General features: G+C 33.1%; 4 protein-coding genes, 1 long non-coding RNA gene and 1 pseudogene across 7 annotated transcripts; 2 read left to right on the plus strand and 4 right to left on the minus strand.

Annotated features, from left to right (window-relative positions):
- Positions 1–13,335: 13,335 nt before the first annotated feature.
- Positions 13,336–16,241, minus strand: LOC106398298 (annotated as a pseudogene).
- Positions 16,242–20,181: 3,940 nt separating this feature from the next.
- LOC125580242 lies at positions 20,182–22,088 on the minus strand. The gene is made up of 3 exons (XR_007318005.1): positions 20,950–22,088; positions 20,695–20,803; positions 20,182–20,569 (listed from the first exon to the last, which is right to left on the minus strand). It is a non-coding gene; the product is annotated as an uncharacterized LOC125580242 (long non-coding RNA).
- A 13,218-nt stretch (positions 22,089–35,306) lies between these two features.
- LOC111202653 (reactive Intermediate Deaminase A, chloroplastic-like) lies at positions 35,307–37,371 on the plus strand. The gene is made up of 3 exons (XM_048744488.1): positions 35,307–36,269; positions 36,509–36,624; positions 36,731–37,371. The coding sequence occupies exons 1-3, from the start codon at positions 36,065–36,067 to the stop codon at positions 36,782–36,784; spliced, it is 375 nt and encodes a 124-aa protein (XP_048600445.1). The 5' UTR covers positions 35,307–36,064; the 3' UTR covers positions 36,785–37,371.
- A 10,100-nt stretch (positions 37,372–47,471) lies between these two features.
- On the plus strand, positions 47,472–49,197 carry LOC111203206 (reactive Intermediate Deaminase A, chloroplastic-like). Of its 3 annotated transcripts, none has more exons than XM_048744487.1 (7): positions 47,472–47,607; positions 47,743–47,927; positions 48,065–48,180; positions 48,264–48,308; positions 48,568–48,641; positions 48,742–48,791; positions 48,880–49,197. In XM_048744487.1, the coding sequence occupies exons 2-7, from the start codon at positions 47,849–47,851 to the stop codon at positions 48,972–48,974; spliced, it is 459 nt and encodes a 152-aa protein (XP_048600444.1). In that variant the 5' UTR covers positions 47,472–47,607; positions 47,743–47,848; the 3' UTR covers positions 48,975–49,197. The 3 variants fall into 3 exon arrangements, with proteins under 3 accessions (XP_048600444.1, XP_048600443.1, XP_022552447.2); XM_048744486.1 differs by having other exon boundaries at positions 47,491–47,607; positions 47,713–47,927; XM_022696726.2 differs by having other exon boundaries at positions 47,519–47,927.
- Positions 49,198–49,714: 517 nt separating this feature from the next.
- On the minus strand, positions 49,715–51,815 carry LOC111203205 (probable inactive serine/threonine-protein kinase fnkC). The gene is made up of 6 exons (XM_022696725.2): positions 51,530–51,815; positions 51,178–51,409; positions 50,778–50,947; positions 50,360–50,642; positions 50,099–50,265; positions 49,715–50,014 (listed from the first exon to the last, which is right to left on the minus strand). Exons 1-6 carry the CDS (start codon positions 51,651–51,653, stop codon positions 49,845–49,847), a joined length of 1,146 nt encoding a protein of 381 aa, XP_022552446.1. The 5' UTR covers positions 51,654–51,815; the 3' UTR covers positions 49,715–49,844.
- A 407-nt stretch (positions 51,816–52,222) lies between these two features.
- LOC111203207 (probable inactive serine/threonine-protein kinase fnkC) lies at positions 52,223–54,258 on the minus strand. Its single transcript, XM_022696727.2, has 6 exons — positions 54,085–54,258; positions 53,703–53,937; positions 53,450–53,616; positions 52,945–53,227; positions 52,694–52,860; positions 52,223–52,586 (listed from the first exon to the last, which is right to left on the minus strand). Exons 1-6 carry the CDS (start codon positions 54,206–54,208, stop codon positions 52,414–52,416), a joined length of 1,149 nt encoding a protein of 382 aa, XP_022552448.1. The 5' UTR covers positions 54,209–54,258; the 3' UTR covers positions 52,223–52,413.
- Positions 54,259–72,089: the final 17,831 nt, after the last annotated feature.

Below are 72,089 nucleotides of genomic sequence, written 5' to 3' on the forward strand. Positions count from 1 at the left end.
TCAGCAAAAAATGTTTTTGCTCTTGTAAGGAGAGCGTTCATGTTCTTACTGCGAAGTGATTTCTCATTACCTTCAGGGCAAACATACGAGAAAAAAATATATTTAAATTTAGCAAAATAAACTCTAAATGTATGGGTTGGATGCAAAATAATAAACCATTTTGCCTTAACACGTACCAGCTGTGAATCTATTAAATGGATAATCATTTTTAGATGTGTGACGTCTTAACTGGTAGAGACGATGAGTATCGCTTTGCTTCAAAATTTCAAATTCTGAAATAAACATTACATGAATAAAGTTAGTGGAGATGGATCTCTCTCTCTCTCTCTCTCTCTCTCTCTCTCTGTCTTCCATAAAAACCAATGTGAAGTGAGCAAACCTGAATCAATGGATTTGATCTCTCGGTTCATAGAGTCAGGTTTCATGAGAGGTGCAATAATAAGCCGAGCGAACCTAACAAAGGAAAGGCAAAAAATATAGAACTCAGAATCAGAATATAAAGAACACTTTTCTTTATTGCTTTAGAAAAATAACTCAAAAACTAAAGCTTTCAATCACACACAATTCGTAGCATATGTCATACTCGACATTGTTTTATATAGAGACATTATATTTTCCTATTCCTAATTGTAACACAAACAATATATTATGATCATTATCTCTAAGATCATAAACTAACTAGGAATAGGTTGCTTGACTCTCAAGCTATCGTCAAGCTTATCTCAACATTCTCCTCCTTAAGCTTGAACTCACTTTCACACACTTCAAGTACTCCAATTAGCCGCCTCATCTCTTTAAACTTCAAACGGCCAAGTGACTTTGTAAGTATGTCGGCTCGTTGTTCATTTCCCGGTACATGCTCAACTTCAACTTGTTCATTCTCCACACACTCACGTATGAAGTGAAATCTTCTATGAATGTGTTTACTACGCCCATGAAACACAGGATTCTTTGTGAGTGCTATTGCAGATTTGTTATCAACTCTTATGATGACTTTCTTAGTTGTTTCTCCGACAACTTCACTCAAAAGTTCCTGAAGCCAAATCGCCTGTTTTGCAGCCTCCGTTGCTGCCATAAACTCAGCTTCACAAGAGGATAGTGCGACTATCTCTTGTTTTTGAGAACACCAAGTCACAGGGCTATTGCCGAGATAGAAAACGTGACCGGTTGTTGATTTAGCATCATCAACGTCCACACTGTGTGAACTATCACTAAAACCAGTCAAGACCAATCTTGTTGCTCGAGTGAAACGTAGACCGAGGGTGGTTGTTCCGCGTAGATACCTCAGAATCTGTTTCAAGGCTGCGCCGTGAGACTCCTTGGGATCTTGCATAAACCTACTAAGCACTCCAACAGGAAAGGACAGATCAGGTCTTGTATGCAACAAATAGCGCAAACATCCAATGTTGCGTCGATATTCCCTTTCATCAATGCTTCTTTCAAGTGGAGACTTCGACAGTCTTACGTTTACTTCCATGGGAATATGAGTAAGGTTGCACGCTTTCATACCTGTTTCCTCAAGAATCTTTCTTGCATATCTATCCTGAGATAGAACGATGCCTCCATCATACTGTCGTACCTCGATGCCTAGGTAATAGGTTAGTTTACCTAAGTCACTCATATCAAACTTGTTTCCCATCTCTTTTTTGAAGTCGATTGTAAGTTGTAGAGAGGAGCTTGTTACAAGTAGATCGTCGACATAAACACACACAATGAGAAGATCTTTCTTCTCCTCCTTTCTGTAAAGCGAAGGTTCTTTAGAGCACCGTGTAAAGCCAAGCTCTTGTAGAATCCGATTAAGTTTAATATTCCAAGCTCTAGGAGCTTGTTTTAAACCATAAAGAGCTTTCCTCAATCTGTAGACTTTGTTTTTCTTTCCCTTTTACCTCAAAACCCTCAGGTTGGGAAACATATACCTCCTCCTTGAGATCACCGTGTAAGAACGTTGTTTTAACATCGAGATGATGTATCTCCCAACCATATGATGCTGCAATTCCGATGATTAATCTGACTGTCTCGATCCTAGCTACTGGTGCAAAGACCTCGTCATAATCAATGCCATGTTGCTGAACATATCCTTTCGCCACTAACCGAGCTTTGTACTTACTGATACTCCCGTCTGCGTTTCTTTTAACCTTAAAAACCCACTTCAGTCCAATAGGTTTGAACCCTCTTGGTAGCTCAACAAGAGTCCAAGTATTATTCTTCTCTATGGACGCAATCTCGTCTAAGCAGGCATCAACCCATACCTTTAACTCCTTAGCTTCGTTGTAGTCGTATGGTTCATTGTTAATTACCATCAGCAACCTTTCACACTCTGCTTCTGCCACTAAGACGTAATCGTCTAGATAGGATGGTTTGGTACTTATCCTCGACGATCGTCTTGGTTCTGACTGAAGCTGTTCTTCTTCTTCTTCGTGCTCTTCTTTATCACTTTCTTCTTTGCTATGTGTGTTCTCGTCCATCGTCGTATCATCAGGAAGATTGTGATCATCCTTTAATGGCCACAGCTCTACTTCAAAACTCTCAGCTCCCTTAGACTCAGACACTTCCCAGTTCCACCTACGTTCTTCATCAAAGTGGACGTCCCGGCTTACTACGATCCTTTTGCTTGTAGGATCCAGTAAGCGATATGCTTTTGTGCCCGGTTCGGTTCCTAAGTGCACCAAGACTCTTGATCGGTCGTCGAGTTTCTTCCTACCTGCCTCCTCTGTTCTTGCAAAGCAGACACACCCAAAGACCTTGAGATGCTCAAGATTTGGCTTCTTACTTCGTAATGCTTCATAAGGCGTTCTTCCGATCAAGGATCTTGTTGCGATTCGATTAATTAGGTAAGTAGCATGACGAACAGCTTCACCCCACAGGATGTTTGGTACGCCCATGTGCTTCAAGAGACTTCGTGTCATCTCCAATAACGTACGGTTTCGTCGTTTGACGACTCCATTCTGTTGGGGAGAATAGGGAGCAGTTAGATGTCGATTAATACCGTTCTTGTCACAATAGGATATAAACTCTTGTGACATGAACTCTCCTCCTCTGTCACTTCGGAATGTTTTTACTTCTGCTCTTGTTTCTTGTTCCGCAAGTCTCTTGAATGTTTTGAATTTATCAAATGCCTCACTTTTCCTTTCAAGCAACACTGTCCACATGTATCGACTGCAATCATCTATTAGCACAAATACGTAGCGCTTGTGCCCTGGTGTAGACAGGGTAATGGGTCCACATAAATCTCCATGGACAAGCTCTAGAAGATGCTTTGCTCTGTATCCGGTTGACTGTGGGAATGGCTGCCTCGTTTGTTTTCCAAGATAACATGATACACACGTCTCCTTCTCGATGCTCAGCTGAGGTATGCCAACGACAAGTTCCTTCTTTATCATCAACTTCATTGTCTCTAGGTTAACATGCCCAAGGCGTGCATGCCACCTTGATGAGTTACTAGGAACTGTTGTTAACATACACTGAAAGGTGTCTGCTTGCAATATTACTTTATACAAGCGGTTCCTTGATCTCGTTGTATTAACGATCAGATGTCCCGCACGATCGAGAAGCATTAGCAGGTCGTCTTTCATTCTCACTTCGCACCCTGCCTCTGTGGCCTGACCCAAACTCACAATGTTGCTCTTCAGACCGGGTATGTAATAGACATTATTTAGTATCTTCTTCTCACCTCCCTTTAGGATAAACCGAATCGAGCCTTTCCCCTTAATATCAATCCTAGAATCATCCTCAATTCGCACTTTTCCAGTGATTTCTTCATCCAGGGAGAGGAAGAAAGAACGGTTACCACTCATATGGTTGCTTGCTCCGTTGTCGAGATACCACAAGTTCTCTACGCCTTGCTCAGCTTCAAACACGCTTGGTTTTACCTTCCTTTCGTTTAAGTAAACTACCTCGTGCATCATCAACTCATCAGCCTCTTGAGTGTTATCTTCTTTCTTCTCTACCGTTTCTTGCAACTTAAGCAACCTATCCGGACAATCTGCTGCATAATGACCGAGTTTGTCACATCGAAAGCATGTTATATGAGATGTATCTCGGTCTTGAGTCTGTTTATATGTCTCTCTCTGTGCGTAGAAGCCTCCATTACGGCCTCGTCCTCTTCCTCTCCAGTTTGCTCTTCCGCCTCTGCCACGTCCTCTGTTTCCTCCATAGCTATCACGCTGAGATTCCATGTTTGTATACATGAGTTTCTCTTGATCATCATGGTTCTCTTCTTCTTCTTCGCATATCCGTTCTTCGTATGCCTTTAACCTACCCACAATATCTTCAAAGCTCGTCATATTTAGGTCCAAGACCTGTTCAAGAGACGCGACCATATGAATATACTTCTTTCTCGGTAAGCTTTTCAAGAACTTCTTCACCAACTTCGGTTCTTCGATAATCTCCCCGAGAGAGGCAGATTTAGATGAGATTTCGGCAAGCTTCCCTACAAAGTCATCTATAGTATCTGCTTCCTTCATCTTAAGTCGATCAAAGTCTGCCATTAAAGTTTGTAAACGTGCCTCTCGTACTCTCTCTGCCCCAACGTGCCTTGCTTTGATTGCGTCCCACACTGCCTTGGCTGTATCAAGGTCGCCTACTTGCAAGGTTAGAGCCTCAGGTATAGATTGGAATATCAAAGCAATAGCCATGTTATTTTTTTCTTCATGTTTGTTGCCGGGGTCGATAGCTTCCCAGACCTTGTTGACCTTCAACGCAATCTTCATCTTCATGGCCCAAACAGTGTAATTTGAGGTGGTTAGCATCGGAAATTTTATCGAAGAGGGTCCTGTCCCCTTGGTGGTCGTATCTGGATCGTCTTTGATGTCAGCCATCGTTTCAGTCGTTGGTTTTTGTGATACCAGTTGTTCACGATTCGTGTTTCCAGGTATCGAACGCTCTGCTACCAAATATAGAACTCGGAATCATAATATAAAGAACGCTTTTCTTTATTGCTTTAGAAAAATAACTCAAAAACTAAAGCTTTCAATCACACACAATTCGTAGCATATGTCATACTCGACATTGCTTTATATAGAGACATTATATTTTCCTATTCCTAATTGTAACACAAACAATATATTATGATCCTTATCTCTAAGATCATAAACTAACTAGGAATAGGTTGCTTGACTCTCAAGCTATCGTCAAGCTTATCTCAACAAAAAAGGTCAAAGCAATTTGGAATACAAAAATCAAAAGAATTGATTAAAATTTGCAGACACTCGCATGTTCAAGTAGTTTTGACTCAGCAAAGAGGAAGAATATAGTATGATCATCATCTGTGGCTGCAGCTGAGTCGCCTCCATGCATATTTAAGTAGTTATCAAGCTATAAGCAACAAAAAAATCATTGTCTGTTAGCTATCTGACACATCAAATCATGTTAGCTAATAAGGTGAATCTTACAGCATTTTCCATGGGAAATTTATCAGAGCCTAGGAACAGTATATGTTCTGCATTAACAGTTAAGAAAAGTATGGATGAGTAACAACTAATCATGGTCAATAATAAGTAGACAGCGCAAATAGTTCAGCTTACCAAGAAAATGGGCTAGCCCCTGTGCTTCCGGAGGATCAAGGAAGTTGCCAGCCCTTACGGCCATAGATACAGCTGCTGGCGAACCATTCCATTCTAAGTCTGGATCTGAGACGAGCAGAGCACAAAGTCCGTTCTTCAATTCTATCGATCTGAACAGTTTTTTACTGTTGGGAAGAGGAATTACGTCCTGAACATCCACGTTTGGGTTATGTCTCCTAACAGGGAGAAGAAAATAGAGGTAACAAAAACAAATCAGAAATAATAAAAATAATTAATTATTTTCCTTATTAAAAAAAAAAAAAAGATGATAGGGAACAGAGAAGACAGGTGGAGCAAATGTCGCAATTTTGTTTGTTCGTTACTTTGATGGTCCACAGAGTTAAAAGTAGACGAATAGAATATACTAAATGTGATATTTCTTCGTCAATAGCTTCAACATCTTTGATAATTATCGAAACCCCCAAAACCCTAGTCAATCTATCGAACAAAGGAAATCAAAATCCATCACGCAAATGCTAGAAACCAAATACTTAATTACAGCTCTCTCTATATAACAAACGTTAGGTTAGGATATAGAAATAGAACCTCAAAAATCGTAAGAGATAGTCCGATCGTAGTCGTCACTTCTCGACAGAGACGCCCTGAAGAGAAGAAACCCCTTACCCTCAATTCTTTTTTTGGTCCGACGCGTTTCCTTTTTATGAGATCAGCTTGTTTCTAATTTAATTTAGTTTTAGAATATTTTTTATATAATTAGAAATATCTACAATCTTGCATTTTTCCTTTTTAGTTATAAAATGGAAACTTAATACTAGGGATGGTCATAAATATTTGCTACACGCTACATACCTACTACTTACAATTATTTGGTTTGATCAAATCAAATATAAAATATTATTTTTAAATTACTATAACGCTACTAATGGAATGGCTTCCACCTTCTTTGGGTCGGTAGTAGTGGTGGGACGGATCGGATATCGGGGGTATTTTAGGATATCCGGATCTGGATCCGGATTCGGACTTTTCGGATATTCGGGGTTCGGATATCCGGACAAAAACACGAATATCCGCGGATATCTGGATCCGTTTAAAAAAAATTAAAAATAATAAATTAAATCAAAAATTAACAAAATTAAGCATTTATTTATCTAATAAAAATTATTTTTCGTAAAAAAAAGTTAAAAGTTTAACAAAAACTATTTTTAGTTATTTTTAATAGAAAATATATATAATATACCTATATAAATATAATTATATTTTAAATATTTTTAAAATATTTTTAAAATATTAGTGGGCCCGGATCCGGATCCGGATATCCGGACTAAAAATTTCACTATCCGGATCCGTAAAATCACTATCCAGATCCGTCCCCCCCCCCGGATATCCGTTTTTTCGGAGCAGATCTCGGATCGGATAACGGATAGTGGATATTAAGTATCAGCCCTAGTTGGTACTAACGCCTCAGCTGATATTAAGTGTACAAGATACTCCTTGCGTTATTTTAAATGATAAATGAGTTACAAAACAACTTTTAAATTATATAATAATTTTATGTTTTATTTTTAAAATTTGGAATTTATATGGAAATTAAATTAAACTGAACCTATATAATAGAGATGATGTCGGGTTTTATTCTTTCTATACTAAAATATTCTATAACAATACTATTTTACATATTTTTTTTGTATTTTGCAAAAAAAAAAATGTTTTGTAAACATTATTATGTAACAATACTATTTTACATAATTTAATGTCTCATTTTTAAAATTTGAAATTTATATGGAAATTAAATTAAACTGAACCTATATAATAGAGATGAATTTTTTTTTGGGATACTATTAAAAAGAACAAAACTTATTAAAAAACTATAATATTTTGTACTTGCAAAGTAATTTTGTAATAAAGATCCCATTTGAAAAAAAAAACTCAATTAAAGATATTCTAACATTTGAGTTTAGGGTTTAACAATTATTGTTTACGATTTATTATTTAGGTGGTGAAGTTGAGTTTATAAACTTCTGTAACTAATTCTTATATATCTATAAATGTTTTGAGAGGGTTAATTTTGTCTTTCAATAATAAATTTAAGATATTTATGAAAAATGATAATAGTTTAAAGGTAAATTTGAAAAATAGTATCAAATACGAAGTAAAATTAAAATTTGTTGGAATTATGTTATATACACATTAAACCAATTTGATAAATATGTATTCTCTTCATATAGAATAGTGTTGCAATATTAATCTTTTTTATATATATAAGTCATTCATTCTATGATATTAGTATGCATATAGATGATAAAAGTGTGTTCATGTTTAATGTATTCGTCCATGTATATATTCATTTTGTATGTATATTGACTGAAGAATGCAAACCCATTAGGACCAAGTAGTATATTAGGTGAAGTGGTTGTCCTTGCTCGGGTTCGAATCCCTATCATAACAGTTTAGAGATTTTTTTTTCCAAACACAAAACGACGTCGTTCTTATCTATTCTAACGGTCAACTAACAATTTTTTAGTCAAGGTAGTATTTTGAGTTATTAAAGGAAGTTCGGGAGGAAAAATTAAATTTAAATTAAGTTCAGGTCGTATTTTGCACTTTGTAATTGTTAGGGTTGTATTTGGCACGATCAAAATTGTTCGGGTTGAAATATGCACTTTTCCCGAAGGGTGAGAGTGAGTGAACTCGTAAGTCGTGTGACCCAAAGTGGACTTGGGTTTGATTTATCATGTGAATCTTTCTGCGACAGTAATGTGGGGTTTCTCTACTTGACAGATAATGAATGGAGAATGAGCAAGGTCATAAATTTTAAGTTTCATTGTTTAGATATGACAGAACAAGACTTTGGTCTCCTTCTCCTCATGTTTGGCGGGCTGCAGTTCATTGGTGGCTAACAAAGAGTATGTCCAAATTCATTACCCTCCATGATGTGTTTATTCATGTGATTATTGTTTCAGTTGAATTCTGAAAGCTTCGTTTCTTGTCTTTACTTAAACCAGATGATTAGACTTATCACTTATACGAGTGGTGGCCGTGCTTTCCCCAACTTTATGGGAAATGAATTTGGACATCTCTCCCATGTTCTCAATGTTCTAAAAACATCATCTTCATGTTTCTGAGGTTTCATCTTTGTGCCAGCGGATTGATTTTCCTAATCAGAGCAATAAAAGTACTGCTTTCATACCCATCAATTTGTTAGCCTAGCTCCCTTAAAAAAAACTTCTTTCAGTTTGTTAGCTTTCTGAAAAACTGCTTCTGTATGTAAACTGTCATAGCTGTTCAATATTGTGCTGGTGTATAAAGGAGGCGAATGAATGGTATCAAGAATGCTCAAAAACTTGATCTTATCAAACCAATTTTTAGTCCCATTCCTCTTTGATCGAAGAATGTAAACCCATTAGGACCAAGTAATCTGAGTATATATATAAGAGTAACAAACTAGAGCTCTTACTCCCAACCTGAAACTGAATGATTTTCTCTAATCTGCACAATTTTCTTAACCTACAATGCACTGAGAAGAGAAGTCAACCGGAGTTTAACCTAAGCTCTCTTTTTAGCTTCAAGAATGACAAAACGATATACATTTTTAGGAACCTTGGACCTGGGGCTTTTTGGGAACTTTTTGTGTTAGCCTAAGCCAGCAACCACGATTAAAATGATGAGCTTGATTAACTAACTCTTTGCCGTCTCCGTTCCTTTGTCATTAACTCGACAAGAAACAGTTGAATTCTAGGATTATTACAGTTTGAAATGCCTAAATGTTGTTTGCAGAAGGAATAAACTGTGAAAGAAGAAATTTGACTGCTCGAGTTAATGAATTTATCAGCGAAAAGAAGAAATTTGACTGCTCGAGTAATCGAGTTAATGAATTTCCAGCTTTCAGATAGTCCATTATTCAGCTTAAGATCACCTTCACATAACTTAAGTCCAGACGAGAACATTTCGGACAACTAACACAAGACCCTGAGAATCCAACTCGTACATTTATTTGTGGTTATAAGTAGCGATGTTAATATGGGCTCAACCCCTCTGGGGTTAGCCGTGAAACCATTTGTAGCCCTAATCCTTATTTATGTAACAGGGTTTAAAAAAGGCTGGTCTTAATAGGTCTAGAGTTTAAATCTTAACCCTTTAATTTTTATTCACAAAATTATTATACAATATTTAAATATATACTGAAATTTTAAATTTGTTAGATAATGCAAAATATATTTTTTCCGTCAAAATTTCAAAAAAAAAAATCAAATTTTTCTACCAAAACAGAAAATCAAGTTTTAGCTAAAACAGAAAATCGAGTTTTCCCGCCAAAAACTAGAAATCGAGTTTTTTGCCCATAACTAAGAATCAAGTTTTCCTGCCAAAAACTAAAATTGAGTTACGAAAACTGAGTTTTTCCCGCCAAAAACTAAAAATCGAGTATTCCAGCCAAAACCACAAAATCAAGTTTTTCTGCCAACACATGAAAATTGAGTTTTGAAGCCAAAACCACAAAACCAAGTTTTTCCGTCAAAAAGTGAAAAATGAATTTTTCCGCCAAAACCACAAAATCAAATTTCCCGCCAAAACCGAAAAAACTCAATTTTAAGTTATGGCGGGAAAATCGATCTTTCGTTTTTGGCAGGAAAAACTAGGTATACGATTTTGGTGGGAAAACATGGGTTTGTGGTTTTGACGAAAAAACTCATTTTCCGGTTTTGGCGAGAAAAAATCAATTTTTCGGTTTGACGGAAAAACTCGGGTTTGTAATTTTGGCGGAAAAACTTGTTTTTTGGTTTTGGCAAGAAAACTTGATTTTGTGATTTTGGCGAAAAACTCGATTTGCAGTTTTGACGAAACTTGATTTTTCGGTTTTGACGAGAAAACTCGATTTTGTGGTTTTGGTGAAAAAAACTCAAATTAGATTTTGACGAAAAAAACACAATTTTTGTGGTTTTGGGACAAAAACTGGATTTTGCAATTTTGACAAAAAAATCTTGAAGCTCAACAAATTGAAGAAAAAAATTATATCATATGTTAATTTTTCTAATTTTATCTTTAAAATTTAAAAACAAAAATAAATGAAATAATTTTTTTCAAATGGGCTGGGTTAAAATAAGGTTGGGGTTATAATAAACAAAAAGGATCGTGCTCTAACGCTGCAGATAACATCCCTACAAAAGCACTAGGAAATTAGAAAGCGACTGTAGTTCTGGTGATTATAGGATAAACGGAAGCCTTAGGTGCTGGATTTGCTCTCGAATGCCTTAAGCGTTGGTGTCTTCTTCGTGTTAATGTGATTCTTCTTTTCCAAAGCCAAATCAGCCATGCGGATGGATTGGTCGTGCACGCTGAGTCATATAAGACACAAAATATGAAAGATGTACAACAATTAACAACATCAATCCCAATAATCATCACCATACCTTGACCTTGACAGAGGTGGAGGCAGTAGCATCAGAGATCTTCTCATCCTGTTATATAGAGAGATTAGTGAATAAACCAGAATTGACTGAAGAAATTACAAGAATTACAAACCCGAGTTTCAGATTCAGATTCAGGTAAGTTGCTTAGCTCATCAGAAGCCTGACCACCCTCTTCCGTTGCGCAATAGGAGATTCACAGATGTCGTATGGACGACGTGGGAGACTACGGCCATGACCAAAATAAGGATTGATGAAAGAGGTAGGTTTAATTCTCATTATTGCTTGCCAAAAAAAAATATCAAAGCCAATTCTGGGACGATGATGGATGGAAGCCCTAGCAATATCAAATATGTATATATATATATAGCCTGATGGGCTTTTCACCTCTTCAGGCGGCCCATACTCTTTGTTATAAACTCGGATATAACTCAATAAACCGGCGTTGAAAATTGAAACCTTTCTTTTCTACTCCATGTAGTTTAAAATTAAACCGGTTTTTACTTTCCCTCAGTTTGGTACATTTTTGAATTATGAAAAGAAAAGAAAAACTCTGAATGGAGCATGCGCAAGGTCATAGATTTTAAGCTTTACTAAATTAAGAACCGCGCCTAGCGCGAAATAAACATTATATATATAAATTTTTTTATGTATTATATGTTCTTATATATTATGAAATAATAAATATATATTGAATAATTAAAATTCAGTAACTATTACATATATAATTAAATTGGTGCAAACGTATAAATCAATTTTATTAATCCAAACATTTTTTTTAAAAAATTTGATAGGATATGTAATTAAATTTAAATGATATTAACATACATAGTATATTTTTAATATTAATGTCTATTTTTTTTTTAAATGATACTTTCTACTCATATATTTTTTTATCATGTGTATTTTTAATAGCAAAAACTTTAAATTACTGATAATAAAATTTTTATTGTGGGATTAATAATTTTAGTAATTAATAATTTAAAAAAATTTATCAATGTTAGTTCAAAATTTTTATCAAAAAAAATAGTCAAAGTAAATTTTGAAACTAAAATATTTATTTATTCAATATGGTTTATAGTTTAATTTAGAATGATATATATACATATATATTTTAAATCTTAATGATTAATTAAATTAGACTTTTATTTATATGATTTTGTAATCATTTGTATTTTGTCATAACAAAAATTTTAAACCATGGATCGCAAAATTTGAATGTGAGACTTTTAACAGTTTTAGTAATTTATAGTCATTTTTTAAAATTCAAAATATAAAATATACAGAAAAATCTAAATTTTTATAATATGGTTATTGTGTTTTAAAAAAAAATTATTTTAATAGTTTTAAATTAAACAAATTTGATAGAAGATACATTTTTTTTATCAGATCTTTATTATTCAAAATCATTAATTGTCATATATACTTTATCCACATTAGACAATTCCGTAATCTTTATTTAAAGAAATAATAAATGACATTAATAATGAATTTATGGTTAGTTTAATAAAAAGCTTATTATATAATTAGATGGACCAACCTATGGACCAACCTATTTCTCTAATAATTCTAAGAATCATCATAATGATGACATGTGGCTACAAAAAAAAAAAAGTTCTAATGTTTCACAAATAATATATAGGGATTTGTTTAGATATGACAGAACGAAGACTTTAAGCCCTGTTCGTTTCAAGAACACAGCGGCAGGGAGGAGCGACCAAAATTTAAAGAAAACCAAAAGGAATTAATAGGAAAGAGAAAGCAAAAGTGAAGGAAAATTATGTGTTTTCAGTCGCTAGAAAAAGAGAAAGAAGATGAACATTGACGCTGCTTTTTTTAGCGGCTGCGACACCACCGAATTCGTTTGATTATTTAATCGCAGCGTCTTCTGTTTCTCAGCCCACCGACGAGTAAAGAAGGAAATCATTAACAGTGCTTTAGTCTCGTTCTCCTCATGTTTGGCGGACTGCAGTACAATTGATAGCTAACAAAGAGTATGTCCAAATTCATTACCCTCCATGATGATTAGACTTATCACTCTCAACTTCATGGAAAATGAATTTGGACATCCTGAGATAACTCTCTCATGTGATTTTCTCACTGTTCTAAAGACATGACATCTTCATGTTTCTGACGTTTCATCTTTGTGTCAGCGGGTTGATTTTCCTACTCAGAGCAACAATTTCTCATTTTCACTAGCTAACCACTGCTGGAAAACGGAATTCATCATCAGTTGTTTTCCTTTGACAAGATACTATTATAAAAGTACTGCTTTCATATTCATTAATTTGTTAGCCTAGCTCCCTTTTCTTCAATTTGTTAGCCTTCTGAAAAACTGCTTCTGTATGTAAACTGTCATAGCTGTTCAATATTGTGCTGGTGTATGAAGGAGGCGAATGAATGTTATCAAGAATGCTCAAAAACTTGACCTTAAAAGGATTTACTGCCGATGATGCTCACTGGCAACTATATATATATATATCTTGATTCCTGATAAATGTAATCATAATTGTTATCTTTACATATAAAGAGTAGAAGAACCATATTTCCTCTTGGGTCAGAAGAAATGTTTCTGATCTCATTCTGTGTGACGTTTAACTTACGTTATCAGTGTCAACATCTGAGAGAACCTCTTTGATTGTTGCATCATCTCCCATTCGATATTCCTTCAATGCGACTTCCAGCTCATCTATTGTAATGTATCTGTATTGATTGCAAAAGAGGCCTCTCGCCATCTTTTTCCTATAAATTACATTAACAAAAAATAACCGAGAAGAAAGGTGTTTACTTACCCGCTGCCATCTTTGTCAAAATGCTGGAAAGCTTTGTAAAGATTCTCATCACTTTCAAGCCTGTGTCTATGCATAGTTGCAGTTATAAACTCAATGTCGTCAATTGACCCGTTCCCGTCAACATCAGCCTGGTTTATCCATGGAAAATATGAGTTGTTAGTTTTTTTATTTACTTTCTAAAAAAGTGGATGCAAAGGACCAAAACTTACAGCATCCATGAGCTGCTTTACTTCTACTTCTGTGAGCTTAGATCCCAATTTGGCTAAACCTTCTTTCAGTTTTTCATATGTGATTGTGCCACTGTTGTCTGTGTCTATGTTAGCAAACATTGCCTTCATAGTCTTATCGTTACCACAACGAGAAGGACAAGCAAACTAGAGTCTTGGAAGGTACCTTTAAGGCAAGTTTCTTTAGCTTATTCATTGCTCTGAACTGTTTCATCCTTGAGAGAACAACACTGTCAATAGGCTTCTCTGATGCTTCTCCACCTTCTCTAAGCCATGGATGCTCTGCACAAAACAATCAAACCAAGTCTCAGGATCAACAAGAAACAGATAATGTAAACAACTTCAAGATTCCATCCTTGACAGGGTCACTACTTACGAAGAACATCAGCAGCAGAAATGCGCCTTTTCGGATCAACAGCCAACATTCTACGCACCAAATCTTTGGCACTGTTGCAGATTGACGGCCATGGTTGGCTTTCAAAGTCGATATGGCCTTCCAATATAGCATCAATTATCCCTTTCTCGGTTTCTACATATCCATGATAGACAAATGAAAAAAGCAACAACCATTGTTTAAACTATAAGCTCCTCTATGCAACATATGAATCATAAAAAAAAAAAGAGTGCACAGAGAGAGAAAGAATATAGCGTTACCAGCCCAAAACGGGGGTACACCACTGAGTAGAATGTACAATATGATTCCAGCACTCCATATATCAACTTCTTTCATGTATCTTTGACGTAAGACTTCAGGAGCTACATAGTATGCACTCCCAACTATATCTTTATACACTTTTCCTGTAGACAAGAAGTAGAAACAACACAAATGATGAGCAGTTAGAAACATCAAACACACAAGACACAATCAATATAACCAGAACTATGTTCCATGAAAGAAGAAACAAATGTGTTTAATTTTACCCTCTTCAATGAAGACAGACAAGCCAAAGTCAGTAGCCTTGATCAAAGCCTTGTCATCTTTGCTAGAAAGCAAAATATTCTCAGGCTTCAGGTCTCTATGCAACATACCCATGAAATGACAAATCTTGACAACATTCACAATCTGTCTACACACAGAAGCAGCTGCTCTCTCACTGTAATTCCCCTTGGCAATGATCCTATCAAATAACTCACCACCAGCGCAAAGCTCCATCACCAGATTCACAGCCTTCTTATCCTCATAAGCTCCTTTAAACTCCACGATGTTAGGCTGCCCGCTCAGATGCTGCATTATCTGAATCTCTCTCCTCATATCGTCCTTATCAGCTTTCGTCACCAGCTTCTTCTTAGAGATGGACTTCTTCCCCGTGGAGTTCTCCGTGCAGAGATACGTTACCCCGAACTGCCCTCGGCCTAGCTCTTTCCCCAGTGTGTAGAACAGCTTCACGTCTTCGTAGGCGTTCTCTAGAATCGAGTTTCTCTTTGCTGCTTTGGGGCTTGGTTGCTGCAGCCGCCGACGGCGGTTGGTTGGTCCCGGAGGATGGTTTCTCCGGCGTCTGGCTTCTCGTTTGTGGAGAATACAATGGTGGATCTTGGTGGGTCCCTCCTTCGACTGATCTGGTCTGCCCGTTTTGCTGAGGCTTCACCAATCCATGGTTCTTGGCAAAACAGTTGCCCGTGATCTCCGACGACCCAGAGAAGAAAGATCGCAGCTTTGGCTAAGTTAGCTCAAATTGTAAGCGTTAGCTAAGTTAGCTCAAATTCTAATGATGAAGAAGAAACAAAGAGAGAATTTTTTTAAAAGACAGATTCTTTATGAAGACGTGGAAGCATCACCTCAGCAACGCTTTTAGATAATATTACGTTAATTTATCAAGCAAAATAATGTTCGCCAGATGGATTTGATGATTATTTTAAAAATCAGAGAGATGAATATATTGCAGAATAAATGATGAGGAGCATGAATATATTGAAGAGCAAGTGGTCGTTGGTTTATAACTTTTTATGTTGTTGTAAGAGAAGAGTTGAAAAGTAAAAGAGTCTATTATCGACACCGAGTCAAACTCTTTCTTCGTAGACTTTTTTTTTTAATTTGTTTTGTTTCGTTTTTTCCACGTGGTATTAGTTTGAATTGTTCCTCTACTGGTTAGGTCAAGACAAATGCTATAAATGTTTTTTTCTTCTTAGATATTGTGTCTGATAGGTATATGTTACATGTTCAGCTTTGGGTGGATGACAAAGAAACAGAATTGATGTTTTGGATTTGTCAGTTTTGCTTCCAGTTGGAACATTTGTAAGACGTTTTGAAGCTCTTGTTGTTGTTATTTTGCTTTTGTATTGTAGTGCAGTGTGTAACATCTTTGACTTGGTGTATATAAGTTTTTCTTTTTGCTGGTTTTATCTAATTTGACTGGTTCAAATACCTACAATTCTATAAAAAGAGATTACTGTTAAAAAATTATGGAGATATTTTTCCTTTTAATTACAATATGTTGTTAAATATTACATCTGAAGAACGTATTGTATAATTGCTTAAACCGATTAGTTGTCTGGTTTATTAATTGAAAAATGGATATGTGATTACCAATTCTACTTGGTTATATACTTTTAGGATATACTATGGATTATGCTATATGACTTAGATTTATAAAACATAAAATCAAATCATTCATTGGTTTCAAAATAAGAAATTGCCAGTTTAGCAAAATACGGATATAGTTTTAGTGGATGGACACTGTTGATAAATTATCTATACTATTAAATCAGAATCTCTATTAAGATTATTCCCTTAGTTTATATAAATATTTACAATGTCATGCTATTCTCATTTTTGGAATATTTTAAATTATTTTCGCCAACTATATATTCACCTAATCATAAATAAGACTTTTTAGACTAATCACATTGCATCAATTCTTTAATTTGAGCTTACCGAAATTAATTAAACATTTGGTACAACTTATTTCTTTATCCACGACTATTATTTACTCTTTCTATTTTTATTAAATAATGCGAAAAAAGTAGAAGGAAAAAGTAGAAGGCAGCGATGAAGTTGAAGTTCTTAAAACAACATATCATCAGAAACTAGAAACTGCAATACTCTATAGATGATGATATCATATTAGGTAATTGGATTAGAGGATCATGAAAAATATTTTGAACATCATACTCTTATATTTTTTAATAAATATTCACATCATATTTTAACAACTTTACACCACAAAAACGTTGAACGTCCCCATGATTAAGCAATGGATTTACAAATTTGAACTATGTAGTGCATTTAACATAATTGGTTTGAGTTATTAATCAAAAAAATCTACTTCAAAATTTTGGAGAGTTTATTCAAGTTACTATTTTGTTATGTCATATATCATCTAAATAGAAGATATGCTGTGTTTTTCAGGTATATATCCTCACATATATAATTTAAAAATATATGTTCCATTTTTTTCATTTCTTTGATTAAAATATATTCTTAAAAATATAAGACATGGTTGAACGATGGATTGCCACATTTCAGTTTTAAATTATTTAATATGCAACGGGTTAACTAAACGGATTACAAAAAATTTTGATTTCGATATAATATTATATATAAACATACTATATCTATGAAATATTATATCAAAATATATGATATCTATAAAATATTATAAATTAACATAATATATATTAAACGTACAAGTAATTTATGTTAGAACATAAAATATAAAACTAAAATATTAAAATTTATGGTAAAAATATTTAATATATGTGAGAACATAACATATATAACTGTAAGAATATTTTTCGAATTCTTTTTTTAAAATTACTCTTCACAAACCTAAACAATGAACCGCATTACAAAGTTTACCTTATTTACAAATTTAAGATTAAAAACTCAATTTTTAACGTAGTAATAAAACATATCTCTCATATTTCAAAAATAATTTCCTATCTAAATTTTAAATATTTTCTTCAAAACTCAACATCTTAGATTCTATAGGAATTATAATTAAAATAAATCATTTTCACAACTTTATATGAAAATCAGTTACAAAATTGTTTTAAAATTAAGTACATAAAATATAGTTTTCTTTAAATAATTTTTTCGTCAACGATAAACTTATCTCGCGTTTTTAAAGCGTGGGTCAAAATCTAGTTAGTCTTAACCTTAAATCATCAATGTTATATACATCAGAACCTCTATAAATTAATATTATTAGAACTTTGAAATTTTATTAATTTATAGAGATATTAATTTACAAAAGTTTCCTTATTTAGATTTTTTATATTAAGAAATATTTATTCTAAGTTAAGAAAAATATTTGATTTAAGTTCTAGGCATTAATTGTAATTTTTGAAATTTGACATTTATATTAATTTATTATATTATTTGGTGTATATAATATGTATTTCATAGAAATTAAATGTGGTTTTAGATATAATATTACTTACATAACATATTTATATATAAATTATTAATTTATAATTTTAATGGGACTATATATTTACATAGAATTTTCTAAAAAAATATTATCTTATTATTTTATCGATTTGTGTCAAATTTTGAACCGGCCCAAGTTGAGACCGGTGAAATTTGTTAATTTATAGAGATTATTAATTTATCGAGTATTAGTTTATAGATGTTGTACTGTATATGGATTCACATTAACTGTCCGCTACTAAGTTTTCCACTACCTTGTCATATAAAAAATGTCTATATCAAATTATATATCGTACTAGGGAAAGTCCGCGCTTCGCGCGGGATTTTGTTTCATTATTTTTTCTTTGAATATTTGTTTTTAGCTTGAATGATTTTTTATTTTATTTATGCATGGAACATTATTTTGTAATTTTATCATCCTTATATGTTAATCTCGTTTGTTGTAAAGACTCAACATTCGTTTTTCGGAGTTAACTAATTTTCAGTATGATTACTACGATTATTAATGAAATTCAATTTATTTTTGTTATGTTGGTATATATTTTTTATCTCTTTGTTTTAGTATAAGTTATCTAATTTCATTCCATTATTTGTTGGACTATGCCAGTATATATTTTTATTTTCATATCAATATTAAAATTATGGTTGAGCTTTTAATTTTAGTAACTTTAACAACAAAATCATATTAAATCAAGTACAATAACCTTACATTTTCTCTTCACAATACTTTCATAAATACACTTATTTTTGCATGAAAACAAAATTTAAGCACATAATTTAGATACTAATATTTATTTTATCAAATTTTAATATCATTAAAAATATTTATCAAAAGTAAAATATTTAATTTCTATGTAATCAAATGTTAAGAGAAATGAAATAGTACGTAAATTTTAAATGTATGCATGAAAATCATATTAATCTTCACATAAAAATATTTATAAATTTAGGTTTTAGTTTTTTGTGTGTTTGCTAAGGTCTTGTAATATTTGTTCTTATGTTTTGGAAGTGGTCAATCAAAACAATAATAGTATTATAAAATATTTTATATTTTAAAAGGATGTATTAACCCTTTTATCATAAAGCATCTAAATTTTAAAAATCAATGTGAGACATATTTAATAGATGAATTATCCTATCTTCACTCTTGTATAATTATATATATATATATATATATATATATATAATTTTTTGCCTTTATTTATATAAACACAAAAGCCAAATTATTTACATATTTGAATATATGTCGTTTCAATAGGATAAATAATTTAGATCAACGAAAACTTGATTACCATACATTACATAACATTTACACGAATGTTTTCATAAAAATAATTTTCTTACAAAATTAAAATACTGTATTATACTACTGAAAAAAAAAATTAACACATGAATGAAAATTTGTAGTGTGTACCAAACATTAATTATATTTGATATCCTAACATAAATTTTGAATTTCTGTTCAAAATTTTATAACTGAAAAATCTAAATAACTATTAAAAATATAACAGATACTGAAATGACTTTTTAAGATATAATTTACCTTCGAAATTGCATCGATCTATTAAGGTAGTGGATTGTCTTTTTTTTTTGCTAAAATTTGGAAAGTAATGGATTGCCATTAGTCGACAAAAAAAGGATTGCCATTATAATATTTTCTTGTTTATTTGATGTAGAGCACGATTATAGCATTTGTTAAAATCTAATACAACTATATGATGGATTCATAAACATGTAATGGTTATCGGTTGCAAATCATTGTCAAACTCACAACATACCCACTACATCGATAGCTTGATAAAATATAACAAAGTAACCGTATTAAAAATAAAAATAAAAATAAAATGGGCTAAGAAATGTTTGTATGAATTGAACGTTATCTGTTTTATTATATTAGATCAGAAAAGAGCATACACTAATCACATCTCAGAGACACATACCCACAAAAGTTTTGTATTACATGATGCATAAACATACACAAACAAAAGCCCTCTGAAAATTCTATGTCCCCATGTCACCCTCGTAACATTTTTCCTTTCTTTCAACGTTTTGACCTCTATTTCTAAACTTATATTATTTTCTTTTGTTTTCCCAAGATTACTCTCAGTTCTTACCTCTCATCAGTGATTACTCTCAGTTCTTACCTCTCATCAGTTTTGGTATTATTCTCCACCTCATATGCTGTTGTTAGACCTTCATGTCTCTTCATCTCATCTTGCAGCTGCACTCAGACTTGTTCAACTCTTGGAATCTTCTGCTGCTAGGTTCAACCAAAGAAACTCTTATGACATACCAAAAACGTAACATTAGAATGATCTAAATACACGTGGTGAAGAAGAAACATAGAAGTTAAGACGAAAGCATATAACACTTTTTCACTACCTTTCATGTTTTTGTGTACGCAGGGAACACGATCAATCCAAGCAAATACATTAGAAGCCAGAAACTAAAGTACTTTTGAATATCTCCCTACTACAGCTTTTCCAACATCCTGTGAAAATAACATCAATAAAATTTAATAAATCCTTTATTTATATTGCTTTGAGCAAAGGAAAAAAAAACATCAATAAAATTAGAGACTCTGGTTACTACTTGCTACAATCAAATCAATGGGTTTTTTTTGTTCAGTTTGTTTACCTTATTTTATTGAATGTTGCATTTCTAATGATGCATTTCTCATTCCATGTTTCTCATTGATACCTCTCCCTCTCTCTCACAAAGACGCCACAGGTTCAAAGCTCTCTACGTTAATCAATTTTCTTCAGATCCAACATCATAATCTCATCTCCCACACCTAAAACCCTCCTTTCCCTTCTCCTTGGAAAACCACCAGATCACTCGACCATCTCTGCAAATCGAAGACAAACCCATAAAGTCACTTCATTCGCGAGTAGACTTAGGAGCTATCCTCTTCTCATCGGTTTCTTCGTCGCCAAAAGCGTTAGATTTGGACGATACCGTTATTGCTAATCAACCCGTCGTTAACGAATCTCAAGAAGTGAACCCTCGATGTCTTTATCTCCGTTCAGTTAAAACCAGGTGATAAGAAATATGGTCAAAGACATCGAGAATCTGAGCAACCGCACTAGACCGTCGGAATGAAGATCATGTAAACTGCCATCAACTCCCCACCGCGTTTAACAATATGGCTTCTCAGCATCTGAGCAACCGCATCATCTCGACGGTGAAAGAACACCGACATTCCTTCAAATCAGCAAGTAGAACAGACTGCTTAGCCATTATACTGAGAAACAAATATCCAACACTATTGGAACTGTGAAAATGATTTTCATGGGTGAGGCCTTACCTTTCTATAGATGGTAAGAGGGCAAATAGACATTGAATGCGAGATTCGTAACTGATATTGAATCAATGAACTTGTAACATCTGTGAGAGGAAGAATCAAATACGAACCGACGCTAACAGATACAGATGCATCGACCATCAACGAAGACTCGTCTCTCTGAGGATATCATGAACTCTATAGGTGCTACATCTTAAGTCGATTTGCAGAATGATGAACCCCCTAACGGCGGATACAGCTTAGAAAGACGTCTAATGTGCTTCGGTTTTATTAATTTTGCAGGCCCATGTGAACCTGAGTTATGAAACACAAACAAATCCAATTATATTTTTCAAACCAAATCTATACTAATAAAATGAACCTTTTGAGGCTCCATAGAGCGTCCACATCAGCGAAAAAAACTTCTCCCGAAAGATGACACGTGACATAAAATATAGTTTTACATTTTAATATTACTAATTTTCGAAAATTATAAATAATATGTAAACATGCAGCATAAAAAATGGAAAAACTACATTAAACATATGTAAAATTACCATTTTTCACTTAAAAAAAAAGACGGCTTATCTCCATAATGTAACATTACCGTTTTATAAAAAAAAACAAAATATTATATATAATTTCGAAAATAATATATATACGTAAACATACAACATAAAAAATGAAAATACTACATTAAACATATGTAAGATTACCATTTTACATTTTTATTTTTAAAAATAATATGTAAACACACAACAAAAAAAAATGAAAAAACAACATTAAACATATGTAAGATTACTGTTTTTCACTAGAAAAAGAGGACTTATCTCCATAATGTAACATTACTATTTTGTAAAAAAAAACATTATATATAATTTCGAAAATAATAAATAATATGTAAACATACAACATAAAAAATAGAAATACTACATTAAACATATGTAAGATTACCATTTTACATTTAAAAATAACAATAATATGTAAACATACAACATAAAAAAATGGTAAAACTAAATTAAACATATGTAAAATTACCATTTTTCACTTAAAAAAAGGACGGTTTATCTCCATAATGTAACATTACCGTTTTATATAAAAAAATATTATATATAATTTCGAAAATAATATATATACGTAAACATACAACATAAAAAATGAAAATACTACATTAAACATATGTAAGATTACCATTTTACATTTTTATTTTTAAAAATGTAAATCTATCTTAAAATATAAAATTATTAGTAAATAGAAAGTATAAGAAATAGAAATACACAATATAAAGAAAAATAAATAATAAGTAAATATATAATATAAGTAAATACGCAATTAAAAATGGAAAATTACATTAAGATTTAAAAATATATCCTAAAATTTAAAATATAGATATTACATAAATAGAAAGTATAACAAATGGAAATATACAATTTAAAGAAAATGGAAAATGTACATTAAGATTTAAACATTTATCTTAAAATGTAAAATAGAGATATTAAGTAAATAAAAAGTACAAGAAATGGAAATACATATACAGGAAAATAAATAATAAGTAAATAATGTAAATATATAATATATGAATTATATATATAATAATAAGTAAATACACAATTTTTTTTAAAAAATGGAAAAAGTTCATTAAGCATTAAACATCTATCTTAAAATGTAAAATATATAATATAAGTAAATACACAATTTAAAAAAATGGAAAAAGTACATTAAGATTTAAATATCTATTTTAAAATATAAAATATAGATATTACGTAAATAAAAAATATAAGAAAGGGAAATAAACATTTTTAAAAATGGAAAAAATACATTAAGATTTAAACATCTATCTTAAAATGTAAATCTATCTTAAAATAGCAGTAAATTATATAAAAATGGAAATACCACATTAAAAAAACATGTATAGTTTTACATCAAAAAAGTTCCTATAAAATTCATTATTCCATCAACATCAACCTTACACTATCAAGGAAAACTTCAAAGCACTCGAGCAAAAAAAATGGTTCCACCATCAACTCTTGCCGTCCCAAAAACATTTAATGACTTTGAAGGAGATTTTTTATAACAACGAACTTTTTGTTAGGTGGATTCATTGTTGGGAAACTCGCAACTTCCAAAAGCCAAACTTATTCATGGGAATTGAATTGATTATCATAGACTCAAAGGTATTCTTACAAATTTAAATTAATCTAATCCATAATTTTATTGTTAATATTTATAATAACTCTTTCATGATCAAACCATTACAGTTAATAACCATTCAAGCGTTTATCCCGAACACTTCTTTCCTCGCCGAATCATGTATTGGTTCATGTTGGTTTAGTATTGTTTTTGGTTTATTAACCGGTTTAGGATGGTCCTATTGTAAATATAATTTAAGGTGGTTTAGCATATATTATGCTTAAAATAACTTAAATTAAATAATAGTAATATTATGCCTAAAATATAATTTTAGAGAGTTTTCAAATATAGTTTACAGAACATTATAGGTGATGAATTTAATTTATTAAATTCGTTTATTACTTAAAACTAAGTTTTTTTTAAAAAAACATACTGAGTTATAAATATCAATGCTGGATTGGTGAGTATAACATGAAGACAAAAATATAAATATTTCATTTTCAAGATAAAAAATTCAGCTTTTATTCAGTTACTCAATATATAATATCTTAAATTATTTTTTAAAAAATATACATACTTTATATATATATTGATTAATCTTCCAAACTTAAACTATTATATTATATATGAATAATGGTTTTAAATAAAAATAATTTCTGATTTAAAAAAAATAAAAACAACAAATGGTTATTTTCAAATAATGGATGTAATTTACATTATACTATCATTTAACAAGTATTAGATACGTTTTGATATATCATTATTTTCTATTTCCAGAAAAAAAAAATTGTTAAACATCAATATCATCTAGGTTAAGTATACTAACAGCACAAATTCAAACATCACAAAAAATATTTACATAAACATTATAATACAATAATTTAATCAAAAGATACAATTCAAAAAATCAATATTCAAAAGAGAGTTATATACTGAATATTTGAAAATCAAAGATATTTTTGCTAAAATTGTACTTACCTGGCCAAGGAGATCGACCATCTTTTTACGGATCGATCGATTGTTGAGCATGTGGTCGATCCGAAAATATTCTGTAGTTTAATTAAATATCTAAAACATTTATTGCAACACTCAACAGATAGTTTTGCTAAATATGATAACTAGATAGCCAACAAAATTACAAAAAAATATTTAAATAGTAAAAAATATGTTAATTTAACGTGTTAAAATTTAAAAATAAAGTTTAACTATGACATGCATCTTAACATTTATATAAATATATATCATAACCTAAATATAAATAATTTAACAACTTAAATTAGAAAAAAAAATAAAAATCTCGGGCGTAGCCCGGGTTAATCCCTAGTCTATACTAATAAAAGGGACCTTTTGAAGCTCCGTAGAGCGTCCACATCAGCGAAAAAAATTCTCCCGAAATATGACATTTGGCATTATTATTTAAAAAATAGAAAATAAATAATAAGTAAATTTGCAATATAAGAAAAAAAATATAATAAGTAAATAAACAATATAAGAAATAGAAACATTGCATTAAACAATAATAAGTAAATATACAATATAAAGAAATATAAATAATAAGTAAATATACAATATAATAAATAGAAATATTACATTAAATATCTATCATAATATTATCATTTGATATAAAAACAAAAAAAAATTAGAATAAGTAAATATACAATTGAGAAATGTAAAACTAAATTAAACATCTATAAAATAATAACTAAATACAAAATATAAGAAATCGAAATTTTATACTAAACATTATCGTATTAAACATTATCTTATTAATAAAATAAGTAAATATAAAAGATAAGAAAAATAAATAGTAAATAAATATAGTATATAAGAAATAAAAATATTACATTAAATAAATATCGTAATATTATCATTGATATAAAAATAAAAATAAGAAAAGATAAACATTAAGTAAATACACAATATAAAAAATGGAAAAATTATACTAATAGAATGGATATTTTGAGGCTCCATAGAGCGTCCACATCAGCGAAACAAATTCTCCTAAAATATGACATGTGGCATTATTATTTAAAAAATAGAAAATAAATAATAAGTAAATTTTTAATATAAGGAAAAATATATAATAAGTAAATAAACAATATAAGAAATAGAAACATTGCATTAAAAAATAATAAGTAAATATACAATATAAAGAAAAATAAATAATAAATAAATATACAATATAATAAATAAAAATATTACATTAAATATATATCGCAATATTATCATTGATATAAAAATAAAAAATAAGAAAAGATAAACATTAAGTAAATACATAATATAAAAAATGGAAAAACTATACTAATAAAATGGACCTTTTGAGGCTCCATAAAGCGTCCACATCAGTGAAAAAAATTCTCCCAAAATATGACATGTGGCATTATTATTTAAAAAATAGAAAATAAATAATAAGTAAATTTGCAATATAAGGAAAAATATATAATAACTAAATAAACAATATAAGAAATAGAAACAGTGCATTAAACAATAATAAGTAAATATACAATATAAGGAAAAATAAATAATAAGTAAATATACAATATAATAAATAAAAATATTACATTAAATATATATCGTAATATTATCATTGATATAAAAATAAAAAATAAAAAAAGATAAACATTAAGTAAATACACAATATAAAAAAGGAAAAACTAAATTAAACATATATCTGAAAAATGTAAAGTTAAATAAATAAAAGTAAATTTACATTATAAAAATATTACACTAAACATCAATTATAATATTAGAAAAAGTAAATATAAAATATAAGAAAAATAAATGATAAGTAAATATACAATATAAAAATACAAAAAATACATTAAACCTTTATCTGAAAATATATAATAATGTAAATAATAAGTAAATATATAATCTAAGAAATAGAAATATTACATTAAACATCTATCGTAATATTATGATTTGATATAAAACAAAAAAATTAGATAAATAAATATACAATATAAGAAATAAAAAAACTACATTAAAAGTCTATCTGAAAATGTATAGTTTAACATTTTATTATTTTCAAATATTTTTGTAAGTAAATATACAATATAAGAAAAATAAGCATAGAATATAAGATAATATTTTTTATCACATTAAACATCTATAATAATATTATCATTTGCTATAAAAACAAGAAAATTAGAATAAGTAAATTTATAGTATAAGAAAAAAAAGGTAAAATACAATTAAGAAATGAAAAGACTAAATTAAACATATCTCTGAAAAAATGTATAGTAAAATAAATAATAAGTAAATATACTATATAAGAAATACAAGTATTATATTAAACATTTACCGTAATATTAGAATAAGTAAATATACAGTATAAGGAAAAATACAAAATAAGTAAATATACAATATTAGAACTGGAAAAACTAAATTAAACATCTATCTGAAAAATGTATAGTAAAATAAATAATTAGTAAATATAGACTATAAGACATAAAAATATGGATCATCTTTTTTGGAGAGTTAATCCAAAAATGGAGGATCACCAATTTGCGTGGATATTATGGTATATTTGGAAAGTTCGAAACAACAAAGTTTTTAGCAATTTGGATGTTGATCCAAGAGATACGCTTAAACTACCGGAATTAGAATCAACACTTTGGGCGGAGGCACATGTAACAAATAATGAGATGGTTGCAAATCAAGTACATGAAAGAATTGTACCAACATTACCAGGAAAATGGTGTTTCATAGATTGCCCATGGAAAGATAAGGAACAATTCTCAGAACAAGGCTGGTACATCACTTTAGCTGGTTTTGATAGATTGCTAGGGGCACGGAATGTCCGGGCAAGTCTTTCACTTCTTCATTCGGAGGTAGAAGCGCTAATATGAGCAATGGAATGCATGAGGAATTTACGGTAATTTCAGGTCACATTTACGACAGATTATTCTCAATTGATAAAGATGGTTTCGGAACCAGAAGAATGGCCAGCGTTTGACAATTATCAGGAAGACATTAAACTGCTGAAAAGAAGCTTTCTAAACTCAGAGATCGTTCATGTACCTCAGACAGAAAATCAAAAGGCGGATAGCTTAGCACGCCGTGCTAGGAAACAACCCTCTTTTGTCGTTCACATGGACAAAGTTACCAGTTTGGTTTACAGAGTCATCATGAGTTTGTAGATGATTGATGTAAAAAAAAGACATAAAAATATTAGTATAAAAATAAATAATAAGAAATATTATTATGATATTTTATTTTTATTCTAATATTATAATAGATTTATAATTTAATATTATGTAATATTTTAATATTATTGTTAGTAATATTAATCATATAGAAATGTTATATACTATAATAAGTAAATATAAAATATAAGAAAAAATAAATAATAAGTAAATATAGTATATAAGAAATAAAATATTATATTAAATATATATCGTAATATTATGATTGATATAGAAACAAGAAATTTATAATAAATAACTATACAAAATAAGAGAAGATAAACAGTAAGTAAATATACAATATAAAAAATAGAAAAACTAAATTAAACATTTATCTGAATTAAACATTTATTAAAGAGTTAAAATACATCTATGCTATAAGGTTAAATAAACTAGACTTAGGGTTTAGAGTTATGGGGTGGAGTTTTGTGGATATGATTTCAAAGTTTAAAAAATAAAAAAGAAATATTAAAATTTTCAAAATAAAATGGGTTATTTTGGTCATTTCCTTATTGATGACTATTTTGTGACAAAAACTTAAAAACGACTATTTGAAAGAGTTGCCCTACAAATTAACAAAATTTAAATAATAAGTAAATATATAATATAAAAAATGAAAAACTATATGAAACATCTATATTAAAAACATATAGTTTTCTATTTTTTTTCTAAAGAAATTACAATTCACACAAACATACAATTTAGAATTTTGTTGTTGTTCAGAATACAACGTCCAAATGAATAACTATATAGTTATCATTTAAAAATCAAAATAGCCCCGCGCGTAGCGCGGATTAACTCCTAGTATTGAAAAATTGGACAGGTGTTAGCTTCTCCTCGCACTATTTGATGAGGTGGCATCTCAAGAAGAGAGTCAAGCTCTACTTTATAATATAAGATATCAAATTATAAATCGTATAACTATCTATTAATGGATGGTTTTTATTTTTCAATTCTAGATGGGTTCATTGATAAATGAGCTTGTAATGGGACGATTCACCATCCTAGCCACTCGACAGGACAATACGATAAATTTAAGAGAAAATTACTAGAATGTATAAGAAAAGTTGGTTTATTACTACAGTGTTATACATCTTTTAAAAATTACTAGAGTGTTTGGATACCCCTAGTAAATGACAATAAGAGTCTTTGGTTAGTTTTTTTTTAATTGAAATTATTTTTAATCCACATCACTAATTAAGTATCCACATCAGTAATAGAGAACAATCAATCATCTATTTAATTACATAACGTTGAAAAAAAACACAACAACACAGCACAACTTCGTCGAAGAACTAAAGGAACCCTAACCGCCTCTTCCCCGAAATCGTCATCGACATTGTGTTTATTCCGTCTTTCTCGAACTAACTCTCCGTCTTGTCTTCTCCGATATCGTCTTCCCCGAAATCGTCGTCTCCAATCGTTTTTACGAAATATTTTTCGTTGTAATCGCCCGAAATCATCTTCTCTGCTGCGTTTTTTGAATTTTTGGCTGAGTTTTAATTTATGTTGTGGCTGAGTTACTTTTCTTTTACGGCTGGTTTATATATGCAGTTTCGTTTATATATGCAATTGTGGCTGAGTTACTTTCCGCCAATCTCTGAAAACCTAGCTATAAGAAGTATGCATTCCGAGGAGAAAAGACAAATACATTCCAAAAAACACCCAGATCGACAATTGTGGGATGTATTTAATTAGGTTTGTTTGTGATTTCATACCCATATTTGGATATTCTAATTTTTTTCAGATCTGAGTGAGAGAAAATTGAACAAAAGGAAAATGAAGGAGATGAAAAGAAGTGACATATTCAGCAGAGACGACACAGAGGAGTTCATTGAAGCTTGGATACATGGACGAATAACGGAATGGTGTAGAAAACCTGTATTTTTGGTTTTCTATATAAAAAACATAACTCACCCATGTATTGTGTGTTTGATATATGCTATGTTTACACTACTCAGCCGTGTCGTTTATATATCTCAGCCGTGTCGTTTACATAACTCAGCTATACCTCAAACATACCCTAAAATCAAAAAAATGTTTAGATAACTCAGCCGTATCGTTTATTTAAATCAGTAATACCTCAAACATACCCTAAAATCGGAAAACTGAATTCAAGTACATTAAGAAGTTATATTGAAGATCATCTTATCAATATCAAGTGAATATAAATCAACTGAATGTGTATAGTTTCTTAAACTTCAAGTTGAGACTTTAAATTGATCTTGAGATATATGTTATCTTACAATCACTTATACAATTCTGACTTACAAGACTCTAACTTTAATCTTTTCTTAAATATAAACCTCAAATCATAAACTATAGAATTATAAAGTTATAAAAATTTAAAGTTTATCTTTGAACATTAAAACCAATATTTTTATTATTATTTAAAGTTAAGGTTTAGATTTAAAGTTTACGTTTATGGTTTTTAGTTAAACTCAAATTTTAATCATTTAAAAAATAATTTTTAATTTAAAGTTCCATTTTAAATTTTGATTTAAACCCGTAACTACATTTTTTAAGTTTAAGCAATTTTCAAAACAAATTGAAAAGAACTAAAATTACAAATTATATTGTTTTTTCATGACCATTGATTGATTTTAGTCTAAGAGTTCAATATTTTCAATATAAAATTATAATATTTTATAATGTATAAAAATTTAAACTACAAATATTAAATATAAAATTATAAAGTTAAATATTTTCAAAAAATTATCTCAAACCATATCTATTTCGAACCTTTAACCCTAAACCTTGAACCACATACTTTGACTTATACCATAAAACATTAAACTTCAAACTTTTTTAAAAAATTAATTAATCATCTACCATAAATTCTAACTACAAATGTTAAAACTCTAATATTTTTGTTATTTTAAAATATAATCTTAAATCTTAAATCGAAACCCAAAACACTATATACCAAACCCTAAACTCACTCAGTTATATACCCTAACCTTTAAACTTCATATTTAAACCATACATCAAAAAATCAATATATAATCATAAAATCCAAGTTTTAAAATTTAAAGTTTTATCAAAAATACACTTTAATATAAAATATAATTTTAACCATCAAAATTAAGACATTAACCATTGATTGTTTTAATCTAAGGGCTACAAATCCATCTAGTAGTTATCTTCTAACTTCTTTCTCATTGGTTAGATTTTTTAGTACAAGGATTGCAATTTTTGACCATTGATTAGTTTTGATCTAATGGTTTAAAATGCATTTTTTTCTTCACTTTCTCTCTTCTGTTTGACGTCACCTTCTCCTCTTCTCTTTCCTTCGAGAGTTCTTTATAGTTCCAGATCTTCTTCATCTCTCTCACTTTCTGTCTTGTAAACAAGAGAGATTCATACATTATCATTCATTTCTTATGCCTTAGTATATTTGGTTTGTAAATCTTAGAAGTGAGAGAAGAAAAAACGTCAAAAAAGAAAAGAAGATTTTCGGAGAAAAAGAAAAAGTGTTGAAGAAGACTGGTCTTCGCCGTCGTCACGGATATTGAGCTTGTCGCCATCTATACTTGCCAACGTCGTCCTTGTTTATGTTTCTCAGATCCATTTTTGCCGGTCTCCATCTTCACCGTAGTCGCCACTACCACCGCTTGTTACCACACTGGTCACCTCTCTCTCTCTCTTTTAATCTCTCTCGCTCTTTCTCCGTGTTTTGAATTTGTTCTTGTTACTAGAAGAAGGTGGATAAGGCAGATGAGCTTGATGGTGGAGGAGATAACAAAACCGTTGTGTGGCTTGAAGACATCAGAGCTCTCGTGGTAACGAGACTGCGGTGGCGAAGGAAGAAGACAATAATGACCTCCCGGCTCTCGTGATATGGAAGAAACACGCGGTGGTTTAGTTAGGTTTAGATTTTTTCGACACGGCTGCAAGCTTTTTTGTTTCTAGGTTATAGATTAGGGTTGGTTTATAATTAAACTCAGCCGTAAGGTATGCATAACTCAGCTGTAAGTGTGCATAATTCAGCCGTAACGTATATGAATGATATAAGCCAGCCGTAACGTTCCTATAACTCAGCCTTAAGTGTAATATGTTTCGCGACGTTTCGTATTTTGGGCGGGAAAAAATCATTCCTTCAACTCTGAACACAATATTAAAACTTTAATATTTTCTTAAATTTAAACCTCAAAACCCTAAACTATAGAACCATACAGTTATAAAAATTATAAAGTTTATCTTTTGAACACAATATTAAAACTTTAATCTATACTTAAATTTGAACCTCAAACCCAAAACTATAGAACTATAAAGTTATAAAAATTATAAACTCAGTCGTAACGTATGCATAAATCAGCCGTAATTTGATTATAACTTAGCCGTAACGTATGCATAACTCAGTTGTAAAGTATGCATAACTCAGCTGTAACGTATCTGAATGGTATAAGCCAGCCGTCCTATAACTCAGTCGTCAAGTGTAATTTGTTTTGCGACGTTTCGTATTTTGGGCGGGAACAAAATATTTTGGGCGGGAACAAACTCATTCCTTCAATTCTGAACACAATATTAAAACTTTAATATTTTCTTAAATTTGAACCTCAAACCCTAAACTATAGAATTATAAAGTTATAAAAATTATAAAGTTAATCATTTGAAAACAATATTAAAACTTAAATCTTTTCTTAAATTTGAACTTCAAACCCTAAAACTATATGGTTATAAAAATTATAAACTCAGCCGTAACGTATGCATAACTCAGTCGTAACGTAAGGATAATTCAGCCATAACGTATGTGTTGGAAACTTAGTGTATGAAATAAAGTTCTCATATTCAGATGACGCACCATCTGAGTCATCAAACATATAAACTCAGCTTTCAAATTCATCATCTTCTTCGTCTTCTCTCATTTTCTTATTTTTTTTGTTCAACTCTCTTCTTTTCTTACAATTTACGGGACTTAGCTTCTTCATCTCTCTCTTTGAGTCTTTTTTCTTCTGCAAGACGACGAATCCGATGAGAGAGGGAGCAGCAGGATATAGGACCGCCATAGATGAAACTGGAGGAGAGGAAGCTTCTTCTTTAACCGATCATCATCGAAAACGACGACGACTGTAGTAGATCTGTCTTAGATTTTCAATTTTAAAAAATTCATGTTTTCAGACCCAGTTGCGGAAACAATAATTACCAAAACCATAAGATCTCAGAGAAAGATAAAGAATAAGTTGAAGAAGATAGATAAAGAAGATGAAGAATGAAGAATAACATAGACCCTGATTTATTGTTGTAACATTATTGATGATATGGCAAATCCGAATTGATGACATGGCGGATGACATGGAAAATCGCTTAGTCAGCCGCCAAACGAATATATAACTCAGCCTAAATAAATCAGCCCTCATGTAAAATGCAAGTCATCCGAAACGTGAATACTATTTCAGTAATTAATCTTTCGCTAATAAATCAGTTGTAATTAGGATGAAAAATCTTAAGTCAGCCATATCGTCAAATAAATCAGCCGTCAAACAAATGATATTCTAGTAATTAATCTTTCGCTAATAAGTCAGTCGTAAATAAGCTGAGTTTACTATTAGTCCATCCAATGACGGCTGATTAAATATAACTCAGCCGTAACAACATCTCATAAGTCGGCCGTAAATTCAATAACTCAGCCCGTCGATGTTCATTAACTCAGCCCTGGAAGCATAACTCAGCCGTGTCTTAACTACAACTCAGCCAAATTTTACAGAAATCAAATCGCCGATGTATAAGTTAGCCGTAACTTGTGTACGTAAGTCAGCCGTTATCCCATAAATCAGCCAGATTTCTGTAAATCAGCAGTAACTAACGGCTGATTTATGTTCTTAAGTCAGCCGTTTTCTCTTAAGTCAGCCGCGTTGTTTAATTCATCCGTAACGTAGCAATAACTCAACCGTAACGACATATATAGCTCTTTACGGCCGACTTAATGAAAACACATACCCGAATTCCTACGTGGCGCCGAGTTTTTGATTACGTGGCATTAAAAAGTAATGGCATTTTTGTAAATACATTTTTTCTCATAACGTAAAAAAAAGGGCACACTTGGTATTTAAAAAATGTCAGTAATAAAAAAAAATATATGTATGGTTCTAGTCAATTGTCCTAAAATATTGTATATTTGAGTAAAACTTATTAATTCGTAGTGTACATAAGCTGGCAGGGTCCAAAATGTGTGTGATAATGCCACATTCCCTATGCATTCATGCCTACCCTTAACTAAATTCAATAAGTTATATCATTTGTGGATTGAATTTCTAAATTCTTTTACAAAAGACACTTTCGGTTATGTAATGTATTGTTTAATATGTCACATGGCTTGATTTCATCCACTTTCTATGGATAACTATTTTATAATATCACTAGTTACCACTATTTTTTTCTGATGTAGCTATAGTTTTGTGGTAGCTCTCATTGTAGGAGCCAAGGAAGGTCACAGACCACAGACATTGGATTTCTCCAAGGTCACACACATCACAACAGACCAACTCTTTGGACTGATGCAACATGGTGATCAACCTTGTTGTCACCCTATATTTAATTAACCAATAAAGCTAATCAGTCATATGATTTTAGTTGGAAAGTGATATTTAATGAGGAGAGTAAGGAATGCATCATGGGATTGGTTAGACCGGCTGTGCTAAAAACATACTATCAATTTTCAGTCACTCCACTTTTCTTTTGTTTTCTTTTAATTTTTCACCTCGTCTCAATTAACAATTTTCGGTTGTGAAACTCGATCATGGCCATGGGACATTATGTCACCATCTCAATTCAATGCCAACAATATACACGTCATTGTGATAAAACTAAAATAAAAAAGTTCAACAAAAATAAATAAATTAGAGACAATGGGACTTGACACAAGTTATATGGAGATATCAAAAGCGTGTGATTGTAACCAAAAAACAAAAGAGTATTGATGAACTCTATTTATTTTCGATGAACTCTATTTAGGACAATCCCGACGCTTAATAGTTGTTCAAATCATCAAACATTTGATAGTTGTTCGATTTGCTTACAGGTAATGAATTTTCACCAAAATCATCTCCGAATACGACATAATCATAATTTCATCATCACATTTGTAACCTTAATTCATATACATTTCTTTGGTTTGGTGTGAAGGACTGGGAAGAAAGACAAACAAGAAGAAAGATAGAGAGATGTACCCACACACTTCATATGATTTTGATTAGATGAGTAGTTGCTGCAAGTGACTTTCGTGACACACTTGTACATATATGGTAGAGACCATCTTTCAAAACACACTTGTACATATTCCATATCGATGAGGAATCAAACACGTATTTGTCCTAAGAAATTCACGTAGAGAATAAAATGGACATGTTATGGATAAACTCATGGGCTTTATGGGCCCAGTGGGTCTAATGACTATAATTAATTTTTAACTGTAAAATGAAAAATCCGATCGCATCGGTCTTAGAATCAGAAATGTCAAAACGTTTCGAACAAAGAGTTGGGAGAAGACAAAGGAGGAGTAAAAGATACGACACGAGAATCATGTGCGCTAAATCCGAGATCCTCATCCCATCAAGTCTTATGTCATGGTATTAAAATGTTTCGAACAAAGAGTTGGGAAGAAGACAAAAGGAGGAGTAAAAGACATGATACGAGAATCATGTGCGTTAAATCCGAGATCCCGTCGAGCCTAATAAGGCCACCATTAACCGGGGTATTTAACCATTTAAAAAAAAAATGGAAAAAGTAAGCACGGTTAATTAAGCGCAACGAGAGTAGGTTGTTTCCACTGTTCGCGGACACCACTGACACGTAGAAGTCCGCGATTGGTTCATTTTTAATTTTTTTTTAATCAGACAAAAACAAAAACAAAAAAAATAAATAAAAATTAAGCCTCCCATTTTGGGTGCTATGGTTAATTATGTCCTAATAATATTAAAACATTTCGAACAAAGAGTTGGGAAGTTGACAAAGGAGGAGTAAAAGACACGACACGAGAATCATGTGCGTTAAATCCAATATCCCATCGAGTCTTCTAATAATAATGAGTACGAACTATTCTTCTTCGTCTTCAGTCTTCACCTACATTTCTCTCTAAATCTGTCTCTATATACTACTATTTTGCTCCGAGTCCTTTTTGTACCTCTTGACGCTGCCTGAGAGAGAAAGTGAAATGACTTGGTCCGTCATGATATCCATAAACGCTCCAAGACTCGACCTCTCCGCCTCACTTCGTTCTTCCACTCGTACCCCATTGGTCGCCGCTGGTGCAACGTCCACTGGTGTTTCCCTTTTCAGAATGTCGTCGAGCCCTCTTCGTTTCGCTTCACTCTCTGTCTCAGCATCTGCTTCTGATGATAACCACTTACCTATCATTTGTACGTCCTTAAAGTTTTGATAGAATGCGTTGACTCTTTTCTAAAGAAATTTTATAAATAAAACCCAAAGGAATTAGGATTAGATTACAAACTGACTCGAACAAAATAACCCGATTCTAAAGATTGCTGAACCCAACTCCCCGGCGTTGGCTTTTCTTTTATATCGTTTATCTTCAATGCATCAAGTTATTATTAGTCTTGGGTCAGTGTATGATAGTGTTGAATCTAAAAATGTTCAGGTAAGAAGGAAGTTGTGTCTACAGATAAAGCACCACCTGCTGTAGGACCATACTCTCAGGCCATCAAAGCCAACGGTTTCGTTTTCGTTTCAGGTGTTCTTGGACTTGTGCCTGAGGTTTGTTTCACGTCTTTTTAGTTTATTATGTAACATGCATAGAGTAAAGTAAATTCACCATTACTCTCCGGCTTCTTAATTTTTCATTTTTTTTCCGTGTGTGTAGACTGGAGAGTTTATTTCGGACGACGTTGAAGATCAGACTTACCAGGTGAAGTAGCTTTTAAATTGTCACCATGGTCTCTTTAAAGACTACTTTTGCTTACACAGTACTTTCCCATGCACTTTCAACTTTGTTGTGTTTAGTGATTTTTATCCAAAGTAGATGGGTTCTTAGATTTGCCATAGATGTTGTTTGACCAGTGAAAGGTTAATATGTGGATAATATAACTAATGTGCCTAACTCAAGCTGAGTTTAGTCTCTGGAACTTATGAGGTTTTACTTTTGAACTGCTGATTTGGTAACTATTAGTTTTCAAAATAGAGTTCTATAGTGTGTACGTAGCTATATAGCAAGGTCTAATCAGGGGCGGATCCACGGTGTAGACTACGGGGGCACGTACTACATTATATAAATTATTTAGTTATGAAAGTAACAGCTCACGCCAGTAGGTTAATTGGTAAAAGGTGCCCCCATCAATTATCTATATTATTAAAAGAGAAGTATTCATTAAAAAATACCCCTAAATTTTCTAACTTATTTACACTTCTATGCTAGTGAGAATTAAATTAAACTACTTATTTTAATGCTTGTCATTTCCAGTTAAATTAATGAGCTTTCCTTAATCAAATTTAAATTTAATGTCATTAAATGAATGTACCTATTTTATTGCTTATCTTTTCCAGTTAAATTAATGAGTTTTCCTTAATGAAATTTAAACTTAATGTCATTAAATAAACCTAAAAATACATCATATTTAACGTAGCTTATTACGGACGAGTACGGCCCAATAATGAACTTGAATTTTATTTTTACAAAAACGTGAATCACTTGACTTATGTAATATTTAAAATATATTAACTACAATATAACAAATGCATATAACCTACCTATACTTTAGTTTGAAATGATCATGCTCAAGTTTTATATAGTCAACTTACATCATGCATCGATCGATGTATAATAGTAAAACCACCTATAGTTTTCGTTTTCTTTATAGGATGTATCAACCAATCATCCCACTGATTTTCTAAGCTTTATAAAAAAAACAAATCAATAAATACAAACTCAAAATCCAATATCTTCTATTAATCAAAACAGAATATCTTCAAAGTCGTATATTTAATGTACCTATTAAAAATAGAAACTGTAACCATAATTACACTAATTATAAGAATATATTTGATTCTAACCAATTGATCTATTACTTCGGTAATTGATTTGCTTGCAGAAGAGGAAACAATAAATTTAAAATTTATAAGAATATAAAGATATAGAGATTCCAACCAATTGCCTATATTTGCGTATGATTTTCGCATAATAAGCTTCAAATTGAACATTGAAAAAGATAGAGAGATTTTTTTAATCTTTTACCAACAGAAAACTTAAACAAAACGAAGAATTAAAGGTAATTTTTTTTGTTACACTTCCCGAAAAAAAACGGTTACAACATGAGCTTTCATGGCCTTTTAACATATTAATGTTATGGACATTTAATAATTATCTTGACGAAAAATAAAGACTATAAATAATTTATTATTAACAAAAGTATGAAATTATTTACAATTTGATGACTAATTCATCACCCTTTTTTATATGTTAAATATTTCATAGAAGTTTAAAAATCATTTTATTTTCTTTAAACATGTATAACTAATTTATAATCTTTTATGTCATACTAAGTCATGATATAATATTTCTTCATATTTTACATTAATAACCATTGTTTTTATATATTGTCTACAATTCTCTAATTACGTCTATTTGTTCAATTTTGTATATGATATCGAATATTCATCATAAATAGATGGGTTAAGATGCCAAAAAAATTATTTACTTGGTGAATATAATACATCAAATATAACAAATACATCATTTAGTTAAATAAATAACCATAAACCGTAAATTCATATCCGCGCTGGCACGCGGATCAGGGTCTAGTTTTATTTTTATTTTGCTTTACAGTTCTAACTTTTTAAATTTTTAGCTTGTCACGTTTCCATATATTCATCGGAACAATTAATTGCACTTCACAAAATTTGATTTATTATCAATTACTTTCTTTTGTTTCCATTAACATAACTGCTTCGTTTATTTAACTATTATTAATTATTTTCATTCTTTTACGTTTCTAAATTTCATTTTTTTCTGAAACAACTTTAAAATTAATTATTTTCTACAACTGAAATTACAAATGCTAATAAAAAGAAAATTATTTATATTAAAATAGTAAACTATATATTTACTTTGTATTTAATTTTTCAGAGTTTATTTCTTTATGATATAGTGACATTTATGATACTATAATACATATGTAAATACTACATTATATATGTGTATATATATATATAACTAGTTTTGATTGTAGAATTTATTATTTTGCTAATAAAAATTGTAGAATTTTTTATAATGATTTTTAATATATATTAATATTTTATGACAGTTTTTAATCGTAACTACGAAGCTGCTCATCGTGAAGGCTCTCAAGACTCTGGAATAGGTTGGTTAATTCGTAATAAACATGATACTCTTTTAGAAGCTGGAATGGGGAAATTTGAAGGACGATCAACAATTATGGAGTAAGAATTGTCTGCTCTGATTTGGTCAAAGCAAGCATGCTCATTTTTAGGTTATAGGAAAGTCATATTCGAAGGAGATAACCTCAGTATCCTTTAATACATCAAAGAGGAAGCCTACAGTTCCCGTTGCCAACATTTGGTCAACTCAATCACTGCATGGAAGTCTTGATTTCTCTCAACATCATTTGTGCATGTTCATCGTCAACATAATGGCTCTACTGACTCACAATAACATTTGTGTTGACAATAATTAATAAAATCTTTTAGCCGGCAAAAAAGATATCATTTAATCATAAATTTTCAAATTTGGTTGAAATAAAACACCAATTTTTATATAAACTAAACAAACACTTTTATTTCTGTTGACTAATCATATTAATTATAACTTTTTGTTTACCATGTCATTGTAGTCGTACAGTTGACTAATAATAGACCTAAAATGGCTTAAAATTTATTTATTTTTTAAATCAACGCTTTTTCTAAAAAAATAGATTTTAACTTTTACAATAAATTAATTAACAACTATAACATTTTTTAAATAAGAATATTGAATAAATAAAAATACTATCATCATTATTATTCAAAATAAAATTTATATAATTTTGATTTATATTATATTTTTTTATTTAAGTATCATTAGTTTACTAATTATTTACAATAACCATGAATCACTTTTGTAAATATTCATATAATACTAATTGGATTATGTTTCATAATTTTATTGTCAAAATTTTAAAATTTGCTTGTAAAATCATAATCTATTTATTGATTCTCATACAAAGAAAATTAATAGTAGATGCCTGCATGGATTCTTCATGATTCTGTTGATGTAGTAACACTTTGGTCCTTACAGTTTTTTTTGGTGAAATTCTTCTTTTTTTAAACAGCTTTCGGTGAAACTTCTTCTTCATTAAAATAGAAGGAATCATGTAATACATTTATCAAAATTAAATAATTTTTTTTTGACGATTTTTCGTAGAAATAGAAAGAATCATGAATAATCCATCACCAATAACTCTTTTCTTTTGGGAATCATTAACATTTCACAAAAATAAAATAGTAAAACTATAAATATATCCAAATGGATTATATAAGTAGTTATGTAAATTGATCATAAATAATTAGAAAGATCTTCAATATAATTTCACAACTAATTACTTAATTAATGGCATGTTAAATAATTATTTTAGAACATAAATAAAAATTTTGCTTTGGAAATTTTGTTTTTTTCTTTAAATTATATTTTGGTTTGAATATTTTCTAATTTCTAATTTTTATTAGTGTTATAGTTTTAAAAAAATATATTTCAAAATTTAAAATTATTTTTATGAGAAAAGTGTTTATTTATATTTGTGCCAAGAAAAACAACAAATTTAAAAGCCATTTTAGGCTTATTATTGTTAGTCAATTGATTTACGTCATGACTAGAATGGTACGGCCAACAAAAAAATTATGATTACTCGTTAACAAAAGTTGAATATTTTTTTTTGGTTTATGTATTTTTTTTCAACAAAATTTGAAAGTTCATGATTTGAATGATATAGTTGATCAAGTCATCAAACATTTTTTAGTTGTTCGATTTGCTTACAGGTGATGAATTTTCATCAAAATCATCTCTGAATCACACGACATAATCATAATTTCATCATCACATTTGTAAGAGCATCTTTATCAGTAAGAACCAGTGTGGAGTTCTAAAAGAAAAAAAATATCAGTATTATAATTACATAATTAAGATTTAATTTTTTAAATCAATTGAAAAAACAGCTCAGTAACATCTCTCATATTGAGTTCCTATGAGGTCCTAAAAACTTTTCTGCACTCTCTTTCATGTTTTTATTCTTTTTCATTTTCTTTTAATTTTAAGAACTCTATTAAAACTCATTGTTGAAGTTGCTCTAACCTAAATTCATACGAAGAGCGGAAGCACGTTGATACACTAAAACTGAACATTTCCTACTGTCAAGCTAACATTGGTAATTGTAGTATTTGAGATTCAATCCAGAAGACTAGGTTTGAATTAAGTGGTGATGTGCAAGTAAAGTAAATAATTTTAGATGATTAAAATTAAATATTAAAGATAAGCCGATCTATGGTTTCTCATTGGGTGTCAAAGCTTAACCAAACATTTATTCAGGCGCTTTGAAGCATAATTTAGAACACGGATTACTCAAGTAGAACAGCCCACTGTCGTGGTGCTGTTCCCATTCCAATTCGACCTTGATGCCTAAACTGTCGTTTGGATCAAGGATCGATTACAAGCAATAGAGATCAAGTCCGATAAGTTCACCGAGCACCCAAGTATCTACTTTCGCTGACTAGGGATGCCGGCTCATTCATTCAATATCAAGTAACCTACTACACGGTTAATGAGCAGATTAAACCTAAGATCTAGCAGTAAGTGATCAGGTTAGAGCTAGCATTAAGAGCCAGGATGAGTGAAGACACAATAGTGTTGCTTATTTATGTTTAGCCTTGCGATTAACACCCTAGACAAGCTAGCCGACTACTCAGCCATTAAACAAGATGAGACAGACATGATAGCTAAATAATACTGCATATAAATCCAAAGATAAATCAATAGGGTTCATGATGATCTTCTTTGTCAAGAAGAGGAGCCGTCTCCCTTACAATAGCAAATTATCCAAGAATAGCTCTAGGTTTCTTGCAAAAACTAGCGTGGAAACAAAATAAGATAAGGATGGCTTTTTATATGGAGGCGCCATCGACTTCAGAGGAGAGAATAGGTGATTAGGGCAAATCTTTGAAAGGTATGGAAACTTCCATAAATGTCGGGAACAATCGTCTGGCTGTTCCTGGTGGGATCAACCGTCAGACTGCTCCACTTGATTGTTCCGCGAGGAAAGACTCCAATTCTTGCTCCTTTCTTCACGCTTCTTCCTTCAGCTCTTCAGTCTACTCCAGACCTGAAATGACTCTAAAAGGACTGGACTAACTCGATAAAACATTGAAAACAAGTTAAAAAGCATATACACAATGGTCTCAAAAACACCATATATCAATTTCCCCAGACATAGATCCTTGTTAGCCCTCGAACAAGGCAAGTATCAAGAACAGGGAAAATGTTTGAAAGTGTGGGAACTCTCCTATTTCTCAATAACGATACCTTAACCATGAATCTCTGAAACATACAAGCATGAAACTAGGACCACACACTCTTACCATAACCTCCACTGATCGCTGTTCAAAGATCGGCTCTAGGCCTACGCATTCGGGTCTTCGGGTCGGGTTCGGACCGGTTCCTCCTAAATATTTAGACCCAATAGGTACATAGAAATTTTTGGTTCGGGTTCGGTTTGGGTTCGGGTCGGTTCTTCTCGGGTCTGGGTCGGTTCGGGTCTATAATTAAAATACCCATAAAATACCCGTAATTATTCGGGTCCATATCGGGTCCGGGTCGGGTTTGGGTATTGAAAAAGACATGACATACCAATTCCATCACATTTAGTTGATATTTGTCATATATATCTAAAATTTTACAAAATAACTTAAATGAAACTATTAATAATTAAAATAAAACATTTTTAAACTCTAAATTTTTCATTTTAAAGCTTTATATTACTTAAAAAATGTTAAAAAATAATAACAAATGTTGTTAACAAAAGATATTTCAACTAAATCATAAAATAATATATATATATATATATATATATATAATAGAACACAAAACATCATAGTTTTAGATATACATGTTTTTAAGTTGGGTACAAATCGGTTCTTATCGGGTCTGGTCTATTCGGGTCTGTTCTTTCCGGGTCCGGGTCTATTCTGGTCGGTTCCTTTCGGTTCTGGTTCTTTCGGGTAAAAAAAATTTAGACCCAAAAGGTACTTGTAAATTTTCGGTCCGGTTCCGGGTCAAGTATTTTTGGGTCGGTTCCGGTTCGGGTCTTCGGATCCAGGTTAAAATGCCCAGGCCTAATCGGCTCCATACTCTACATCTCAAACCTGAAAAAGCACACTATCGAGACAAAACTCCCTACATTCATTTAAAAGTGGTGTGATCCTCTTATCACATGCATCATTCAGGGTGGACTGGCTAGGTTCGAACATGCTAATTTATAGTGGAGTTCAAGAGTGTTTAGGGGCTACCAATGTTTGTAGTGGATGGAGGATATCACGTAAAATAGCAAGAGAGGACGGATCCATTGATGTCCACAACCCCTTACTCGTTTTGCTGACTTTGGAGCTATCGCTCCGATTGTTCCCATGCTCCCTATCATTGGTACCAACTCTCTTTGTCCTTATCACCCAGCAGTTCTCTTTTCTTGGTCTTTTTGCCGTAGTTATCACGGTATCTAAATGAGAGCTCTCATTCAAAATCTCGGTCTGAAAAGAGACGGCATGTCAAACAAGTAGAAGTAGTTGCGATCGATCTCATCAGAGAGAAATTAGCCAAGCATAAACTCCTTCCTCGTCTAGCTCCAACTGAATTTGCTCAAGAGGGTCGACGTCCAACCAGCTGTTGACGTCTGCTCGTTTTAGTCCTCCTTCTCCATCAGTGATCTCATATAAAAGAATATATAGTTTTTTGAAACAAAAGATGAGATCAAGATGATGGTGTGACGGAGAAGGAGATGATGCATGAAATGATCGGTGCCAATGGCGACTCTGCTAGTTCTCCCTTGTTCTCTACTGATTGTTCTAGAGAAGTTGTTCCGACTGTTTAAACGGACTGTTCTCCTTGTTCTGTTCGAAGCTTTGCAACGATAACGAGTAAGAGGCTGTGTCGATCCTTTGCTCCCCAACCTTTTTGCACATATCTGCACATATGAAACTGAAAACATAATGCATGAAGGTGAAATAAAGGCTTAGGTGCAAGGTAGGAACTAGCTAAAGATGACCTAGCCACTCAGAATCAGCAAGATGGGTAAAAATAATAAGAAGTCATGAGTGTAGGTCTCGTTTCCCTGATCCAATGCCCATAACAAGAGGAAACTTGCAGTCAATATTAGGTTCAAGTTAGGTGGAGTTAAGTCTACCCAGTGTAACCTGATCGGCTGAAAACTGCTGGAGAGTCAAGTGAGATAAGTAAGGATTGTTCCAGGTCCAAGTGTGGGTCTTTCGTCACTACTAAAGTCACTGAATAAGGAGGTTAAAGCACGAGGTGGTTAAAAGATCATCACAGAATAGGGTCATAATTCCCAAAAGAGTTTGGACTGACTCAATACAGAAGGACTGACTCAAACATAAAAGCCAAAAGAAACAAAAGGGAGATTAGTTTCACACAATCGCCTCCCCCAGACTTACTTCACACCATCACTGGTTGTGAAAATAATTTCGAGGAAGGCTAAAACAAACCAAATAAAAGCAAATGAAAAGCAGGAAAATATTTTTTTCAGATGGATAACACAATGAGATAAGATGATGGGGCGAGATCAGTCTGACTCCCCGTTCTCGGAGCGACCAGCTGTCCTCCTGTTCCCCGGCAACGGCGCCAAAACTTGATACACTAAAACTGAACCTTTCCTACTGGCAAGTTAACAGTGGTAAATGTAGTATTTGAGATTCAATCCAGAGGCTCAGTCTACACTTTATTCTTATAAGTTTTCTACTTAGCTAAAACTAAAAGTGGGGGTTTAAATTAAGTGGTGACGTGCAAGTAAAGTAAATAATTTTAGATGATTAAATTCAATATTAAAGATAAGCCGATCTAGGGTTTCTCATCGGGTGTCAAAGCTTAACCAAACATTTATTCAAGCGCTTTGAAGCATAATCTAGAACACGGATTACTCAAGTAGAACAGCCCACTGTCGTGGTGTTGTTCCCTTTGCAATTCGACCTTGATGCCTAAACTGTCGTTTGGATCAAGGATCGATTACAAGCAATAGAGATCAATTCTGATAAGTTCACCGAGCACCCAAGTATCTAATTTCGCTGACTAGGGATGCGCGGCTCATTCATTCAATATCAAGCAACCTACTACACGGTTAATGAACAGATTAAACCTAAGATCTAGCAGTAAGTGATCAGGTTAGAGCTAGCATTAAGAGCCGGGATGAGTGAAGACACAATAGTGTTGCTTATTTATGTTTAGCCTTGCGATTAACACCCTGGAACCCTAGACAAGCTAGCCGACTACTCAGCCATTAAACAAGATGAGACAGACATGATAACTGAATAATACTGCATATAAATCCAAAGATAAATCAATAAGGTTCATGATGATATTCTCTGTCAAGAAGAGGAGACGTCTCCCTTACAATAGCAAATTATCCAAGAATAGGTCTAGGTCTCTTGCAAAAACTAGCGTAGAAACAAAATAAGATAAGGATGACTTTTTATATGGAGGCGCCATCGACTTCAGAGGAGAGAATAGGTGATTAAGGAAAATATTTGAAAGATATGGAAACTTCCATAAATGTCTGGAACAACCGTCTGGCTGTTCCTGGTGGGATCAACCGTCAGACTGCTCCGCTTGATTGTTCCGCGGGGAAAGACTCCAATTCTTGCTCCTTTCTTCACGCTTCTTCCTTCAGCTCTTCAGTCTACTCCAGACCTGAAATGATTGTAAAAGGACTGAACTAACTCGATAAAACATTGAAAACAAGTTAAAAAGCATATACACAATGGTGTCAAAAACACCATATATCACATGTTTAAGGAGTGGGGTCAGCTGACCCCACTATTTTTTAAAAAAAATATTTATTTTTACTTAAAAAAATTTAAATATTTATTTTTACTTAAGAAAATTTTTATTAATCCCATTAAAAATGATAATATGACCCCATAAAACAAATTTGACCCCACTACAAAAAGTTTGTGGTTTCACCGCTGATTAATATACATTTCTTGGGTGTGAAGGAGTGGAAAGAAAGACAAGCAAGAAGAAAATTAGAGATATGTAGCCACATACCACATACTTCATATGATTTTGCAAAGATGAGTGGTTTCTTAGGCAAGCGACTTTCATAACACACTTGTACATATTCCATATCGATGAGGAATCAAACATGTATTTGTCCCTTAGGGCATCTTCAACCACTAACACTATTTTAGTGTCAAAATCACACTATTTTAGTATAATTTCAACACTAAAGTCAAGGTCTTCTCCAACCATAACACTAAACTTCGCATTAAAACTATTTTATAATATTATATGTATTAAATTTTTTATTTATCATTTATTTAAGAGAAAATGACTAGAATAGCACTAAAATTTTTTTTGTCACAAATATAGCCTCTAAGAATAAAAATGACCAAAATAGCACTTAATGTTTTATCAAAAGAGATAAATATACACTTATACTCCAATGGTAAATTAATTTAGACATTAGGGTTTAGAGTTAAGGGGTGGGGTTTAGGGTTTAGGGTTTAGGATTTAGGGTTTAGAGTTTAGAGTTTAGGGTTTAGAGTTAAGGGGTGGGGTTTAGGGTTTAGGGTTTAGGATTTAGGGTTTAGAGTTTAGTGTTTAGGGTTTAGGGTTCAGGGTTTAGAGTTTAGAGTTTAGGGTTCAGAATTGGGGAGTAGGGTTTTGGGATAAGATTTCAAATTTTGAAAAATAAAAAAAAATTAAATTTTTCAAAAGATAAAATGTTATTTGGGTCATTTTAGTTTTTGAGAGCTATTTTTGTGACATAAACTTAAAAATGTGTTATTTTGGAGATTTGCCATTTATTTAATTGTATGTTTTAGTAATAAAATAAGTAAATAGTGTTTTAGTGGGATGAATAGTATTTTAGTGTGGTGAATAGTATCACACTAAATTTGGGGTCAAATTTTAGTGTTGCACTGAAATAGTGTGATTTTTGCAGTTCTATTGGAGAAGATTTGGTGTAAAAATCACACGAAAATAGTGTTTTACAGTTGGGTTGGAGATGACATTAGCCATGATTATCGGCAAACCTTTTTTGTGTTTCTTAAAGTTCTTTTTTTTTCTCTGATTTAAAATAAAAAATAAAAAAAGAGTCAATCGTAGACTGCCACATATCAGTGGGGTCCGAAAACAGTACAAGAAACAAGTGGATCCTTCTTTGGCGACTTTTGTGATCGGTTTTAGCTGTTTTGTGGGGCCCCCAGCTTTACTTTTTTTAACAAACCCAGCTAATGATCTGCCATGTTGATGCTCTAAGGAATTCACATATCGATGAGAATAAAATGGACATGGCATGGATAAACTCATGGCCCAGTGGGTCAAGAGACTGTTTTATATATAACCTAACTAATGCTGGTAAACTCAGAAATATAAAAAAAAAAACGTTTCGGACAGCGAGGAAGAAGACATAGGAGTAAAAGACACGACACGAGAATCATCTGCGTTAATTCCGATCGGCATAAAGTCTTATTGTAAGATAATACTATTCTTCTTCGTCTTCACCTACCTTTTTCTCTCTCTAAATCTCTCTCTCTTGTACTATTTGGCGTGAGTCCTTTTTGTACCTCTTGACGCAGAGAAAGTTAAATAATTTGGTCGCTCTTCAGATCAATAAACGCTCCAACTCTTGACCTCTCCGTCGCACTTCGCTCTTCTACTCGTACCCCATTGGTCGCCGCAGGTGCAACACTCGCTGGTGTTTCCCTTTTCAGAATGTCTTCTACCTCTCCTCGTTTCGCTTCACTCTCTATCTCAGCTTCTGCTTCTGATGATAACCACTTACCCATCATTCGTACGTTCTTGAAGTTTGATTTTTTTGAATGCCCGGATCAAAAGCGTTGACTTTTTAATCTCGTTTATTGTTAATTCATCCGGTTATTATTAGTCTTGGGTCTGTGTTTGATAGTTTTGAATCTAAAAAATGTTCAGGTAAGAAGGAAGTTGTGTCTACAGATAAAGCACCACCTGCTGTAGGACCGTACTCTCAGGCCATCAAAGCCAACGGTTTCGTTTTTGTTTCAGGTGTTCTTGGACTTATACCTGAGGTTTGTTACTCGCTCGGCTTTAGTTTATCACTTTATTGTATAACCTGCATAAAGAAAATCATTTTTTTCTTCTCTGAGCGTAGACTGGAGAGTTTATATCGGACGACGTTGAAGATCAGACTTACCAGGTAAAGTAGCTTTTAAACTGTCACATTGGTCTCTTTAAAGATTGATTTTGTATACAGTACTTTCCCACTTGCAGCTGATCTGTTGTGTTTAGTAATGTTGTCTGACAAATGAAGGGTGAAAATATAATAAATGAATAATATAACTAATGTGCCTAACTCAAGTTGGGATTAGTTTCTGGAACTTATGAGGTTTTACTTTTGAACTGCTTGGTTTCGTAATATTAGTCTTCAAATTGCATTTGTTTTTGGAATATTGAAGGTACTCAAGAACATGGGGGAGATATTGAAAGCTGGTGGTGCTAGTTACTGCGCCGTGGTAAAGACAACCATCATGTACGTTTTTGTTTAAACAAAGATCATTTATCCATTTGAGTTTTGAATCTAAATACTTACAGTTACAACTATTGATATCTTTTGTTTTTTTCTGTCATAGGCTTGCTGACTTGGCTGACTTCAAGAAAGTGAACGACATATACGGCAAATGTGAGTTGTTTTAAAAAGATACTTTAGTGTTACATGCGTAGTTACTGGTTGTGTAGTGGTTTCTGAACTATTTTTCATTCTGGTGCAGACTTCCGAAATGATCCTCCAGCAAGATCCACATATCAAGTGGCGGCTTTGCCACTAAAAGCCAAGATCGAGATCGATTGTATTGCAGTACTCTAGATCAGCCTCAATCTCTGTCAAAATAAATAAAGAGGAAACCATGGTTTGGGGGGGATTATCTTTATCAATTCATTCTTAACGTACTTTTTATTTTGTTGCGGATTATAAACCATTAGGTTGGTTGCAAAATCTAAAGCCCCTTTGGCTTAATCAAGAATAAGTGATTTCCTGTTGACTTGATATGTATTTGAGTACATTATTTGATAAGAAACCCTTTAAATTATTTGAGTTCTTAGATGGTTTTTAATTTAGAATTGTAACATCTCTCTTTGATTAGAAAGTGACGTATACCACGCCAAGTGTGACCAGTAGTTTTGATTATGTGATCCAACTGGAGCTGGTTACATCTCTCTTCGATTAGAAAGTGACGTATACCTAACCAGGCCAAGGTGCTGATTTAAGCTCATTGATGAGTTGGTTAAGTGGTGATCTCGGTCAAAAGGAATCAAGGTTTGAAGTCAGCTCGGTTAGAGGAGGTTAAAATCTGCTTAGAGTTAACCCAGTTTGTTAGGAAGGTGGACTCATGGTTTGTTTTGTTTTATAATTCTTAAAAAGGTGACTTCTCTGTATGCTTGATGAGACAATATACTAAACAGAGTTGATATGATCATGAATAACTCTGTATCCTTTCTAATAAAAAAAAAGAAAAAGAAAAAGAATTAAAACTTTATTTCATTTTCCAGTTAAAGGTAAAGAAGACTGGATTGTGCTTAAATGTTGAATATTTTGAGATAATTAAGAATAATAATAACTGATGTTTTGATATTTCTATGAGAACAACAACAAAACAAAACAAACACTCTTTTTATTATTAGATGGTTCATGAGAAAGCAAAAACATGGAGGCACATGTTCCTCGGCTAGAGACAATCTAGTTAGGTAAGTACTTGGTTGAAGAAATGTCCTCGAGTTCGGCCTGAACCATCAACACGTCGTTCACAACAAAACCCTTAGCTGAATCTCTGAGATCGGAGAAAGAGATAAACTCATGGTAACCCCAGCTGTATTCTCCATAACCTGGACCCTGGTACCAGATATCCACTGGCCCAAAAATAAAAAGAAACAATTAGTTATCGCCATGTCATGGTATGTCTACACATCGATATACATATATCATTTGCTTACGTTGCCTTTCGATGTTATTGAGTCCACGTTGGTTAAGAACTCGAAGCTTGCCTCGAACATAAATCTTCTCGTAGGGTCTGAGTTTCTCATTCACATCAAGGTTAAGATACATGGACAAGGCTTTTCCTGCTCCCGTGCCACGACCACTTGGATTCACTTGTATAGTCCTGATCATCACATTTAATACTTGTTAACTACTACACGTACCGCTACTCAAGAATCTAAAACAGAGCTTTTCTTTTTGAAATGATGAACACTCACCAAGTTCTCCCTCCAATGGAGAACAGATCTGAGTAGTAAGTATCTTTGAACAGCGTGGAGAATCCCCTAATGGTCCAGGTGAACTTGGGGTTATAGAAGTTGTCAGCAATAGAGAAAAGTTCTGATACTTGATACGTAGTGGGAATGGTCACATCAACACCAAACTCGCAGTGGTCTCCATCGTAGAGGTATCCGTTTTTAGGGTCTTTGAATGTAGCAACAGGGAGGACTTGAGAGAATCCCCACATCGTTTTGAAGACATTAAAACGCCACACATTGGTATCTGAAGTAACATAGCATCATTGTTTTTATACCCGACCGGACCGCAGTTGAATCAGTAGACCAAATTGACCGTGTCTAATCCGGTTCCAATGTAAAGAAAATAATTTTTGTTGGTAAAAGGATTTACATTATTTACCTTGGATAGTAAAGTACTTCCTCTCGTTGTTGTTGAATACGTAAAATCTGAGATCTGCGTAAACCTCTTGCTGTCCAGCGACGAGAGTTGAATTGTCTATGGCTACGTAAAGTGAAAGGTACCCTGAACCACTATCCTTCTTGTTACCATTGGGGTACACCATAAGTGTCCTGTATGCATATTGCATTTTGAGATCCATCAGTATATAAGTAGGGACAGTTCCAAGATTTTATAGGTTATAAACATTTTAGTATAGATTTCAATAATTTTTAATATAATTTGGAGATTAGGTTTATTAATTCTTTAAAATTTAGGGATTAAAATGAATGTTTTATTTGGTTATGCACATACCAGTCCTGTATATAAGATGTGATTCAAGCAAATTAAAATATTGAATTACCAGTTGTATCCACCAACTGTAAAAGGACGAGATTGGTATCTCTCTGTGTAAGGTGAGTTAAGGAGTTTGTTGAAAGACTCCATCTTGAGAGAGTATGAAGATGGAGGACGATCTCTTAGACCATTCACCGTACTTGAAACTGAGACTTTGTGATCACGTGATGAGATCTCTTGATGTTGATGTAAGTGATCTGCTTCACCCACGTTTGGATTTGGTCCTGCTCCATTCTCCTCTGTTTGGAGACAGAAAATAGAGAATGTTACTTTAAAATGTTTCAATAGAGAATCAAAATGACATAAATGGATTTTCTTGAATAATGGATCAAAATCAAAGAGCAAAGAAGATTGCATACGCTGCAGATTTGTGTTGAAGTCATCTGTGAATTGTCGTAGGATGGAACTTGCAGAAGAAGATGTAATGAAGATACAAACCAAGAGATAAACAGCAGAAATGGTGTTTCTGTAGTGACTTATCATCTTTTAAGGTTTTGTTGTGAAAGAGGTGTGCAGAACAGAGACTAGGGACACTTGTATATATAGTGAGAGGTCAATGCTTCGAGATGCAATGGGAACTTAAAGCTAATCAATGAAAGTTTCACATGATAATGTTATTAAATTTTATTATTTTGACCTAGTTTGCAATGGCAAATTCAACGTCTCTCTCTCACGTTTCATTAAATAGATGTTTATACAGATAAGCCTTTGGATATTATTATTTGATTCCTCACTAAAACAAATCATTCAGATTTTGTAGAATCAAATTCGAGTTGTTGTGTTTCAAAAAAAAAAAAAAGTTTCACATGATAATGTTATTAAATTATATTTCTTGGACCTAGTTTGCAATGGCAAATTCAAAGTGTCTCTCTCACGTTTCATAATCATAAAATAGATGTTTATACAGATAAGCCTTTGGATATTATTATTTATTCCTCACTAAAACAAATCATTCAGATTTTGTAGAATCAAATTCGAGTTGTTGTTTTCACCATTGTTTATATAATATTACACGATCTTTCCATGAACACAAGTAATATTTAAAAAGCATATATTAAATTTTCTTTTATATAGTAAAACTTCTTTTAAAATTATTGGTACATGGAGGAGGAGAGATGATGTTTTGATATATGCATAAGAATACAAACTTCATTTATTGAAGCAAACACAAACTTCTTATTTGGTTTTGATGACAAAGCAAACGCACATGGAGTTGAAAGTTCCATCCATGGTTAGAGAAAATCTAACTAGGGAAATACTTGGTTGAAGAAATGGCTTCAATTTCCACTTGAACCATCAACACATCATTCACAAGAAAACCCTTTGATGAATCTTTGAGATCAGAGAATGGGATAAATTCATTATAACCCCAACCAGATCCATCTCCATATCCCGGACCATTGTACCAATTATCAACTGCCAAAAGAAAAATTAAAAATCACATGAAAGCACTCATTAGTCATCCTAATGTATCTATCCATAGTCATGAATATGTGTAGGTTTTATACATATCATCTGCTTACTTTGCTTTTCGATGTTTTTGAAGTTGCGTTGGTTAAGAACTCGAAGCTTGGCTCCAACATAAATTTTCTCATAGGGTCTGAATTTCTCGTTCGCATTAAGGATAAGGAATATGGACACAGCTTTTCCCTTTCCCGTTGCAGAACCACCCGGATACACTTTTATATTCCTGATCAACATATGGAATGTCACTTTTATATATATACACTAAGTAAAGCAAAAGAGCTTTAGTTTTGAAATTTTGTGGACTCACCATCTTCTTCCTCCGATGGAGAACACATCAGAGTAGTAACTATCTTCGAGCAAGGTGGAGAACTTCTGAATACTCCATGTGTACTTGGGGTTATAGAACTTGTCAGTAACAGTGAAAAGTTCTGATTCTTTAAAGACAGTGGGAGTGGTCACATCAACACCAAACTCGCAGTGATCTCCATCGTAGAGGTATCCGTTGTTCGAGTCTTTAAATGTATTAACAGGGAGAACCTGAGAGAACCCCCACATCGTTTTGAAGTAACTAAACCTCCATCCATCGGTATCTGACAAAATACATGGCCATTTTGAGATTTTAGAAACCACAATTTAATAAGAAATTTTAATATTGTTTTTAATAATTTAATGGTATATATGGCTATTAATTTTTTTAATGATTTGGGTGCAAAGCTAATGTTTCATATTGGTTCAAACCCGCTATGCTTAAATACCACATGTCTTGTTAAAAGATCACATTTTCTTAGAGGGTTTTAGAATTAGCAAAAGACCTTGGATCGTGAGGTACTTCTTCTCTACCCTGTTGAACACGTAAAACCTGAGATCCACGAAAACCTCTTGGTGTGGAGAGAGTGTTGAGTTGTCTATGGCTACGTAAAGCGAAAGGAACCCTGCACCATTATCATTCTTGTTCCCGTTTGGGTACACAATAAGTGTCCTGTTTGTTTTTGAGACCCCGTAGAAGATTTTTTTAGTATATACAGCTCAATTTGAGTGAAGAACAAATCAGATTATCAAAAGTACCACTTATAGCCAGCGGCTGAGAAAGGACGTGATACATATTTGTCTGCGTTGGTTGATTTTAGGAGCGTGTTAAAAGACTCCATCTTTAGAGAGTAAGATGATGGAGGACGATCTCTGAGACCCTTCACTGTGTTTGAAACTGAGAGTTTATAGTCACGTGATGAGATCTCTTGTTCATGTTGACGTAAGTAATGCGCTTCTCCCTGGATTGCGTCTGGTACTGCTCCATTCTCCTCTGTTTTGAGACAGAAAACATAGTACTTATAAGATGCACACCAGAGGATGTGTCACAAATGATTAAAAAGTACAGAGTCTAAACACTCAAATAACAATGTTATATGGAAGTATCGGATCAGATCTAAGTGCAAAAGAGATTGCATACCTTGAAAGTTTGTGTTGGAGTCATCAGTGTATTGTCGTATGAAGGAACTTGAAGAGGCAGAGGATATGAAGAGGAAAAACAAGAGTAAAACAGTAGAAACGGTGTTTGTGTAGTGATTACTCATATTTTAAGGTATCTAGTTAATGAAGTCTAGAGAACATAGCCTGGTGAGACTTTATATAGCAAAGTGTGATAGACAGTGATGGACCCATAATTTTTTATTGGTTATAATATTTTATATTTACTTTACAATAAAATATTATTTAATAACTGATTTTAAACAAAATATGTATTCATGATGTAGGCCATTTATTATTTTTATGATTTTAGTTTTATAAGTTTAGAGGATCTTAACCGCTATTTATCCTTTTAATTTTTTTAAAAGATTTTACATTCCAATACATTTTTGGGCAAATTCTAATTTACCACAACTTTGATACCATTTTAAAATTTATCTTTGTAAGATGACTATTTTCATAATACCATAAATTTTTGATGAAAATACTAAATTGACACTCTTAAATTATTTATAAATGTTTAATAATCATTTTTAAAAATTTATAAACTCAATTCAACCCTTTAAATACCAAATCCTAACAATAATCACTAAACTCTAAACACAAATGTTAATGTATTTTAATTGAATATATTTTAAAAAAGTGATAGACAACTTATGGTATTTGAAATAATTTCTCTAGTATATTTTATCCCTTCAAAACATGATTTATGTTTATTTTAGTCTCTGTGATTATATACATTTCACAGTCACATGAATAACTTTTTATATGTGGAAGCGACGTGACTTAGTGATCAAGAGTTTAAAGGCTCCTGCATTAGGTTTGAAGTTCGATTTTCGTATGATTGTTAATTTCTTGCAGATTAAAGAACACAATGCTTATATGATATCTAGAGTACTACAAGTAGAGTTGTTTCTTTTGGTCATTTACAAGTAGAGTTGTTTCTTGTGGTCATGTGTTGTAGAGAGAGAGAGTCCATCGGGGTCGACGTACATGCAGAACCGTTCAATTGTAAACTAGTGTGATTGTAATAAAATTACAACAAAAATATTGAAAAGAGAAAAGAGAGATTTTAAAAAATGTGGGTGCAAAAGAGAGGATTTGAGATCGTCTTTAAGTGGGTTTCAAAAAAAAAAAATCGTCTTTAAGTAAAAAAAAGGAATTCAAATTTAATAAAAAAAGGAATTCAAATTTAATATAGCCGGGTTCAACTTTGTCAATTTAACCAAATGAATTAACATTTAACAACAAAATTGCCTGAACCAGAAAATAATTGATATTTATAGGGGCGAAGTGAACGTAGGTCCGCCTCTGGGGATAGGTGCTTTTGAATGATTAGTGCATGATTAGAAAACTCCAGATACTCGCGAAATTATTGCATGGCACTGTTGATTCAATTATTATTATTTTATTACCTAACTGTTGTTTATTTTTGCCTCGTGTTTGTGATGCAAAAATTAAAAGTTCATTGTCATGATAAGGTGGTTACATTTTTTTTTTGGTAAAAAAGGTGGTGGTTACATTTACAATGCAAATACCTCACATTGCAATATACCTCTCAAACTATGTTTTCTCTTGTTGATCCTCAAACTACAAAGAAATGCAACACAACCATGCACCCATCTAATTAAAAATACCAGCAATGAAAAAACTTGTAACGTTTATTAACGTTACTTTTTAACGTTTATTTTACGACCGAGATATATCGGAGAGAACGACAATCTTGGTTGAATATTGCATGAAAGAATAACGACGATATTTGCTAACTAAGGTAATTTAATAACTGTATAGTAGAAAAAAGAGATTAGTGTTCTTTATAAATGTTAAATTTTATACCAACTTTTCTTTTTGACAGAAATACAAGAGATACACTGAAAACAGAAAAGTAAAAATAAAATTACAATTCAATAAAAAAAAACTACAACAATAGACTAACCAAGCGAGGAGAAAATATGCATTGTGCATTGTGCGTGGATGAAACAACCATTCTAAAAGGAAAGACAAGGATGCAGGTTTATGTCCCAACTTGAACAAGTTACAGACTTCATCATAATTGCCACAAGCAATAGCTGACTAGGCCAGTCCTCAAAACCTCAATCCAGCAATACCTATAGCTTCTCCGAGAACAAACCAACAAATCTTGCCAACACAATTAAAATACGAGACCAGACCAAGAGTTCACGCACACACCGTCGACAAGGGAGAACCAAACGGACAGTCGGAGAGCCGCCTCCAACCGTCTCAAGAAGGCAAAGCTTTGTCAGTTTACCTTTACCTTAGCCAACAAGAGCTACTAAAAGCAAAGCCTTATGAGAAGGTTTATGCTCGAGCCAAGCTTCGTGTTCCTAACCAACGCCAATCCAATAATGATGTGGTTGGTCAACGTAAGTGTGGTTGAAGCCAAAACAAATTAATATTTTTAACATCTTGGTGCTGAGACTAATACATACATATATGTTCTCTTTTTTAGTGAGCAGTTGATAACTGGTTCAGTCCCCAGATAACCGGGTTGGGATTTGATGCTTTTGTGCATCTTTCTAATCTGAGAGAAACAGCATAGGGTTTAGTTGTGCACGATATGCTAATTGTTCAAGTCGAAATGGAGGCCATTTCTTCAACTAATTACTCAGTATAAAATTTTGGCAACTAATAAAGGGATATGAGAGGCATCGATGAGTTTTCTTTCATGAGATGCGCAATCTTCTTGTCCTTGTGTGTTTAAACTTGGATTATATGGGTCTTATGCTTTGTGTTTAAGTCTTTTGAATGCAAACATTTATCTTGTTGTCTCCTAATTGTTATTCCTCCTTAAACTTTACTTTTGAGGTAAGAAAAACTAATATATTGTTGGGTTTTTCCCTCATTAGCCCAAGACCCAAGAAGCCCAAGAAGAAGAAGAAATATCTAGAGAAAAATGGAGAAGGATGAAGAAGTGTGTAGAAAAGGAAGTGTGTAGAAGATGAAGTGTGTAGAAGATGAAGTGTGTAGAACTAACTTGTAGTCTCCACTTACTAGTATAAATAGGGGTGCTTAGCACCATTTGTAATCATCCAAGAATCAAGAAAATAAAGAGAGAAAACATTTGTAAGAGAGAGTTCTCAAAACAAAATCTTTGTAAACCCTTTCCAAAATTATAAAGAGTCTTCTTCTTAAATTTTTAGTTGTCTAATCCCATCTTCATCTCATCGATATTGGGTAATTTTCCCAACAAGTGGTATCAGAGCAAGGTTACCGTTATCTTTGAAGAAGTGAAGATGGAGGCCACCGTTACCTTTGAAGGTGACATGTTCAAGCTCACGACGGACAACTTCTCTTATTGGAAACCGATGATGGAAGATCACCTTTATTGTAAGGATTTGCATGAGCCCATCATCATGAAGGATAAGCCGGAAGGAAAGGATGATAAAGCATGGGAGATTCTTAATAGAAAGGCGGTTGCCGTAATCCGTAAGTATGTCGACCGATCTCTTTTTGAACATGTCTCTACCTACACAAATGCTTTTGAATTATGGACAAAACTTGAATCCATGATTCAAAAGAAAACACCTCGAAACAAAGCTCTTCTTGTTCGACGGTTGGTAAAGTTGGAGTACAAGGATGGCCAGAGCATGATGGAGCACTTGAACAATTTCAAGGGGATTGTAAATCAGCTTAACAAAGTTGATATGAAGGTTGAAGACGAAATGCAAGCCCTTTTACTCCTCAGTTCACTGCCGGAGAGTTGGGACACACTAGTTGTCACTCTAAGCAATTCAGCACCGGAGGGAAAGCTTACCATGGACACCGTCACTGATAGCCTTCTAAACGAAGAAGTTCGCAGGAAGGAACGAGGTTCGAGTTCATATTCAGAAGCTAACATTGTTGATAGACGAGGTAGAGAAGAGACTCGTGGTCAAAACCGAAGCAGAGGACGAGACCAATCTCGAGGAAGATCCAAGTCACGTCCGAGAGTTACTTGCTATTACTGTGGCAAACAGGGTCACATGAAGTCGGAATGTCGGTTTTTCAAGAAAGACAAACAAGCCGGTAATATCAAACCAGACCGGTTCAATCCTACAAAGAAGCATGAAGAAAAGACTACCACCATTGTGGAAGACCAGAGCGAAGAATTATATCTCGTTGGAGAATGTAATCTTAGCTCTGATGATAGCTCATGGATCGTTGATTCTGGTGCTTCTTTTCACGTCACCCCTCATGGAAGCTTCTTCACAACCTATCAAAGTGGTGACTTTGGTAATGTTCAAATGGGAAATCAAGGAAGAAGCAAGATCATTGGAAAGGGGGATGTTATTCTTACATCAAACACTGGATGTAAGATAGTTCTCAAGGATGTGAGACATGTTCCCGACATGCGACTCAATCTCATATCAACCGGAAAGCTCGATGATGTCGGCTTGGACAGTCATTTTGGTGGTGGCAAATGGAAGTTAACCAAAGGAAGTTTGATCATGGCTCGAGGAAGAAAAGAAGGCTCATTATACGTGACTCAAGCCAAGCTTTGCAAGGAAGAAGTAAACGTTGCAAGTGATGACATCGATATATGGCACCGAAGACTCGGGCATATGAGTGAGAAAGGTTTAAGTATACTTTCTAGCAAGAAACTTCTTCCTGATATGAAAGGTATTTCTCTCTCACCATGTCATGATTGCTTAGCCGGAAAACAACATAGGGTCGCTTTCCGAAGATCATCTACGCCTATGAGAAGAAAGCATATTCTTGATCTTGTGCATACTGACGTATGCTCCATGTCCGAGAAATCCAATGGAGGGGCATCATATTTCGTCACCTTTATTGATGACCATTCAAGGAAGGTATGGGTATACCTTTTGAAGTCAAAAGATCAAGTTCTTGATGCTTTCAAGGAGTTTGTAGCCCAAGCAGAGCGAAGTACGGGTCAAAAACTCAAGTGTGTTCGATCTGACAATGGTGGAGAGTACCGAGGTCCCTTTGAAGCGTTTTGCAAAGCTCATGGAATCAGGATGGAGAAGACACCACCAAAGACGCCACAACTGAACGGGCTAGCTGAAAGAATGAATCGAACGATCACAGAAAGAGTTCGGTGCATGCTCTCTCACGCTAAACTACCCAAACCATTTTGGGGAGAAGCCATAAAGACTGCAGTGGACGTCATAAATCTTACACCATCAGTTCCTTTGGAAGGCGATGTCCCGGAGGAAGTTTGGTCGGGTAAGAAGGTCTCTTACAACCATTTGAAGGTGTTCGGTTGCAGAACGTTTGTCCATATACCTAAGGATGAACGAGCCAAGCTAGACTCTAAGACTAAAGAGTGCATTTATCTTGGATCACCAAAAGACGAATTCGGCTATCGGCTTTGGGATCCGGTTAACAGAAAAGTTATCCGGAGCAGAGATGTTGTTTTCTTCGAAGATCAAACAATCGAAGACATCAACAAATCAAAGAAACCAAAGCTAAGGGTTGTAAGGAATGAAGATTCTCATAAGCCTCAAGATCATGAACAAGTGATTGGAGATGATGGCGAAGGGGATCCAATCATGGATCCGAATGGTGATGAAGGTGAAGAAGAAGTTCAAGTGGAGCCAGAGGAAGAACATGAGCCAAGAAGGTCTGGAAGAGAGACAAGACCATCTGTAAGATATTATCGAGATGAGTACGTTAATCTTACAGATGAGGGGGAGCCTCAAAGCTATGAGGAGGCCATAGGAGACACCCATAAAGATAAGTGGGTTGAAGCTATGCAAGATGAAATGCAATCCTTGCATGATAATCACACTTATGAGCTGATGAAGCTACCAAAAGGAAAGAGAGCCTTGAAGAACAAGTGGGTGTATAGGTTGAAGTATGAAGATAGAAGCTCAAATCCAAGATACAAAGCTCGATTGGTTGTGAAAGGATTCAACCAAAAGAAAGGCATAGATTTTGAAGAAATATTCTCTCCAGTGGTGAAGATGTCCTCTATCCGAGTGGTTCTTGGTCTAGCAGCAGTTCTAGACTTGGAGATTGAACAACTCGATGTCAAGACGGCCTTTCTACATGGTGAACTCGAGGAGGAGATCTATATGGAGCAACCTGAAGGATTCAAGGTTCCAGGAAAAGAAGACTTGGTGTGCCGATTAAAGAAGAGTCTTTACGGTCTCAAGCAAGCCCCAAGACAATGGTATAAGAAGTTTGACTCCTTCATGGTGGATCACAACTTCAAGAAAACCAAGAACGATCATTGCGTTTTTATAAAGAGGTACGAAAGCGGCGACTTTCTCATATTATTACTCTATGTTGACGATATGTTGATTGTGGGCCAAGATCGCAACAAAATAGCCGCATTGAAGAATGACCTAGGAGAGTCCTTTGCAATGAAAGATTTGGGGCAAGCGAGACAGATTCTTGGAATGAAAATCACTCGGGATAGACCAAAGAAGCTTTTGTGGTTATCCCAAGAACGATATGTTGAAAGGGTGTTGGAGAGATTCAACATGAATAAGGCAAAGCCAGTGAACACTCCACTTGGTGGACATTTCAAGTTATGTTCGGAGCAAAGTCCAACAAGTGAGAAAGAGAAAGAAGAAATGAAGACTACCCCATATGCATCAGCAGTAGGCAGTCTCATGTATGCTATGGTGTGCACCAGACCGGACATTGCCTATGCAGTAGGAGTTGTGAGTCGCTTTCTAGCGAATCCAGGAAAGGAGCATTGGAAAGCAGTTAAGTGGATCCTACGCTATCTACGAGGCACAACGAAGAAGTGTCTATGTTTTGGCAATGGAAAATTGGAGCTGAACGGTTACACCGATGCAGATTGGGCTGGTGATAAAGATTCAAGGAAATCGACATCAGGCTTTGTTACTACCTTTGCAGGGGGAGCTGTTTCATGGCAGTCGAAGCTACAAAAGTGTGTTGCCTTATCCACCACGGAAGCGGAGTACATCGCAGCAACGGAAGCGTGCAAGGAGATGCTATGGATGAAGAACTTCTTGCTTGAGTTGGGAGTAAAGCAAGACAAGTACAACATGCTATGTGACAACCAAAGTGCTATTCACCTAGCAAAGAATCCAACATTTCACTCTCGCTCGAAGCACATCGACATTCGGCATCATTGGATACGAGAAGTTCTTGAAGAGAAGCTCATACATCTCACAAAGGTACACACCGACAAAAACTGGTCAGACTTTATGACCAAGGTATTACCGCTGAAGAAGTTTGAAGATTGCTGCAAATGCACTGGGATGGCAACGGTTTCGGGCTAAATCGGGAAGGGGGAGATTTGTTGGGTTTTTCCCTCATTAGCCCAAGACCCAAGAAGCCCAAGAAGAAGAAGAAATATCTAGAGAAAAATGGAGAAGGATGAAGAAGTGTGTAGAAAAGAAAGTGTGTAGAAGATGAAGTGTGTAGAAGATGAAGTGTGTAGAACTAACTTGTAGTCTCCACTTACTAGTATAAATAGGGGTGCTTAGCACCATTTGTAATCATCCAAGAATCAAGAAAATAAAGAGAGAAAACATTTGTAAGAGAGAGTTCTCAAAACAAAATCTTTGTAAACCCTTTCCAAAATTATAAAGAGTCTTCTTCTTAAATTTTTAGTTGTCTAATCCCATCTTCATCTCATCGATATTGGGTAATTTTCCCAACATATATTCATTGTAGTTAAACAAATAAGACAAAAGGTCATTCTTTCTGAAAAAAAATGGCCATGTTCATTTACCAATCGCGCGACCTGCGACCTGCGATCAACCTGCGACTGATCGCAGGTCGCAGGTTGTTGTTCATTTTGCTGTCGCGTAACATGCGACCTGCGATTGGTCGCATGTCGCAAGTCGCAGGTTGTTGTTCGTTTTGATGTCGCGCGACTGATCGCACGACCAGTCGCGGTTTCCCATTCAAGTCGCCCGAAAAACAGCGACTAAAAATTAAGAAAATTTTGATCGTGCGACTGGTCGCATGTCGCAGATTGCAGGTCGCGCGATACGTAAACGAACATAGTTTTAGTCGCAGGTCGCAGGTTTAGTCGTAGGTCGCGCGACACGTAAACGAACGTAATCTTAGTCGCAGGTCGCATGTTGCAGGTCGCGCGATACGTAAACGAACAAGGCCTATATATAAAATTTGTTGTCGTTAACAGAACAGTGTATATTTAAGACGACAAAACAATTAGGCCCTGTTCATTTACCTATCGCGCGACCTGCGACCTGATCGCAGGTCGCAAGTCGCAGGTTGTTGTTTGTTTTGATGTCGCGCGACTGATCGCACGACCAGTCGCGGATTCCCATTCAAGTCGCCCAAAAAAACAGCGACTAAAAATTAAGAAAATTTTAATCGCGCGTCTGGTCGCAGATCGCAGGTCGCGCGACACGTAAACGAACATATTTTTGGTCGCAGGTTTAGTCGCAGATCGCAAATCGCAGGTCGCGCGACACGTAGACGAACGTAATCTTAGTCATAGATCGCAGGTCACACGACACGTAAACGAACATTGTCAATAATAATAATAACCCAAACTAGCTAGAATTCAAAAGATAAACTATCTAAAACAATTATTTTTGATATTACAGTCAGTATTTAGGACCACGTTCTCACCTGACATATAGAAGCATGAATGACATGGGGAGAGATAGTTATCTTATCCCATATATATTATATAAAGGTGAATCATTGTAATAAATGCGTTCACACTAAACTGGACACATGTCACATGTAAAAGTATTGTAATAAATGCGTTCACACTAAAATGGACACATGTCACATGTAGAGAGTTTTTCAGTCAAACTTCACACAAATATGTTCACACTATATATTTTACATTTTTTTAATACAAAACTCACATGCATGGTTCTTCTTTACGTTATTTTTACTGTTTACGAATAGAGCTGGACAAATTATTCATAAATTTTGATTCGATTCGTTATGCGTTTTGATTCGAACCGAAAAATCTGGATATCCGTTACTCTACGAAGCAAATCAAATACTAAAATGCAATATCCGTAAAAAAAAAAAAACAAATCACAAATATCAATATATTTATAGGAACGGATATCCAATTTGATCCGTTATATGCATATATATATACATATATTTAAATAATTATATATAAGTTATATATTTAGTTTATATAAATTTTACAATATTTTTGTTTTTAAATAATTTTATTTTAAGAATTTTTTTCATGTATTATTTTGAAAAAAATGTCATTTAATATTAATTAACAGTATCTTTATATATTTATCAACCATATTTATATACTTTTACATACACATACATGTGCACATTGACGTGAGCACCTTATAACTAATTATTTACCACAACTGAAATATCTAATTTTTTGAAAGTTAAAATATTATTTTTCTTAATGCTTCTTTCACTATCGACCAAATTGTAGTAAAATGATTTGTCTTAATAATTTTCTTTTTTTAACTATTATCCGTTTAGAAACTATAATATGAAACCATTGGTTCGACATCATGACTATCTAAGATTCATAACATGAAAACAAAAAAATAATAGTAATTTTTGATTATCACAGAAAAAAAGAAAAACATCAAACATTTTAACCGAACAAACCAAATAAATATTGATTTAAAATGATAGTTATATTTTAGGAGATTAAAAACAAAAAAAACAACCTAAACCGAACCGATATCCATATTAAACAGATTAATGTTTCCTTATTAAAAAATAACGAAACTAATAATCACATTCCGCGCAAGACGCGGGTTATTACCTAGTGATGGTCTAAATTATATATATTGTTGGATATGGGCCCCGTCAAAGTACCAAGGCCCAAGATTCAACTCGATCGGTCCGACCAAGAAGGAGAATCCCACTCACGAAACATGAAGGCCCGGAGAAGGAGCACGGCCTAAGACAAGCGTCATCATCGCTTCGTAACAAGCAGTTCACCAACTCCCCAGGACGACCTAACACACGCCACCGAACAGCAGGAAGGAATAGGTCGAGACCCCTACTGCGGCGCCGAACTTACCCGCTGACAGCTCCGCCGATCACTGTAGCGAGTCAGAAAGTAATCATGACGCATCCACAAGCCACGCACCTAAAGTCTATAAAAGAGAAGGGATGCTCAATAAACAAGGGGCAAAAAAATAGAGAGAGAACGGTTAGAGAGATAAAGTAGAAATAATTATTTCTCAAGCTCTTCTTCAAGACGACGAGTTCTTCTTTGTATTTTTTTTTCGGCTTTTGCTAAATACTTCAATAAATGAAACCTTTGGCCTCTTCTTAATCTCACTCAATATTTGTTTAGTCCTCTAATCCCCTGTCACCGGATTTAGGATTCAACATATCTCTATAAGTTGTTTATCTTACAATCAAAACACAAAGATCATTTTGCCTTTTGCAACCAACAATACACCAATCTGATTCGCTCGATCACGATACAGAGAATATGATCCCATTTCTTTGCCCTCTCGATCACAGAATGTGGAGATGAAAATGAAGGCTCCTATTAGTATTAACATCAAAAAAGTAAAATATTTCAGACCAGGAAAACACTATACTGAAGCTATGAAGCTATGTCATACTCCTACCAAAAAGTAACTGGCCAATGGGCAGATATTACTAGTTCAAAAACAGTTTTAAAACTTCATCTCCGTCCCTGCTTTAAAGCAGGTGAAGCAATGGCTTTAGGCCACACAATATAATAACAAGATATGGGCTACACTTTCAAAGAATTAAATCTAGGTTAAATGGTTAATCAAAGAAGCTAGGCTTCTCTATCTCTGATTCAAACCATACCAGTTACCACAACCAATTTATATATTTGTTCATTGGTAGTTTTGTTTATAAGGGCCACAATTTTTTTTTTTTTTGAAAAGCTTTAAGCCCCTTAAATGTTTGGGACGGCAATCCTCACTATAAGTAGATCACTTATCACCATGCCGACAAAATGGGATACCTTAAACAAACCATCCACCGAAGAAACTCAACCAATCCATCCAATGTTTTGTTGCATAATTTTTCTTTCGAAAATCAGATCTACATTACACTAACTCTTTATCTTTGACTTAATCATTAGAGTTTGTCTTAGCTTTGTATTTTTAGTTCGTTTAAATTTACTAGATTTGATTATGGGGTTTTAAGTGACTTTTTAGTATGTACGTTGCAAATATTCAGAGAATCAAATATAATTGATTTTTACCTGTTACTTACATTTTGCCATTGCTCATTACATATGTAAATACACTATGTGTGTTTACCGTGCCGATGTGTGCGCGAATGTTATGTGGATCTTTGATTAAATAAATAAACTAGGATAAGATAAATTTAAATAAAAATTATTTAAAAAATATTATACCGAAAAATAAATTTATATTCTTGATTGAATTAATTTTTTGGTCTTGAAACAATTTTTTTTAATTTTTTGTTAATTACATAATTTATTTACAGATGAACTGATCCCATTTTTTAAAAAAAAATACGTCAAAAAATCACTTACCGCATAAGAACCTAACGTTTAAGTTGAAAAATCTCGGGTCTATTTGATTACAATGAAACTATGCCAGCTCGGTATTATATCATGATTTAGTAATTTAAAAATTAATTATGGTTATGAGAAGTTTACGTTCACGTGTCAATCCTATCTATCTTCAATATTTTTCTCTTTTTCATTTTGGTTATTGTTCGATATAAATATTGATTTTGAAGTTTATTCTCATTTCGTTTGTTTGTTTTGACCTAAGATTTAGAAAATGCTTATGATTTAAAATAATTAAAGAGATACATACTTAGGTTAAGATCTGCACCTTTTGCAGAATAAACATTTTATATTTATTTTATATTTTTCTGTATATTATGGAATAATAATATAATAAGTATATATATTAAATAACTAAGAAATCAATTACTATTATGTAATAAATTGACGTGTGCATATAAATCAAACTATCACTCTTGTTTATTCGCAATCATTTTAGGGTAAATAAATCAAAACAATCAATGTTATCTATTGTATATGATATATAATTAAATTTAAATGTTATTAACATATATATAGGACACTGTTAATATGGATATTTATTAAATGAAGTTTCTACTCATATGATTTTATGATTATTTGCATATATATGTATCAAAAGTTTACACCAACGAATTTGTTTTTAAATCATTTAAAAAACAATGAAGATTTCAAAATTAAAATATTAACTTTTCAATATATGTTCAATGCAAATATCAAAATATAAGTATACATTTTCATACGATGTATAGTTCAATTTAAAAGATATAAAATATATATATATATATATTAACATAAAAATATAGAAAAAAATTTAAACTTTGATCATAAAAGTTTATGTGAGACTTTTAACAGTTTTAGTAATTTATAGTCGTTTTGAAAATTTCAAAATACAACATATACAAAAAAAATCTAGATTTTTATTATATGATTAATGTAATTGATTTTACTAATAAAGAAATAAACAAAAATGATAAAAAGTATACAAATTGTTATCAAATCTTTATTGTTTAAAATCATTATATATATATATATTAATCATATTAGGTAATTCCGCACGTTTTATTTAAGGAAATTCTGCAAAACAATAAAGATTTGATATATGCGACTAACTATAGCCTGCGGAATACTATTTTGCCAAAAAGTTTATTTTTTAGACTATAGTTTATATAAGATGCTCTAGAATTTTTTGAAATAAGATTTAGAAGACATACACAAGTGTCACATAGGATGAAATTTTTTTTTAATTTTTACAAAATTCAAGTTATAATTTTTTAAAAGATTCTCGATTAATACAGGGGGCGTTGATTATAACTTGAAATGTTGTATTTACGCCTGGGAAGTTCTTAACTCACATTTCTATTTTGTCGAAACTCTAAAGACTAGACCTTAATTAGTAATCCAACAATAAGTCTTCAAGTGGACTTAGTCACCAATCAATATAAATCATATATAACAAAAATTTCAGTTTGAATAGTCAATTTTTGTAGGATATATGTTAACGAGTTGTTTATTTAAATCAATGATTGAACAATCATACAAATTGTTATAAACTAATAAGTTATGTGTTAAAAGGTGTAACACATAGAAGTTGAAAATAGATAATTGAATTGATTGACCCATTGTATAGATCCGTTAATCCAATGGCCGACATATATTAATTGTAGTACCTAATCTTAAAATAAGAATCTGAATATATACGGATATGTAATAAAGCATATAAATAATGAGATGATTAAGTTTGTCGTATCTGTATAGTGGTATGAACACCAAGATTCTATATCTTATTTACAAATTGATTTTAATTAACAATCAGTAAGAACAAGAGCCTAAAAGGTGCGATAGATCGATAGATCAACCAATATATGCTACAACTAGTTCATTTAGAAAAATAAATCTCGAGTCGATAGATAGTGTGATCGACACAGGGTCGGCTCAATAATATTATAGGCTCTGGGATTAAAAAAAAATTTAATTTCCAAAATATTACTTAAAAAAAAAAATCTGATAGATATTTTTTTAAAAAAAATACCAGTAGTATTTTTAAAAATAAAATTGTGAAAATAAAAAAATATTTTCATATTAAAAAATTTGAACATTTTTTCTTATTTTTAATTAAAAAATACATTTAAATTTCACTACAAGAAAACATAATCTTAAAGAGAGCGGTTTTCCTCGAGAGTTCGTCGTAAACGAGGCTTTACGACGAATTAGCGAGAAACCACGTTTGCTCGTTACTCATCCGTCGTAACATATATTTCCTCGCTAATTCGTCGTAACTTAGTGAGGAATATATTTCGTCGTAAAGACGAAGTAAATCATTTCGTCGTAAAGACCACGTAAATATTCCACGTAAGGAGGTCGCTATATTTCCTCGTAAATACCTCGAAACGATTTTCTCGTAAACTACACGTAAATACCTAGAAAGTGTTTCCTCGCAAAATACACGTAACTACCACAAAAGTATTTCCTCGTAAAATACTCGTTTATCTTTTCTCGTTATTTCCTCGTAAATGTTTTCTCGTAAAATACTCGTTTATTATTTCTCGTCATTTCCTCGTAAGGTTTCCACGTAAATAGGTCGTACATTAGCTACGAATTTACTTCGTTTTTATTATTTTAAAAACTAAAAAAATATAAATAAAAAAATAATTAAAATTATTTAATTTATTGATAAAATTATAATTTAAAATAAAAATAAATCAATACGAAAATATTTTATGTATAAATAAGTTTTGAATTTATAATACAACAGCCGGAAAAATAAAACTAAGGGTCGTTCATCGCCTGGTAGAATTCATCACTCCTCCTCGTAACATCCGCCTCGTTTTGTACGTCGGATGACTCGCCTCGAATGGGATGTTGTTGTCGCATGTTCCTCAACATGGACTCCCATTCCGGATTTGTGGCCGCTATAACGTCCAAGAAGCCCTCGACTCCACCCATACGAGATTTTGTCGTGGCCAACTCGTTACGCAGCTCAGTGACTTCATCATCCCGTCGCTGACCATCATCCCGTCGCTGACCATAAGACGATGTCGCTCTCGGAACATCGTTGATGGAACCAATCCCCAACGTCCGTCCCTTTTTTTTAGGGACAACCTTAAAAACAAAAAACAAATAATTTTAGTAAAAAAATTAAAGTTATATTAAATGAATAATAAAAAATTAAATTTTTTGAAAATTTACCTCCTCGTAAATCTTATCCACTTCAAGTGTGGATAAGGTCACGGGTAATCAGTCGGTAGACTGGTGGGTCAGCTGGGTCTGTCGGTCTTCAACCCAAGCAACCACGTCGTTGTAGATTTGCTTGGACTTGCCATCTACAAATACGTCCGCCTTGTTCTTGTGGGTCCTGTCGTAAAGTTCCATAAGAGACGGGAGATGTCCCGTCTCTTTGGCCTAAAAAACATTTAAGAAAGTTAGAATAAAAATATATATATTAAAAAAATTATTTAATAAAATATTTAATTATCATTTCCAAACGGACACCGGCGTGGGATTTTTGGCCCGTAGTGTGAAGCATCGGCCCGTTTACGTGCTCATCGACCGTGTTACGGGAGTTAGAGCAAGCCTGGGCGATTCTAATGGAATCAGGAAGGCGCCAATAACGGATGAGGCCATCCCACACATCCGTGGTGAGCTCAGCGGGTTTGCCACGCTCATACCCCTTCACGATCCAGTCACCCTTCCAGTTGGAGACCGTGTCCAACAAGCGAAACTTTCGCCTTCGCGTTAAACTTCTTCCTCACCCTCTCAGTGATCCCCAAGGCCCAATTATATTTTGCTGTTGGAAAAATAAATTAACAATTAGTTTTTTAGAAAGTATATATATAAATCATGAAAAAACTAAAGTATATATAATTAATTAATAGAAACTTACAGCGTAAATTTTGAACCACGTCTTTCTGACGTAGTGAGGCGTTTTACTCCAGTTCGGATATGTCATGGAGAAGTAACCTTTGATCGTATCGGTTACGTCCGATGCAAGACATCCGTCAACCCCCCACCTGGAAAATACAAATTTAAAATATAAATTATTTTTTAATGTTATAAAAGAATTTTAAACGAATTAAAAAAAAAATGCAACATACCACAAAGTTTCGTCCGGTCGGTCGGGGTCGATGACTGGTAAACCTTCTCTGCCTGGCAGACGGAGAAGGTCCTTTACAGTGTACTGAGAGTAAGAAGCACTCGGAGGCACCATCAAATCAGGATGAATATCGGCGGCCATCGGATGTGCCATCGGAGGAGGCACAGGAGGAGGCATCGTCGGATGAGCCATCGGGGAAGGCACATGAGGAACCGATGGTGCACTAGAAGAAATATATCCAGAGACTCTCTGAGTGTACTGAGTCTCGGGGACAGACTCCTGACCCGAAGAACCGGGAGCTGAAAAAGAGGTCGGGTCTAAACGACTACCCGACTCACCGAAGATCTCTCTGTAATGGGCAGTAAGTCTTCCTTTTCAAACCTGGGAAAAAATTAAATTTTTAAAATTAACATCAACAGTATATTTCCCAACATTATCCACCTAATCAACACTAAATAACATAAAATCCGTAAACCTATCTAAATTCCCTATACTAACCACCTAATCTATCCTAAACTAACCAAATTAGAGAGGAAAGAAAGAGTGAGCGCTCAGAGGTATATATAAGATTACATATCGTCGCAAATTCCTCGTAAGGTTACGACGAGATAGCGAGCAGTTACAAAGGCCCGTATTTTTCAATACGAGGAAATTCCGAGGAATCACAAAGGCCCGTGTTTTTATATACGAGGTATTAACGACGATTTTGCTTACGTGGAATTAACGAGCCTTGCTTTCCTATAAATATACCCACAACTCTCATTCTCAAACCACACACAAACTCCCAAATCACACCCTATCTCAAATCACATTCCTGAGCAAAATCCTATTCAAATTATAAATATTTGAAAAAAATAGGAAAATGAGAAGATATTAGAATTCATGTGGGCGAGACTTACGTATTATAACTGCTGGAAGTCTTGCCACATGTTAATCTGGTATTTTTCTCCTTTTCCTTTTTTTCTAGTTTTTACACTACGAGGTATTTACGACGATTTCTGCTTACGTGGTATTTACGACGATTTCATCATACGTGGTCTTTACGACGATTTGGGCTTACGTGGAATTAACGGCTGTTTTGTTTAAATCCTTTTATGTGGTGTTTACGACGATTTTTTCTTACGTGGAATTAACGAGTGTTATGTTTAAATCCCTAAAATCCAAAACCCCAAACCCCAAACCTCAAATCCGAAACCCCAAACCCCAAACCCCAAACCCCAAACCCAAACCACAAACCACAAACCTGAAACCCTAAACTCCAAATCCGAAACCCCAAACCCCAAACCCCATATTCCTTATTTTCTACTTCATATATTCCAAACCCCATCTTTATTTTTAAATTTCGTCGTTATTTCCTCGTTGGCTTACGAGTCCTTTACGACGATTGCTCATACGTGGTATTTACGACGATTTCTCATACGTGGTCTTTACGACGATTTGTGTTTACGTGGAAATAACGAGCCCCGCGTTCTTTATTTTTATATTGGTCATTATTTCCTCGTTGGCTTACGACTCCTTTACGATGATTTTTACTTACGTGGAATTAACGAGTGTTATGTTTAAATCCCTAGAATCCGAAACCCCAAACCCCATATTCCTTATTTTCTACTTTATATATTCCAAACCCCATCTTTATTTCCATTCCAAACCACAATTCCCACATTTGCTTATTCATAAAACAAACTCCCACATTACCTTATTCATAAAACAAACCCCACATTATCTTATTCATAAAACAAACTCCCACTTCTTATTCATAAGACAAATACATCAATCGGATACATCGACATTCTCAGCATCACTAGAAACATCATCATTTTCATTAAACTCTTCTTCAACAGCTTCGTCTGTGGCATCATCGGTAAGATCTTCGTACTCGTGATTATGCGGATCAATGAGAAGGATGTCATCAATTTCTTGTTCAGGTTCTTCGACTTCATTTATCTGTTCTTCTTGCAATGTTGGTTCTTCTCCACTAATGATTCGTCCTCGAGGTGTAACTTTGATCACTGCTAACCAATTTATACATGAATCTCTCATCCGAGGGTATGGAAGGAAGCTAACTTGGTCTGCTTGTGAAGCTAAGATGAAAGGCTCGAATTTGTTGTACCTTCGTCCACCGTTGACATCAACTACACCGTATTTGTTAGACCGAACACCTCTGTTGACTACGGGGTCGAACCATTCACATTTGAAGAGGACGCATTTCAGCTTCAGTATCCCTGGAAATTCGACTTCAATAATCTCCGTCAAGATCCCGTAGAAACCTGTTTCCCCTTTCACACATATTCCATAGTTACTGGTCGCCCGCTGTCTACCATACTCATATGTATGAAAAGTATAGTCTCGTGTGAAATACATATGTGATATGGTGACCTTTACAAGTGGAGATTGAATTACTTCGTGCAACCACTTAGGATAATCTGCATTATCGTCGTCATAATCAACCTGCAAAAAT

The sequence above is a fragment of the Brassica napus genome, chromosome C1 (genome assembly GCF_020379485.1).
Source record: "Brassica napus cultivar Da-Ae chromosome C1, Da-Ae, whole genome shotgun sequence".
In the NCBI taxonomy this organism is placed as follows: Eukaryota; Viridiplantae; Streptophyta; class Magnoliopsida; order Brassicales; family Brassicaceae; genus Brassica; species Brassica napus.

Excerpts from the sequence above, each read along its gene's own strand:
- LOC111202653 (XM_048744488.1), top strand. The coding sequence starts at position 36,065 with ATGACTTGGTCCGTCATGATATCCATAAACGCTCCAAGACTCGACCTC. Across the intron at positions 36,270-36,508 it reads TAACCACTTACCTATCATTT|GTAAGAAGGAAGTTGTGTCT; the intron begins GTACGTCCTTAA and ends AAAAATGTTCAG. Across the intron at positions 36,625-36,730 it reads TTCTTGGACTTGTGCCTGAG|ACTGGAGAGTTTATTTCGGA; the intron begins GTTTGTTTCACG and ends CCGTGTGTGTAG.
- LOC111203205 (XM_022696725.2), bottom strand. The coding sequence starts at position 51,653 with ATGATAAGTCACTACAGAAACACCATTTCTGCTGTTTATCTCTTGGTT. Across the intron at positions 51,410-51,529 it reads CTTCAACACAAATCTGCAGC|AGGAGAATGGAGCAGGACCA; the intron begins GTATGCAATCTT and ends GTCTCCAAACAG. Across the intron at positions 50,643-50,777 it reads GAAGTACTTTACTATCCAAG|ATACCAATGTGTGGCGTTTT; the intron begins GTAAATAATGTA and ends ATGTTACTTCAG.
- LOC111203206 (XM_048744487.1), top strand. The coding sequence starts at position 47,849 with ATGTCTTCTACCTCTCCTCGTTTCGCTTCACTCTCTATCTCAGCTTCT. Across the intron at positions 48,181-48,263 it reads TTCTTGGACTTATACCTGAG|ACTGGAGAGTTTATATCGGA; the intron begins GTTTGTTACTCG and ends CTCTGAGCGTAG. Across the intron at positions 48,642-48,741 it reads GTGGTAAAGACAACCATCAT|GCTTGCTGACTTGGCTGACT; the intron begins GTACGTTTTTGT and ends TTTCTGTCATAG.
- LOC111203207 (XM_022696727.2), bottom strand. The coding sequence starts at position 54,208 with ATGAGTAATCACTACACAAACACCGTTTCTACTGTTTTACTCTTGTTT. Across the intron at positions 53,938-54,084 it reads CTCCAACACAAACTTTCAAG|AGGAGAATGGAGCAGTACCA; the intron begins GTATGCAATCTC and ends GTCTCAAAACAG. Across the intron at positions 52,587-52,693 it reads CAAAAACATCGAAAAGCAAA|TTGATAATTGGTACAATGGT; the intron begins GTAAGCAGATGA and ends TTCTTTTGGCAG.